General features: G+C 37.9%; 1 protein-coding gene and 1 long non-coding RNA gene across 2 annotated transcripts; both read right to left on the reverse strand.

Annotated features, from left to right (window-relative positions):
* Positions 1-10324: 10324 nt before the first annotated feature.
* Positions 10325-10885, reverse strand: LOC141630300 (uncharacterized). The gene has a single exon (XM_074443139.1). It carries the CDS (start codon positions 10883-10885, stop codon positions 10325-10327), a length of 561 nt encoding a protein of 186 aa, XP_074299240.1.
* A 10395-nt stretch (positions 10886-21280) lies between these two features.
* LOC141627107 (uncharacterized) lies at positions 21281-24792 on the reverse strand. The gene is made up of 3 exons (XR_012536669.1): positions 24515-24792; positions 21724-22167; positions 21281-21619 (listed from the first exon to the last, which is right to left on the reverse strand). It is a non-coding gene; the product is annotated as an uncharacterized LOC141627107 (long non-coding RNA).
* Between the last annotated feature and the right edge of the window lie 47297 nt (positions 24793-72089).

Genomic DNA, 72089 nt, shown 5'->3' on the forward strand with positions numbered 1-72089 from the left:
TGGGATCTCATAAGGGGTCATTTGAAACTTCGACGGGAGTTTGTTCTATGGAGCTTTTGGGTTGGACTTGGTAGTCTAACAATTTGCATCTTTGATGGAGGTGATTTGTGCTCGCATAGAATGGTATTTGTTGGGTTCCTTTGATTGATGATAACATGCCCATTTAATGTGTGTTCTCTTAGTTTACCTTTTCAGGTTTTATGATCAAATCAAGTGTGGATTAAGATGTGTTGAATTCTTGATCACCCAAAGTATAAAGTCATTTGTGTCATCTAATGTACAAATTAGGGAGTAGAGTATTTAAAAGTAATAATGACAGTCAAGACTACTGTTACCCTTACAAGTAACAATAGCTTGGACTGTCACCATGATCCGTAACACTTGAAATTCATTTTCACTTTTCAAAAATCCTTTTTGTTTTTCTAAAGTGACTTGGACTTAAAAGATAACTTTCAGATTTCTCTCTAAGGATTTGGGTTTCTAGAAAAAAGGTTTAGCTATCAATTCAAATTATTTTCTCTTTGTGCCAATTTGACTCCTTGGTATTTTGTAAAACAAGGATTGCTTTTTTGCCATTTTGGTGAAAACTTGTCACCTTGTGACTTGTTTTCCACTCTTTTTTTTTTTCTGAAAAACCAAATGCCTCTTTTGGATAATTACAAACCTTCTTTTCTTCTTTTGCCTTTTGAAAGAGTGCCTTGTTTTGTGCAAGTTTGGGGAAGAGTTGGTCTTCATCACATGTGAAGACCTTTATTTGAAGTTTAAAACCCTAAATCACCCACTTTGCTTGCCCTCTCTATAAAAGGAGTGCCTCATCTCACATTTTCCACAAGACTTTTCCTGAGAATTTAATTAAGTTTGCAAAATTGTTTTCAAAGTTTAAAACTGTGTCTTTATTTTGCAAAGCTTTCAAAAGTCTTCAAGTGTTACAATCATAAACACTGTTGCTTTAAGTACTAAACTCTCTCACTTATGAACCGTTAGATCTTGTAAAGTTGTCCATATCAATTCTTGTTAAGAATCAGTCCGTGAAAACTTGATCCATAAAACGTTCTAAGTTAGTGTGTAGAGTTTAGGACGGAGTAGTCCTTGGACTCTTTGGCAACCGGAGTAGGTTGTGAGAGCTACCTTGTTCTAGGACGAAGTAGTTCTTGAACTTGTGTCACAACCGGAGTAGGTTGTTGGTCTTTTTATTGTACGGGTTTTTTAGTAGTCGGAGTAGATCACTAAAATTAATCAATAAAAAGTAAATTGGACGTAGGCACTTGAGTTCTTGCCGAACCAATTCAAAAATCTCTTGTTTGATCTTCATTTGTTCTTTATTCCGCTGCTTTTATATTACTTAGTCTTATTATTTGCTTAACTCTTGAGTAACGTTCCACATCTTTGTCACATTCGGTCCGTAGCCTATAGTCCATACGAGATTTAATAGCAACAGTCAGAACCATTGTTATCTTCAGACTTTAGCAAACTTATCTTTTAATACTCGTTTAATCCTTCAATATTAATCGATGTATTCACTTATCTCCCATATTATCAAACAACTTACTTTAATTCAATAAAGTTTAAGTTGAAATTTTTAAATAGTACCTAATTCACCCCCTCCCCCTCTTAGGTACTTGAATCCATAAACTCTTCAGTGTTTTTGGTTTCGACTTGGGTATTTGTTGCTTTGGTGTAGGCATGTTGGTAGTATTCGCGACACTTTCTTTTGTACCAAGTGAGACATTCTGTTTTGTTCATGGCGTTTGTGTCCTTCTATAAGGCAATTTGGTACGACGGTACAATTGGCCATGAAGTTTGGAGGAGATTTTGTTCTGGAATCTAGTTGTGTGGTTTTTGGTACACCATTCCATCATTAGTGACGTTTGGTATCTCATATATTTGTGTTGGCGTTTAGTAGTTTTTGTCCTCTTCGGAGTTTGCTACGTTTGGTCTTCCTATTGGTATGAAGATATATGGTACTTGGTACGTTTGGTAGTTGCAGCTTGCTACATTTGGTACTTCGTATATTTGGTCACGTTTGTTGCACACTTGGTTCGTTTGTCCATTTATGAGTTGTGTTCAAGTCAGTGGAGATTACTGGGACAAGTAGTGACTTGAGGATCGAATCAATTGAAGCTGATTTGGGTTTTAGTTCGTTTTTGGATAATTCAAGTCAAGGTGGAGATTGTTAGGAATTTGTGCCTTGAATTTGTGTCGAAGACGGATTAAGTTAAGGTGAGACGAAGAAACGAATCAAAGAACAGTGAAAGACAGGTCCGTGTGTGGTGCGAGTCGTGGACCTGACTTCATGCACGTATGCGTGAATTGTTATGTGAACAAGTGCATTGCTATCTTGGAAGTTAGCGGCATTTGTGCCACGTTATTTCCTAATTGCTTTAGGTCATTCTTGTTAATATTCACGTAGGATAGGGGGTTGTTTGGTTGCCTTCCAAATTCATAGGAATTGGAAAATCATGTGAAGTAGCTAAATGAAGGTTTGTTTGGTTGCCCAATTCATGGGAAGTAGAACTTCCTATGGAACTCCAATTCCTACATAATGTAGTAAGTCACTTACCTAGCCCCCCTAGGTAAGTGGGAGTTCCCACATGAATTCAAGTTCCCACACCCAACCAAACAAGATTTCTACAATTCACATGATTTTCAACTTCACATGAATTTAATCTTCCCGTTAATTGTATCTTCCCATGGTGAACCAAACGACTCCTAGTTCTTTGGTGAGTTTTGGTATTTTGCTTGTGTTAGGAAATTAATTAATTAATTTCCTAATTATCTTTGTTTCCTAATTAGACTATCTTTTATTTAGGGTGGAATAAATACCCAAGTATTACTCTAGGTTAAATTAAGGAGGTAGAGATAGTATTTGTGAGCACAATCTTATGAGAGTCGATTTGTGAGGTTCCCTCCGAAAAGGAAGCTTCAGTTTGTTCCGGGCTCAAGTAGATTGGCGTTCGTCTGAATTTGGAGATCGAAGGAGTTTGTTTGGATCTTGTTGACCTCAAGATCGTTTGTCCTTCATCTCGTTTGGGGTAGTCTCTTTTGTTCCTTTTGAGATTACTATCTTGTTGGTAGAATATGGTATACTTTTGGCTCATATTGAGCGTGTGTATACCGGTCTGCTGTTGTACTATTATCTCCACAATAGTGAATTTGCTCTCTTTCAGGGTGGACGTAGCCAGCTAGTTTACTGGTGAACCACATATATCTGTGTGTCACTTTATTTGTTATTCGCTATTATTTATTCTTATCACCCTAATCAACTAGCTATCGGGTAACGGGACGCCTCCGTTACAACAATTTTATACAACAAAAAATTTAAAATAAGATTGCATCAAATGCTCCAACATGAGCAAGTCACGAAGAAAGTCAAAATGAACTTTGTTGGTCAATCACGGATAACTAATTAGGAATCGACTGGAAAACCATGCAGCTTAATCTTCTTTGCGTGCAATGGGAAGGAAACCTTGACATGTGTTAGAATATAAAACGAATCAAGGAACTTCAATCATCAGCTTAAGCTTTTGGTTGAGATGATTTCTTGACATGGTATCAGAGCCTGGTGACCAAAAGGTCACGGGTTCGAATCCCACCCCCTCTATTCTAAAGTGGATAATCGAATGCAGCCGGGAATCCACCGCACCCACACTTCAAGCCCAAAAAGAAAAAAAGGGCCTTCGTGTAAGGGGGAGTGTTAGAATATAAAACGAATCAAGGAACTTCAACCATCAGTTTAAGCTTTTGGTTGAGATGGTTTCTTAACAACATGAGGACTTGAACAAATATGACTTTATTTCATTTGCACTCGTTTTGCATTTTGCTGTTACAAATAATCAACCATAAGAGGAAATTTCAGATGAGAACCACTGAAAATACAAATTTCCTAAAAAAGAAGCTTAAAATTCATAAATGGCATATAATCAAAATCAAAATCAAAATCAAAACATAATTGACTATATCAAATATTCCATTGATAAAGAATTTTTTGGTGGATCAAGCCATATGACGATGACCATGGGTAAATCATCCAAATAAGTTTACAAAAATAACGGACAAACATGACTACCATAAATCTAGGCATTGCATTTCAACGAGTCAGGCAAAACCAAAAAAAATCTTTGCTGAGGAGCATTATTGTGTCCAATGGATCACAAATTCTCATTTGTGACGGCCGATATCCGTCACAAGCTTGTGACGGGTTAAGTAAAACTGACATAAGTAAATAAAGACAAATTATTTGTGATTTTCAGTTTAATTATTGTCTTATCTACCCTTGTTGGAGATACTTTTACCCGTCACAAGGGAGACTAATTGTGGATGGATGCACACCTTAGTTTCGTTAAATAATACTCCTTGGAAGTTACTTTCAATAACAAAAGATATGAGGAACTGAAATGAAAAGAATATGCCATGGTAGCTGACATGCTACCGTAACACTACTTAAATTTTCTTCCGTACAATTACATCGTCAATAATACTGATGACCTTGAAAACCTCAAAAAGATTTGAGCAATGCCTTCGAACAAAACATCAAATTATATAATGACTTGAATACGCCAAAAAAAAAATATGATGAAGTAATACCTTGGCGCAATTCGCACTTTCGTGAAGACATCAACTTGGATATTATACTTGTACGAATCCTCCTAATAGATGGATGCAGAAAGTATGCTGTGAAAACAGAAGTGGATTGAAAATTTTGACACAAATCCTTGTCTGTGATGGCATATATCCGTCACTCTTGAGTAACGGATACAATTTTACCTCACAAAGTACCCACTTTTTCTCTCTCTGCAACACTATTCATGTGGCCCCCTTTCTCCACTAACCCATTTTGTTACCATTTTATCTCACAAAATATCCGCCACAAATGGTAACCCATCACAAGGGAGACCAATTAAAATTTTGAATACATATAAGTTGTATAATGATGTTGAATAAAGCTGTCTAAACATTTTTATAAAAGGTAACTTTAGGATATAAACGACGGCGGTGAACGAATCTGTGCAAGTGTCATTTGTTTCTTTTTGCCACATGTAAGACTTAGGCTCTGTTCTTTTGGACTTAAAGTCACTTAATTTAAGTTAACTTCAGATCCTATAAGTTAAGTTAAGTTCAGTTCAGATTCTATAAGTTCAGTTCAGATCCTATAAGTTCAGTTCAGTTCAGTTCAAATCCTATAATTTCGATTCGATTCGAATCCTATAAGTTCGATTCGAGATCCTATAAGTTCGATTCGATTCGATTCGAGATCCTATAAGTTCGATTCGGATCCTATACGTCACTTAATTTAAGTTCGATTCGATCCTATAAGTTCGATTCGATTTAGTTCGGATCATATAAGTTCGATTCAGATCCTATAAGTTCGATTAAGTTCGATCTTATAAGTTCGATTAAGTTCGAGATCCTATAAGTTCGATTCGAGATCCTATAAGTTCGATTCGATTCGATTCGAGATCTTATAAGTTCGATTCGATTCGAATCTTATAAGTTTCAGTCCAAAAGAACAGGGCCTTACTTAGAACATTACATAAGCCAATGACTTTTTTGTAACCTCCCCAAACAGTATTAAGTTTAAGGTCCTGTTCTTTTGGACTGAAACTTATCCGATCTGAACCCGAACTAAACTTATAAGATCCGAATCAAACTCGAATCGAACTTATAGGATCTCGAATCAACTTATTGAATCTCAATCGAATCGAACTTATAGGATCTCGAATCAACTTATAGATCTGAACTTAACTTAACTTAACTTATAGGATTTGAAGTTAACTTAAATTAAGTGAGGTATAGGATCCGAATCGAACTTATAGGATCTCGAATCGAATCGAACTTATAGGATCTCGAATCGAACTTATAAGATCTCGAATCGAATTGAACTTATAGGATCTCGAACTCGAATCGAACTTATAGAATCTGAATCAACTTATAGGATCTCGAATTGAATCGAATCGAATCAACTTATAAGATCTGAAATGAACTTATATTAAGTAACTTTAAGTCCAAAAGAACAGGGCCTAAGTAGCACGCAATTTGGCGATTACAATTGAATTTTTGATGCATAAAACAACAATTCTTTTTATGTTGTACTCCAAATATTGAAACTACATAGTCCGAAAAAAACCATCACGAAAACCATCATACCGTTAATAATTCGATTTAACTAATGAATCATTAGAGCCTAATAATCTCTGTAGAATAAGGGCGATGATAATTTAAACCATTTTGAAAAGCCGAAAAAATTTATCGTCTAGCAATTCGTCAAACATTTATAATTCGAAGATGAAAATTTATTGGTCTAGCAAATCATTGGAAAATAACCCGACAATTTTTTTTTTTTTTTTTTTTTGATAAAAGGCGGGATTAACCCAGAGACCTACAGCGAGTAGAGTCCCAAAACAGAGAGCGACAAAACTAGGATTACAAAATCAAACACAAAAACAACATCCTAATCAAGTTATTCGGCTCTAAGACCTTTGTCCCTTCCACGACCTTAAAGATTTCCAATTGTTCATCCGAACTTCTAACAAGTACGACATCTTGTCTTTCCAAGCTTTACACCACATCCCCATCCTTAACACCACTTTGTCCGACATACATCTCCAGTTTGGCGCTTTGTTTTTGATAAGATTGGTAACGTAATCGTCTGCCTTTTCCATTCCAATCTCGTGAATAAATAGTACAGTAGAGTTTAGGGTTACAAACTGAGACGGGCTCATGGACTCGTAACTAATAACATAATATAACTCGTCTAGCTACTCTATTACCTCCCCCCCCGCCCCTCCCCTCAAGTTGGAGCATACGGATTGAGAATGCCCAACTTGCTAACCAAGGATACAAACTGATTAACACCAAGAGACTTGGTGAGTACATCGGCTAATTGAACTTTAGTAGACACATGAGACAGAATGATCAAACCGGACTGAATGGCATCGCGAACAAAATGACAATCCACTTCAATATGTTTAGTGCGCTCATGGAACACTGGATTCTGGGCAATATGAAGAGCAGACTGGCTATCACTGAAGAGCGAAACCGGTGCTGCATGAGACACGCCCAAATCATTTAACAACCCTTTAAGCCATTTAATTTCACAGGTAATAGCACGAAGTGCACGATACTCAGCCTCAGACGATGATAGTGACACCGTAGGCTGTTTCTTGGTTTTCCAAGAGATGGGAGAATTGCCCAAAAAAACAAACCAACCAGTTACGGAACACCGAGTCAACGGACACTTAGCATAATCGGAATCGCACCAACCTGTAAGCATGAAGTCCGAACTCGACGGCAGCAATATTCCTTGACCAGGTGTACCCTTTAAATAACGAACCGTACGTAGCGCAGCATTCCAATAATCCTGTTGTGGTGCAGTCATGAATTGAGACAACAAGTGGACCGTGTAGGACAAATCTGGCCGAGTCACAGCGAGGTAAACTAGACGGCCCACAAGACGGCGATATGACTCGGGATTTGCGAGAGGTGGACTGGCACTATTACCGAGATGGTGATGTTGCTCAAGAGGAGTAGGGGCCGGTTTACACCCAAGAAGACCGACCTCAGAGATAATGTCTAGAGCATACTTACGTTGACACAAGAAGAGACCATCCTTATTTCGAGCCACCTCAAGGCCCAAGAAATACTTCAATTCACCCAAGTCTTTCATATGAAAGCATTTATGGAGGTAGTCTTTAAATGCAACAAGAGCAGGTAAGTCATTACCGGATACAAGTAAATCGTCAACATAAACCAGAACATGAAGATGAGCTGAGCCACGCACAAGGGTGAATAATGAGTAGTCATGATAACTTTGAATGAAACCATACCTCTTAAGAGCCTCCCCAAGCTTGGCAAACCAACAACGGGGTGCTTGCTTGAGACCGTACAACGACTTTTTCAACTTACACACCTGGCCAACAGAAGATTTGAATCCCGGAGGGAAACGCATATAGACCTCCTCTTCCAAGTCACCATGGAGGAAGGCATTATGAACATCCATTTGGTGGAGATGCCAATGCTTAGCCGAAGCAATAGAGAGGAAAGTACGCACCGTCGTCATTTTAGCTACAGGGGCAAATGTTTCCTCATCATCCACGCCTTCAGTTTGATGGTTACCAAAGACAACTAAGCGCGCCTTCACACGCTCAATCGAAGAATCAGACTTATACTTAATCTTGTACAACCATTTGCTCCCAAGGGCTTTCTTGCCCGGAGGCAGACTGGTAACAGTCCATGTACCATTATCAATAAGAGCTTTCATTTCGGCCTGCATGGCTTGTCGCCACCCTTCATGTTTCACAGCCTCCTTAAAATGCCGAGGCTCCGTATGAGTTAATAAAGCTGCCAAGTATGAACGATGGGGAGACGAAAATTTCTGACAAGAAATATAATTAGCTAAAGGTTAGGGAGTACCTGAGGTAGACGATGACACATGAAGAGAGGAGGCACTAGACGGATTACTATCATCACTGTCTTCATCAGAGAAGTCAACAATGTAGTCTTGAAGAGACTTAGACGGAATCTTGACACGCTGACCACGACCCAAGACTGGCGGAGGGGAGGGACTACCCGCGGCTGTATCCGCCGTAGTGGAGGGGGTAGTGACAGTAGTGGTGGGCGTGGTGGCCGTGGGGGAACCCGGAGGAGTGGTGGGTGCCGAGGGAGTAGGTGGTTCATCCGGAGGATCGACCGATTCATCCCAACTACAAATAATATCATCAGAAACATGCGGAAGCAGATCAACTCCCGGGTTCGAAGCAGTAGCAGTAGCAATAAAAGGAAATTGATCTTCGTAAAATTTCACATCTCGGGATACAAAGAATTCTAATTTCTCAAGATCATAGAGGTACCAACCTTTTTGTCCAACCGGATATCCCATAAAAGCACACTTACGACTCCGACTAGCAAACTTATCACCTTTAGAACGTTGATTATGCGCAAAACAAAGGGACCCAAAGACCCGTAAAATATCATAGTTAGGAGGTTTGTCGAATATTTTCTCATACGGTGTCAAACCGTCCAACAATCGTGATGGGGTACGTTGATAACATATGCAGCAGCCAGGGCACATTCTCCACAAAATTTGATGGGTATCCCCCTGAAACCGTAGGGCACGAGCTATGTTTAGTATATGTTGGTGTTTTCGTTCCACTCGGCCATTCTGTTGGGGAGTACCCATACAAGAAGATTGAAACAGTATCCCTTGTTTAGCAAAGTGTGGTTTTAAAGTGTGGAATTCAGTGCCGTTATCACTCCGGATAAATTTAATATCAGCTGAAAAATAACGTTTAATCATGGCAATAAATAATAAAAATTTATCGTACACTTCGGTTTTTGTATTCAGCAAATAAAGCCACACTCCCCTAGAGAAATCATCGACTAATGTCAAAAAATAACGTGCCCCAGACATCGAAGGCACATCATACAGTCCCCATAAATCACAGTGAATTAACTCAAAAGCACGAGAACTTTTATTAAAGCTTAAATTAAAACTGCTACGAATGTGCTTAGCCCGATGACAAACCTCACACGGTTTTGACAAAGTTTGTTTGCTAGAACGAAGAAAAGGAAGTAATTTAACAACGGGCTCAGACGGATGACCCAATCTAGAATGCCATAAGTTCAAAGAGGTTGTAGCCGACACACTGCTCACGGTTTCCAAGTCATCTTTGAGATAGTAAAATCCGTCTAGTCGCTCACCCGTGTCAATCGTCTCCCTCGTATCTCGGTCCTGTATTATACATAAAGAAGCATTTTTCAGAAACACGCAGTGCAAATCATCACATAATTGCGACGCCGAAATGAGATTACACTTTAATTGAGGCACAAATAAAACCGCATCGAGAGTAATGTTGGCCGAGACATGAACACGACCAATTTGTGAGGCTAAAATACGAGAACCATTAGGCAAGCCAACCTCTCGACTTGGGATAGTTGTTACATCAAATAGGAGTCCAAAAGTACCAGTAACATGATGAGAACAGCCAATATCGATAAGCCACTTACCGGATTGAGTGTGAGAAGAAGTGTCATAGACATTTACCAGAGATGCGGAAGCGGGTTTGGCCGAGTCACCTCCCGTAGTGCTGGAGGTTACGGCATTAGAAGTAGCAGGCCGTGTCCCATCACCACGGTTGCTGGTATCATCTCGGGAACGAGACCCACCGGGCTTCCCTCCACCCCGAGGCTTCCCTGTTTTAGGATCACGAGAAGTCGGTTTTTGCAAGCCCTTCAATTCGTACCACCAATCCGGAATTTCATCCATTAAATCGAAGCACATGCTTCGATCATGACTTTTGCGATTACATTGATTGCAATGTAATTGTTGTCATTCCGTCCGAGTCATGAGGGAAGGATCTTTGGGAGGAGGCCGAGACTCATACGGACGACGGGACTGAATATTAAAGGTAGCAACTTTAGGAGCAGGTTCGGTTGCACGATCCAGACCACGGACCCTTTCCTCCTGAGACACCATGTGAAACACCCTAGCTACAGAAGGCAGGGGAGTTTGCGCTAAAATGACAGAACGGAGGGACGCATACGGACCAGGTAATAAGCCAAGAAGAAATTGGTGAAGCCGGTCAAATTCACGGCGAGCAGAGTGACGCGTGCCACTCGTGCAATTGACACAACAGTCACACGATATAATAGGTTCAAGTGTGTCAAGATCGTCCCATAATTGACACAATTTTCCGTAATAAATAGCAACAGACATACCTTCGGTCTGTCGAGATTCTTGGAGTCCGGCCTTGACCTGCTGAATTCGGGAACCATCAACAACCCCGAACCGCTCATGGACATCATCCCATAACTTCTTCGCATTCTTATATTTAGGTAATAGAGCACGGACCTCCGGAGAGATCGTGTGAGACAACCAGGCCACCAGCATCGACTGAATTGTTTCCCAGTCATCAGTCGTGCAAGGTGGCTTAGGGTCGTTGATAGTACCATTAACAAATACAAATTTCCGTCGATATTTGAGCGCAACGGTGACATCGTGAGCTCAATCGTCAAAATTGGTGAGGGAAAGGCGAGTAGGTGTGATCGAATCGCCAGGACGGTCCTGAGGACCGAGATAATATGGAGAATAAACATCAATTTTAGAGCCAGAGCCTTCGGGAGAACCGTCACCGTTGGTCATGACGGCTAGGTTAAAATGTTTTATGATTTTAATTTTGTTATTTTAGAGAACACTGATACCATGATAAGATTGGTAACGTAATCGTCTGCCTTTTCCATTCCAATCTCGTGAATAAATAGTACAGTAGAGTTTAGGGTTACAAACTGAGACGGGCTCATGAACTCGTAACTAATAACATAATATAACCCGTCTAGCTACTCTATTAGTTTTCAAAAATACTTTCATTCCTCACTTCCCAAATAAGGGTCACTATAGCAACGAACATCATCTCCCAAATCCGTTTCTCAAATCCAGAAAAAGGGGAGTCATTCCACCATAGAAAAGCCGCCTCAATATTCAGTGGGCAAGTCCACTTCATATTCCAATCATCACAGCAATCCATCCAAAGCTTCCAAGAGTATTGACAATGCAAGAATAGATGATTAGGAGTTTCCAAAACCTCTCGGCAAAAGACACAGTTCATCTCATCCCAGGAAAGCGTCTTCCACTTCAAAATCCGATCTTTTGTATTTACTCGCTTCCACAAGATAGCCCAGAGAATAATTCCATATCGCGGTGGGGCAAGGTTTTTCCAAATTTGCGTGAACCACTGTTTCCGCTCCACATCTGCATATTTTAGATTATAAAAAGCATCAACAGAAGATTTAGCTGTGTACTCGTCTACCTTGCCAAATTCCCAGTACACACGATCCACATCATTTGGAAGCAGTTTAAAGTCCTCAATTAGCAACCTCAAAAGATCCACCAGGCCCAGTTCCCATTGGAATAAACCCCTCCTCCAAGTTAGCTGCCATTGCCACACGTCAACCTGCCAACAATCCAGGTCCGCAATGTACTCGTTTTTCTGGTTGGAGACACTAAACAAACGCAGAAACCGATCCTTGAGAGATGATTCCCCGAGCCACTTATCTTCCCAGAACCGGATTTTAGACCCCGCTCCCACTCGGATTTTTGTACCTTGCGCCAGGACCTCAGCAATAATGGAGTCCCACGACCTCACAGAGCAATGAATAACCCGACAAATATATGACAGAGATCGAAAGAAACCGGGATTTGATTTAGTGAGCAATGAATGAAATAATGTCTAAAGTGGTATACAGTTGTAATAAATTGTGAAAGGATTTGAATAATATGCTATCTACTTGAATGCAGAGAACTCGACAACGGGAACTGGTATGAAGCACCACTATGGCAAGATGGCATTATGATCCTTCAAATAAATAAAAAAAATTAAATAGGGAGAAAAACTTACAGGAGATTGTTAAGAAATGTTTAACAGGGAGAGAATCTTGATAGATGAGAACATTGGCAGCGGAAAGAGGACACATTGCTAGTTTTTGGGAAGAAAATATATACTACTCATTCAATTAGGATGACGGCTGACGAAATGATGCATCTCTGTGATGCGAATATGAAGTCAACAAGTACTTCAAAATTGACTACAAAATTCATAATTAAAACAGCCTCATAAAACAACCTGAAAGAAACATGAATAACCTGAGATATTTATCTTACTAAGTTAAAGAATTTTACCACTTAATAATTGGAATAAAACATCATCAATTAATTCCAAGGGTTACATTTGGCTACGAACTTCATAATTAAAGCAGTTGTAACCAAATTGCAAGTAGTAATCGTCTCCAATGTATATATGCAATACCAAATTACTCAATTAGTTTGATTTATCAAAACATACATTAATATTATTCCAAAAATTTGAAAACAATACGGAGTAATACAAAAGCGACCAAAGAATCGATAATTAAAATAAACCATAAATTAAATTCCCTTTTGAGGGAACCAGAAACCAAAATGCATGAAGATAAATAGCAAGATAGTGATACAATCATACCTAAAAAACCTTGAAATTACCAATCGATTGAATTGCTAATTAAGAAGAATCGCTCTCGTCTTAACCAAAGGCCTAAATAAACATTCTAATACTTCCTCGAGTTGTTCAATTTCAGAGTCCAATATCACCATTTGGTTCCTGATAATGTCGATGTGAACTCTTGTTTTCTTTCAGAGTAGCGTCAACAACATCAAATCCGCTAGTTTGTGCCAGTGATTCTTCTGAATTAATTTGCTGACCATTGACCAAGTTTTCCTAGATTGCGATTTTGTACCACTTATGTAAGTCAACAAGGACGTAAAGATATCCACCGTTATTCCCTGAACATCGATCATAAAGTACTCGGACACATTTGTCTCGTTACACTTGTCAGAGTCCTTGATATTTTTCAAGCACTTCTTGACGATTTTCTTGATGGTCTTTCTTGCCTTGAGGTATTCAGTGACTTCACTAGTGATGTCTAGTTCACCACTTCACCTTCTGCGGAGCACGAATTGGATGTCTTGAACCTGGTCTTTCGATTGTACCTGTAGATCTCTTGATGTGCTGCAGATGTCAAGAAGCATAAGAGATTCATCCAACACTGCTTGGATTTATGACGATGGGGATTGTTGGCTTGAGGGAACCTGGACTTTTGAACCAAGGACCTTTAGATAAAGTCTATGTTGAGACCAATGGGGTGGTGGTACCCAAGGGTGTTCTGTTTCTGTTCTCTTTATCTTCGATATCTAAAGTGGGTATATCAGTATGAGGTTTATAAGCAGGTACCTTATCAGAAGCCGGTCCATTGACAGCAGGGTATTTGTAATTACTTGAATGCCAGAAAGGGTGCCATTTTCATCACTGATGCTTAGCCGACCACTTGAGTTGAGTGTCAGATATAGGGTTAGTACGAACGAATAAGGTCTTCAGAAGAAACTTCTTCACTTTCCAATCAAATCAAAGAGCCATACCTCAAAAATAAGGATCTCAACAAAGATGATTTAAAGCAAACAAAGCTTCAAATCGAAAACATTCAGTCAGTTTCCGAGTTGAACTTCTAATGCTTCTATCATATTCTATTTTTTCAGGTGATGTCAATGCTCCAAAATTCTAAGTTTTTGCTTATCTGCAGGACTAAGTTGCTTACTCGCTGTAGATTTGGCTGCATCTTCGTATTAATTGACACTAGAACTCTTGAGGATAACGACCTCTCTCTTGATATTCAATTATGGGTATCTAACCCTGCTGGGTATCATACTTTCTCAGTACAACTTGTGTGCTGTTGGTTCGCTGATGGGATGAAATTTAGACGGCAAACTCACAGAGCGTGCACCCAAGCTAAGCTATATAGATCAAAGCAGGAAACCTTCTTTTGATCAATTTAAATAGTCATGGAATCCTTATAACTAGATTAATATAAACATACTCAAATGCCAACTCAAGTGTCTCCATTATGTCTTGATAGAGTCAAAAGTGTCGAGTCAATAAGGCCTTATTAGGCCTAGTTTGTTCAATTTAAGGGTCTTTTTGTCGGAATAATGAGTTAGTCTTCCCGTCCCATTGATTTTCGTGATTAATGAGCTTAAATGTATGTGTGGAGCATTGTTTTGAGAGGAGAGTCCGGAATCCCGAGCAAGAGCCTCTAGCCACACTCGTAAGAGTGTAAGCAAGCAATCAAGTGAACACGACTATACACGAGCTAATATAGGAGTTAACATCCCTTGGTGAAAGGCGTGGAGGCTAAGTGATGAAGAGATCGTGAAAAGGAAGAACAATTTTGGAGCGGAGATCAGTCCAGGACGCAGCCTGCGTCGTATGACGCAGGCCTGCGGTGGATGACGCAGCCTGCGTCCTCCTCGGCCTTGAAGAATTGATCCACCGTCCTTAATCATTTTGGTTGAAGCCCAAAACCATGTTTAACCTAGATGAGGGTGCAGCCCTATATATAGTTCATGTTTTGAAGATCTAAAAAATCATCTTATTATTGAATAATCTCAAAAACTTGTATGAGAAGAGAACTTAGTATTTGGGTGAAAGTTGTAATCTTTTGTTGAATTTTGATGTCAATCTTTCCATTTACCTTGGATTCATCTTTGGTTATAGAAGGCTAGACCTTTTTCCTGGTGTAATATGGTGAGACACTACTTTCCTTAATTTTGTAAGAACCTCTTAATCTTTCCTCAATAATTCACTACGCCAAAGCTGGCAATCAATAAGGAGCGTATCACAACGATTTATTGCATTTAATAACGATACTTAGATTACCGTTTTTCAAATATTGGCGAAAACCTAGACCGCGCTAATAGGAATAACGATTTCCCTCGAAAACCGTTGTTATTATAATTTGACAACGACTGCTTAACAAACCGTTGTCAAAAACTTTTAACGGTTTCCAAAAACTCGTTATAGAATCACTATTATCAACGGTTGTTAGAAAACCATTACCAGTTTAAGATATCGACATTTCGAAAACCGTTGCTAAATTAACACCAACAATGGTTTTTGTTACCCGTTGTTATGTTATAGCTACGGATTTTTTGTAACCATTATTATTTTCTATTATGAAATAACGGTTTTTCAATTCAACCGTTGTCAGTATTTGATTAGATTTTTCAGTTTGACTACTGCATTCAAAACTTTATCAGAACTTTAATAAATATTCAATTTGACCAATAATATTCAGTTTGGCCAAAATAATTCTATAAATATGTCTTCACAATGTTTTAGGTCAAATTCTAAATTTCAAACATTTACTCTTTAATTTCTTTCTAAATTTCTCTCTAAAAAAAATATGGCTGGTGTATCGGAGCTACAATCACATTCTCGTTACGCACAGCCTTTTATTTATATTCTCCATGATCTCCCTGTTCATTATGGTGTGAATGGAAAGGGTTTAAACCCTAATTTTGGGTGGTTGACGCAAATGCTTCATGACTCCGGTTTCACCGCGGTTAAAAAAGTGTACCCTGTGTCTACAAACAAGCAAGGTTTTGTAGGCTTCGCTTTTATCGTGTTTGACGAAGCCAACTGCCATGATAGTTTTCGTCAGGCAAGAAAATTAGGGGCTAGATTTGGGGGGGAAGATGCGGGGAAAGAGGACTTCTATTCGGATGATAAGCAACAAGGCCCTTATCTATGGGTTGCGACTCATCTTGATCATCATCTGCTGAAACATTGCAGGAGGCATCACATTCTTGCCACCGTGCCTATGTCATGGGAGAGAGAGGCCATTCCACCTGCGCTTCCCGGTGATAATGAAGGGCCGATCTACCACTTGATCTATACCGAAATTCATAATGAGTATCCTAATACTTAATCAGATTCTAATAGTCAAGTCTTTAATTATTATCTAGCATTGTAAGTTGTATTTGGATTATGGTGGTGGTTTGAATTAAAGTTTAATTATTTATGTTTTTTGTTACGTTTTTTGTTACCTCATCCTATGTAATTCAGAGACAATATCACCAGAAAAATATCAAAATTTTATTATAATGACTTAGGTTTTTAGGAGTACATTAAAATATCAAGCGAAAGAAAAAAAATCGCATAAAACAAGCGTTGACAAACGTGAAAAAGCAAATGTGTAGTGTGGAGTTGAATGGAGGGAGTATGTTTTTTGTTACCCCATCCTCTGGAATTCAGAGACAATATCACCATATATGTCTCTTTCACCTTCAACCTAATCCACACAGTTGTTGTTGAAGGAAAGGTATATCTTTATACCTAACAACATACTCATATATGTATAATTTAATTTGTCATAAAATTAACTAATGATCTTATGCATGCAAACAAAAGATAAAATAGAGGAGAAATCATGTCCTTACATTGCAATATCGGTATATATGGGCACAAAAGAGTTCTCCTTCTCTTTTGTTCTTGAGCTATCCCTTAAATGGAAGAACAAAGAACCCAAGACCCAAGTATAGGATCTCTCCCAAGGCTTTATACCCAAAGCTTTCTCTTAATTAAAACCAATATTATGAAGACTAGATAATACTAATTTTGTGAGAAAATTGAACCAAAATTTTTGGTCACCATTGTGACTAATGTCACGGTTTAGTGAAGAGGATAGGAAGAGTTTTTGTATGCTAAAACTTCCTTCTTTTCAGCATGTTAATTGAATGATGATAGCATATATAAATAGGCAAAATATTGGCAAAAGAATAAGAAAAGAAACCCCTTGGAATTCCTCCTTTGAAACCGTGTAAGTGGAGAAGGTAGAGGGTTTTTTTTTTTTTTTTTATTCTCTTCTATGTTTGGTACTATTGATAATATGGATTCCATATTACATTTGTCAATTTGTCAATATGTTACATGTCATATGTCACATAAATTTGTTATGTATTTTTAACATATTAAAAATCAACGTATTAATAAAAATACGTCATATACAAAAATTGACTTAGTAATTCATAATTACTTGTACCAAAATATTTTACCAATTATAAATCACAACAACTTGTATTTATAATTATTCATTCAATTTCAATTGTTTCCTTAAACAATAATTTCATCTGAGTAAAGATACAATTCGAATACTCAGACCGTATCTTATCTATATGAGACACGTAAATTTTACTTCCAAAATCGTCCGTCAATTTTCAAGTAATTTAATTAACTCGCAACATTATACGATTAATTAAATAATCAATTAAGAGTGTTGCCCTATAGGTATGACCTAGGGGATCAACTGATCACCACCGTCGCACGACAGTAATGTCAAACTCTAGTCAGCCAATCATTACCGATATGTGTGGACCAGTTGACAGTAAAAATACTTCCCAAATGTATTCTTTAAAATGAGATTTAATAATGATATTTGAATCATATGATCGCACTATTGTTGAGGACACATTTCCCAACAATCTCCCACTTGTCCTCGACAAGTGTGCGTCACCAATTCTCTTGTCCTATTACTATCTCCCACTCAATGCAAGGTGTCTTTCAGGTCGTACTTGCAAGTGATCATATCGTGAGTGGTTTCCTCGATCTGGAGAATAACTGATTGACCGGATTTATCCACCATGGATACATTCCGAGCGTGGCCACGCATTTCCAGTTCATTACTCCTCGAGTGGCCCTGAGATATTGTTATAACCCTGACAAAGGGGTGGACAATTCCTATCGCACTCATTCCCTTCGACTAGCCACAGCCATCATAACCCAAAATATGCCCATTTGACCCCATTTACGAAGGTCGTAGTAACACAAATCAAAGTTAATCTGAAACTGTGCCATCTTAGGTGAATAGTCTTTAGTCAAAAGAATTGACTCATTTGAATACTATAGCAGCTCTCGCCACGACCAGGCTATATAAATTTGCCAGAACTCTATAAGCGGTCATTAGGCCCGACAAGGTGTTCCTAACAATCTGCCTATGTGATCGACTAGTCATCTCACATGACTGTATGGCACTTGAACTTGCCATCAATCGCATCACACTCTAGTCACTTCGAGACGTCACCTCATACAAGTGACTATGGGCAAATACTATGTTAATCCGTGTTCACTTTAACGGGGTTCAATTGTCATCACAACCCGTTTGGATGTAACAAGGTATTAATTTAAGATAAAAGACAAATGTGATTATGAACATGAACAAAAACAACACTTTTATTTCATTTCAAAATCTAACATAGACTTGGTAAACGTTTAAGTCCCATGGACGTCATATGTCCATCATGTTTAGCCTGCGATAAAGGCTTGGTGAGCGGATCGGATATATTGTCATCCGTCCCAACCTTACAAATCGCAATTTCCTTTCTTTCTATGAAATCTCTTATTACATGAAATTTTCTAAGTACGTGTCTAGATTTATTACTAGACTTTGGCTCTTTAGCTTGGAAGATCGTCCCACTATTATCACAATAGAGAGTGATCGGATCATTGGCGGTAGGTACTACTTTTAGACCTTCCGTGAATTGCTTGATCCACATAGCTTCCTTAGCAGACCTCGATGCTTTGCAATGTACTCACCTCCGTTGTAGAATCCGCGGATTCTGACTTCTTTGAAGCTTCTCCAGCTTACGGCACCACCATTGAGCATAAAAACGAAACCAGCTTGTGATTTCATGTCATCTCTATCTGTTTGAAAACTTGAGTCCGTGTATCCAGTAACACGTAACTCAGTGTTTCCTCCAAACACTAGGATAGAGTCCTTAGTTCTTCTCAAGTACTTAAGGATGTTTTTGACGGCAATCCAGTGACTCTCACCTGGATTTCCTTGATATCTACTCGTCATACTCAAAGCATATGAGACATCAGGACGTGTGCATATCATGGCATACATGATAGATCCTACGGCGGAAGCATAAGGGATCTCATTCATGCGTTCAACATCATGGGGTTTGGAGGGAGATTGAGTCTTGCTCAATAACGTCCCGGTTACCATAGGTACCAAACCTCTTTTGGAATTTTCCATGCTGAATCGTCGAAGGATCTTATCAACATAAGACTCTTGACTTAGTGCCAATATCCTCTTGGATCTATCTCTATGGATCCGGATACCTAATATGCGTTGTGCTTCTCCTAAATCCTTCATTTGGAAATGGTTACCTAACCACTTCTTAACTGAAGACAACATTGGAATATCATTTCCAATGAGTAGTATGTCATCTACATACAAGATTAGGAACACAACATTGCTCCCATTGAATTTCATGTATAAACATGGTTCCTCAACACTTCGAGTGAAACCATTCTCTTTTATCACATGATTAAATCGATGATTCCAACTTCTTGATGCTTGCTTAAGACCATAAATGGATCTTTTAAGCTTGCACACCTTGTTAGGATTTTTAGAATCGACAAAACCTTCGGGTTGTATCATGTACACCTCCTCTTCTAAATGCCCATTTAGAAAAGCGGTTTTGACATCCATTTGCCATATTTCATAATCATGAAATGCGGCAATCGCTAACAAAATCCGTATGGATCTTAGCATGGCTACGGGGGCGAAGGTCTCATCATAATGGAGACCTTGGACTTGGGTAAATCCTTTTGCCACTAGCCTAGCTTTGTAGACATCATCATGTCCTTCTATGCCATTCTTGATTTTGAATATCCATTTGCATTGAAGGGGTCTTTCCCCTTTAGGCAAATCTACCAAGTCCCAAACTTGGTTTTCTAGCATAGAATCCATTTCGGATTGCATGGCTCCTAGCCATAAGGAAGAATTAGGACTAGAGATTGCGGCCTTGTAGGTGGCGGGTTCGTCACTTTCCAAAAGCAACACATCGAGCGTTCCATCTTCTTCGATAAGTCCCACATATCGATCGGGATGGCGTATAACACGACTCGTTCTTCTTAGTGGAGGAGGTACAACCGTGTTAGACGACGAAGGAACATCTTCTTGCGTCTCTTTCTCGGTTTGTGGCTCTTGAACTTCGTCAAGTTCAAAATTTCTCCCACTCTGTCTCTTAGAAATAAATTGACTTTCTAAGAAGACAGCCTCGCAAGACACAAACACTTTGTTTTCTTGAGGTTTGTAGAAGTAGTATCCTCGAGAATCCGAGGGGTAACCTACAAAGGTGCATTTTTCCGATCTTGGGGCAAGCTTGTTGTCATTCTTAGTTTTGACGTAAGCATCACATCCCCAAATCCTCATATAGGATATATTGGGAACCTTTCCCGTCCACATCTCATATGGAGTCTTTTCGGTGGATTTAGTGGGACTATTGTTCAAAGATCTAATTGCGGTTTGAATCGCAAATCCCCAAAACGAGTTCGGTAACTCGGTTTGACTCATCATGGATCGAACCATATCAAGTAGAGTTCGATTTCTCCTTTCGGCAACACCATTGAGTTGTGGTGTTCCAGGTGGAGAAAGTTGTGATATAATACCACAACCTTTCAAGTGTGAATCGAATTCAAGGCTAAGATATTCTCCACCACGATCGGAACGCAGTGCTTTTATCTTTTTGTCTAATTGGTTCTCTACTCTGTTTTGAAATTCCTTGAATTTCTCAAACGCTTCACTCTTATGTTTCATTAAATAGACATACCCATGTCTACTCAAGTCATCGGTGAAGGTTATAAAGTAGTCATAATTACCACGAGCAGTGATACTCATTGGTCCACATACATCGGTGTGTATGAGTCCCAATAGTTCACTAGCTCGTGTCCCTTTACCACTAAAAGGATTACGAGTCATTTTGCCCAAAGAGGCAATATTCGCATGTACCATATGATTGATAATCAAATGGTGTAATCACATTACTCGAAATTAATCTTTTGATGCGATTCTCGTTTATGTGACCTAATCGACAATGCCAAATGAACGCTTCACTTGGGTCACTTGATTTGAGTTTCTTTGACTGAATGTTATAAATATCATTAGTCGGATTTGAGGTCTCTAAAATGTAAATGCCATTTATAGAGGAAGCTTGGCCTATAACCAAGTCGTTCCTCGATATAGTACAACGATTGTTCTTAATGACAAAACAAAAACCGTCCATGTCCAGCATGGCGATTGAGATAATGTTTTTAGAGAGTGTAGGCACATAATAACAATTATGCAAATACAACTCAAATCCATTAGGCAAAGCTAGAACATAAGTTCCTTTGGATTCGGCCGCTACTCGAGCTCCATTTCCAAGGCGAAGATCCACATCTCCCTTGCTAAGCCTTTCCACATCTCTTAAACCCTGTAAATGATTACAAAGGTGAGAACCACAACCGGTATCCAGTACCCATGTCGTAGTGGAAGTATAATTTATATCAATAACATAAATTTCCTTAGGAATTTTACCTTTTGGAGTGATAACTCCTTCCCTTATATTTCGCAAATATACGGGACAATTCCTAAGCCAATGTCCCATGCCATAGCAATAATGGCACTCATCATTAACTTGCCTGAAGTTTTTGATTTTCCTTCCCTTCTTTTTGAACCTTTTGCCCTTTGAAGCAAGAGCTTGATTGCTTGAGCTCCCACTAGCTTTGGCATCTTTATCTTCCTGAGATAAAGATCCTACAGATTGTGTGAGGTAGTCTTCCTGAGACGTGCTCATACGAGATCTGGTAGTAGTGGGTGGTTTAGAAGAAGTGATGAAGTTAAGGTTTCCATCCGAACCTATCCCACAATGAATTTCTCTAGTTGTGTCGAAATCATTTTTGGAGCAAACGTCGTCAAAAACATTATGGTATGACTCAATAGTTATCGGTGCGGTAGCGTCAAAGGATTCATTGTAATGCACTACAATTACGGAGGAAAAGGAAATATTAACATTTGTCTTTTTAAATCATACTTGTAAATTAATTAACAAGATATGAACATTTATATAGTGACCTCTACCCAACTATTATAAATGATTCCAAGACCCAAATTCATATTAACTTAGGCACGGTATGGCCGATGAAACCCTCATCAATATAACTCGGTAGATTAACGTTTAATCGATTCTACTTTTAGAACTCTTGGTCGATAAAATTACTCTAATAATTATCTATAGCCCAAAACACATCCGACAAGGGCACGGTATGGCCGATGAAACCCTTATCGAAAAACTTTTGTTGAGTTCAATCCAAATTTCGAATAAATGTGTCCATGATCCAAATCCACATCAACTTAGGCACGGTATGGCCGATGAAACCTTCATTGACATGAACTCGGTGGATTAACACTCATCACCCACTTCCCCTACGTAACAAGGTTTGTACCCCGGTAGGGCCGAGTGCACTCCCTCGCGAAATAGGTTTTCATGGTTTCTACTATTTGGTAAGGCTATGTCTCAATTAATTGTTTTAGCGAGAGGTCATGCCAATTTATTATCTATCACGTTTTAAGTGAACTAAAGCGGTGAACTACGATAATTGTAATTGACACGGTCGAGGGACTCGATAAGAACGACAATGCATGTTTTAGTTATGGCGATTTAGCGATGCATGCGACATATAATAAAATGCAAAACATATAAAAAAAATCCTAGTATGGCCTTCCTAGAAATAGAAAACTGTTTAACTATTACATATTCGGAAACCAACTCCATTGGTCCCTTGAACTTCGGTTGTGGCCCGCATCTCGAGGTAACACCGTCTTTATGTATCGCCATCTTTAGGAAATCCGTCTTTAGGAACTCCGGAATGAATTAAAATTACATAATGAATTACATAATTCATATTATACATTTGTAACTATAATAAAATAAATCTATTAAATTACAAGACGGTGATACGAGATCACATTAAAAATTACAACCGAATCGATATTCCCATTCATTTCGGGTAATACCAATTAAAACTAAGGCCATACTAAGCAAAATTACATAATTCAAAAATTATATAAATAAAAGACATTCAACAATTGAAATATGCAGCATTATAATATGTATGAACATGCCCAATTTTATGCTAAATCGCCTTTAAATTTGCCAATATCATATATTACTCGGTTTTTACGGATTTGCGTGATTCAACATTTTACAATCACCAAAAATACATAAATTCATATTTATGCATAAGTTAATTACCCTAACTGTTTAGGACTCAAAATTTAGTCTTCACTAATAATTTGACCATAATTAACTCATATTTGTTCATAATGGACTTTAAAATTATAAAATAAGCTATAAACTTCAAATAAATCATAAAAATTTCAAATAAATTCAAAATTTGAAATTTAAACTCATGAACATTCTGGAAAAATACCATGACACTCATAATGTTCAAAAACTTAGGTTAAAAATTTCGAAAATTATCAGGAAAAACAATGTTGCGGTTTTATCGATTTAAACAAAATAATCATAAAATCATGAGAAAAATTATTTTCATCAACTTTTCAATTTTAGATCTGAAAAAGATAATAAAGAGCAACATGTGACGTTTTTCCTTAGTCATAGAGTATGTTTTAGCAATTTTCACTAATTAAGTCACTATTTATGCTATTTTTCTTCAAAAATCCATAAATCATGCATAAAGACTTCAATATAGCCAATTATTTTACACACATCTTGTAAAATTGCATGTGACAACATACTAAATTTATATGACCAGAATCGAAATTTAACTCATATTAACCTATTTTTTCACTTAAATCCGAATTTAATAATAAAAAATTCATTTTTCGAGCATAACAACTCATAAAATTATGAAAATTTCCAGATCATCTAATAATAATATATGTGAAAACATATCCAAAAAGAACTGGAAAATTCGAAGTTTAGCTAATTTTCGTCCAAAAATGGCATTTTTATCATAAAAATCACATTTTAATGCCAATATTATATATTATGAACAGTAAAATCCGTAAATTAACCAAAAATTCTAAAAATCATTTTAGGATCAGAAACTTATCATGCATGAATTAATTTCGTGATATATCATAATAACACAAATTTACAAGTTTTATATGTTAATCGTATAACTCGGAAAAACTATAACCGATTTGCATGCAAACAACCAAGCTCTGATACCAATTGAAGGAAAGGTATATCTTTATACCTAACAACATACTCATATATGTATAATTTAATTTGTCATAAAATTAACTAATGATCTTATGCATGCAAACAAAAGATAAAATAGAGGAGAAATCATGTCCTTACATTGCAATATCGGTATATATGGGCACAAAAGAGTTCTCCTTCTCTTTTGTTCTTGAGCTATCCCTTAAATGGAAGAACAAAGAACCCAAGACCCAAGTATAGGATCTCTCCCAAGGCTTTATACCCAAAGCTTTCTCTTAATTAAAACCAATATTATGAAGACTAGATAATACTAATTTTGTGAGAAAATTGAACCAAAATTTTTGGTCACCATTGTGACTAATGTCACGGTTTAGTGAAGAGGATAGGAAGAGTTTTTGTATGCTAAAACTTCCTTCTTTTCAGCATGTTAATTGAATGATGATAGCATATATAAATAGGCAAAATATTGGCAAAAGAATAAGAAAAGAAACCCCTTGGAATTCCTCCTTTGAAACCGTGTAAGTGGAGAAGGTAGAGGGTTTTTTTTTTTTTTTTTATTCTCTTCTATGTTTGGTACTATTGATAATATGGATTCCATATTACATTTGTCAATTTGTCAATATGTTACATGTCATATGTCACATAAATTTGTTATGTATTTTTAACATATTAAAAATCAACGTATTAATAAAAATACGTCATATACAAAAATTGACTTAGTAATTCATAATTACTTGTACCAAAATATTTTACCAATTATAAATCACAACAACTTGTATTTATAATTATTCATTCAATTTCAATTGTTTCCTTAAACAATAATTTCATCTGAGTAAAGATACAATTCGAATACTCAGACCGTATCTTATCTATATGAGACACGTAAATTTTACTTCCAAAATCGTCCGTCAATTTTCAAGTAATTTAATTAACTCGCAACATTATACGATTAATTAAATAATCAATTAAGAGTGTTGCCCTATAGGTATGACCTAGGGGATCAACTGATCACCACCGTCGCACGACAGTAATGTCAAACTCTAGTCAGCCAATCATTACCGATATGTGTGGACCAGTTGACAGTAAAAATACTTCCCAAATGTATTCTTTAAAATGAGATTTAATAATGATATTTGAATCATATGATCGCACTATTGTTGAGGACACATTTCCCAACAGTTGTCCCATTCCAACAACACTGTCCCTTGCTCGGCAATGCGACCTTGGCGGTGCAGAATCGGAAGTAGTAGGAGACGGTCAGATTCATTCGCAACCCATAAATATGTGCCTACCCGCTGATCATCGTGATCAAACCAGAGTATCAAAGAGTCATTGTTATAGAATGCCCGCTCAAGTTTGCGAGCCTGACGAAAGCATTCCCGCTCCTCACCCCCGCCAAACTCGATGAGGGCGCACCGCCCGAAGCCATCATGTGAATCATTGTCCGGGTAGATAGTTTGAACCAATTCAATCCGGTTAACCGAATCAAACCTATTAGCCAGTCAAGGCTATACAAGAGTATAGCCTTTCCATGCCCATCCTCTGTATACGGGAGATTGTGAATGATGCACGTAAAGGGTTTAGCGTACATAAATCTACTTGCGGGTCCTGCAGGAGGTTCATATGTGTTGGAGCTTGTGTCCTCCAGTTAGTGCGGATAACGTCATTGCACATACACTTGTACGGACAAGTGGGAGCTTGTTGGGGTTGGTGTCCTTAACAGTTAGTGCAAGGACTTATAAACCTCTAAAAGGATCAAAGGGCATACTTTGGTATTATTATCAGTTGATCCACGTTTATCAATAACGGTTGGCTTGCTAGATAAGTTTGACGTTATTGTCATACAGATGGCGGTGATCAACTGGTCCCTAAAAGTCACACCTATAGGATACGTTCGAGAGATGTGACGGTATGAAAATACTTGTCATGTAGATGCCAATATTGACTAACCAAGGATTAGTCCGAGTTATTTGACTAGTAATTAGTCAAATATGTGATGTTGAGATATTATATTTAATACGGATTAAATATCATGGGCTAAGGCGAATTAACCAGTTAATTCGTAAAATTAAATATAAGCGTTTTATATTTAATTAAATGTATATTGAATATAATTATACAATACTGTTTTGTCGGACACGTATTAATAATTCAGCTAACCCGTATTATTAGCTGATGCCTTAATTTCCGATAACCGATAACAGTTTATAATCAGACCGCGTCATATACATTTTAGCGATTTTGCGAACTGACCATGAGCCAAGACTAAAAGGAAGTGGAAGCCCACTTCCCTAGGTAGCCCATGGCCGGCCGAGTGAGAGGGAACAAAAGGGAGGGTTTCTCCTCCCTTCCGACCTAATCAAAACATTTGTAAAAATTTTAGGGTTTTGGAGACAGTTTCTCTCAAACCTAGATCTCACATCTCGAAAACCTCACATCGGTTCTCCCAATATTGCAAGGCAATCGGAGAACACCATCTAGCCAAGGGCATATCTCGGACAAGTCTTGGGTGCAACAATTAGGAGGGAATCTCGTTTGATTTCTCTCTTTACGCCGTGCATCATAAGGACCCGAGGTTATTTCTTGTTCCTTATCGTTTCTATTGTATTTATGTTTTATGACTATAATCACATGTTTAAATTTACGTTATAGTCCTAAATTTAAAGGGTAGTATACGGATATTAACCCACAAGTGGTATCAGAGCGAGGCCACGTGAATTTTTCATGTGTTTTTCATAAAACGCGTTTTGAAACGATGATTTTACTCGCTTTGAAAACCGTGCCTAGTATACACGGCGTTTTTTTAAAACCGTGTCATGTATTACACGGTAATTTCATGTTCTTTTTCGATTTGGTTTTTGCATATTGTTGTTTTATACAGAGATTATAACAATATGTCATGTTTTGTCAATTGTCAAATTTGTTTTAATGCTTTTTTGATCGAATTTGCAATTGATTTTGTCTTGAAATATGTTTTCACGAGGGTTTTGAATTTTCCAGAGACTTTTGCACTCGATCGACCAAGTTTTCAATCGATCGAGTGGCTTTTCTGTATATTTTTTTGCTCGATCGAGTCCCTGCTGTACTCGATCGACCCTGTTCCAAAACCTTTTGCTCGATCGAGTCCTTGCCGTACTCGATCGACCTGCTTTCAAAACCCCTCTGCTCGATCGAGTTGTCCTCGTACTCGATCGAAAGCAGATTTGTTGATATAGGTACTCGATCGACCTACAAAGTTAGTCGATCGAGTACTCCTGATGCATACCCCTCGATCGACTTGCGATTCGATCGATCGAGCCCTTTGTTCCTCGATCGAGCACTTGTGTCCCTGGATCGAGGATTTCATCTTTAACAGCTTTGAAAATTTGTTTCTTTTGATTTAAATTTTCTTTTGGCTTAGATATGTACTTTATACGGATATAGTACACTCGCTTAATAGTGAATTGATTCACTCACGTACCATATAGTTGTTTTAAAGCGTCTTTAAAATGACGGATTATAATGGATTAAAATTAAATGATAGAAGCGGTTTTATCACATGAATTTTAATCATTAAAAGGTGGTTTGGATAAATTTAACATAATTACGGAATTATGTCACGAATGAATTTGTTTTTAGTTGATGCATTTTTATTTATCGTTAATTTATGAATGCCGTGAATGCCTTTTAATTACGTATTTAATTTTTACAAACGGTTGTAACTTAGTGTGGCCTTAGTAGAACGTGTTACCGTAATGATGGAACACGGTCTTGGTTGTATTTTGAGATCTTGTATCTCCGTTTTGGATTTTTCACTTGTAATTACAGTTTTAATTAGATTGTAAATAGGTTTATATTTTGTAATTTTTGAGAAGACCAAAGATGGAGACCAGATGCTCACTCCCGCTACTTGGATCAAGATGGAACATCAAGACAAGCTTTTCGGGTCCAACGGTGGATTCCAAAGTTGTATTATGTTCTTTTACTAGGATAGGCCACACTAGGAAATTTTTATTTACGTTTTGCATTACTTTATTTATTCATTGTTACGATAATTTGCATCATTTTCCGCCTAAAAACCAAACCACCTAATTATTGCATGAAAACTGACACATATAGAGGTCACGAGTTAGTTTTCATTGACATTCTCATGTCACACGTTTTAAGCCATCATCCAAATAAATTCATTCACGACAGACGCTAGTTATTCGTTCACTTAAAATGAATTATAATTTAGTTGATGGGATCTTCCTCGTATAAACTAAAATTGAGAACGGTCTTTATAGGTCAAACTCCAATGAGTCCCTTCTTCGTCGGTAGGCATACTATGACCCCTTCTACGTCGGGTAAGTTGGAACCAATTGACCTATTTTATCTCAACACTATGGTCACTCGTACGATCCTGTGATCATGGTGGACTATAGATAGGATTTACGAAATCTATCGACCAAGAGTTCTTCCGGAAGAATTAGCTAAACAGTTGGCTTATCAATTTACTGAAATTGAGTCTTGGGATCACTTGTATCATTCTTGAGGGAGATCAATTATGCAAGTGCAAGAGTCTACATGTTTAAAATGAATTTTAAAATAGACTTAAATCACCTCGATGAGTTGCTTATTTCGTTTTGTTTTTCTTCTTTTTCAGTGTAGATCACGTATTAAACTGCTAAACAACAAATGGCTGGTTCAAGTGATAACCCAATGCCAAGTGCCACATTGGACCGTGAGTCCTGGCTTAGGATCTTCATGAGTCGGATGAATCGGTCTACTCGATCAAGAATGACGGATCCAACTTCGCGGACCGGGGAGGCGGCATTACGGAATGCTGCCGCTGGACGGAAAGCTCGATATCTGCTGAGCCCATGCCGTTAAAACCAGGCCCCACGGCTGGAATAAACGAGATCGACAAGTATAACGATTTCGCTTTAGAAGCGGGTGCGGTAAAGAACGTACTTATTTTTGCAATGGAACCCAATTTGCCGAAACGCTTCATAGCCCATGGTGCAAACAAGATTTTCACCACGCTCACTAAGGAATTCTCGAAAGCACCGAGAATCGTGACCTATGAGCATACCACTCGCTTCTTTGATGCGAGACTCCAGAAGGGCCAACCGGTTAGCCCACACATTCTCGGCATGATTGAGAATGTCGAGAAACCGAGACCTTTAATCAACATCAGCGAGAATATTGTTATCGACCGTATTCTTCACTCACTCCACGATGGTTATTCGCAATTGAGAGCGAATTACTATATGAATGATTTGAAGAAAACTCCCCATGAATTGCACTCCCTCCTCGTACGGGCCGAGAAGGACATGAAGTTCATGGGAGTTCGAAACAGATATTCTCGTTGTGTCAAACAAAGGGAAAGGTAAGGGCAAAGCTCCGGCAAACCTAACAATGGTAAGGCGAAGTTCAAGAAGTCGGGTTCGGGGAAGAGTGGTCCTGGTGAGGCGAGCAACTCATCGGGCATGACAAAGAGCAAGAGTGAAAACATGGAATGCCATCATTGCCACAAGACTGGGCATTGGAGACGCACATGTCCTGTTTATCATGAGGACTTAAAGGCAGGTCGTGTTAAACTTGTTGGTATGTCTTCTCTCTCTTCTACTTTTATTCATATGATTGAGATTAACCACGCAAGTTACGGAACTTGGGTACTTGATACTGGTTGTGGTTCTCATCTGTGTAATCATGTGCAGGGGCTCCGAAACATCGAACCCCTCGTAAAGGGTGAGGTGGACCTGCGTGTTGGGAATGGAGCAAGAGTAGCTGCCATCTCCAAGGGGACATATGTGATCCAGCTTCCAAGCGGATTTGAGTTGTCATTATATGATTGCTATTATGTACCTAGTCTTTCCAAAAACATTATTTCAGGTTTAAACGCTTGATAAACTTGGTTTTTCATTTGTAATAGAAAACAATGCTTGCATTTTCTCATTACACGATATGATTCTGACAAAGGCGCTTTCCATGAACGGAATTTATGTTTTAGATCAGACCTCGGAAATATTACACGTAATGAATAAAAAGTTAAAGGTTGGTGACAAAGATCAAACGTATCTATGGCACTGCCGTATGGGACACATTAATGAGAAACGCGTAAAACAGCTCATCAAACATGGAGCTATCTCGGCCTTTGATTTTCAATCATTTGGCACGTGTGAATCATGTCTCATCGGCAAGATGACTCGTATTTCCTTCAAAGGTGTTGGAATGCGCGCTGCCGACCTATTAGGACTCATACACACGGATGTATGTGGTCCTATGTCAATCACCGCACGAGAAGGCTATAGGTATTTCATCACTTTCACGGACGATTTAAGTAGATATGGCTATGTCTACTTAATGAAGCACAAAAGTGAATCCTTTGAGAAATTCAAGGAATACCAAAATAGGGTACAGAACCTATTAGGTAGAAAGATTAAAACACTACGTTCGGATCGTGGTGGCGAGTATCTTTCTCACGAGTTTGATCAACACCTTAAAGATCGTGGGATTGCCTTACGCTTAACTCCACCGGAACACCTCAATGAATGGTGTGTCCGAACGGAGAAATCGAACACTACTTGATATGGTTCGATCCATGATGAGTCACACGGTTTTACCTGATTCATTATGGGGTTATGCTCTTTTGTCAGCCGCTCTAATACTTAACCGAAGTCCGTCTAAAGCTGTTGACAAGACTCCATATGAACTATGGAAGGGAACGGTCCCTAACTTGTCCTTTATACGGGTTTGGGGCTGCGAGGCTTATGTCAAGTGGAGACACGAGGATAAGCTCGGCCCGCGATCGGTCAAGACACACTTTATAGGTTATCCTAAAGGAACACGTGGTCATTACTTCTATTCGCCAACCGAACAACGTGTTTTTGTTGCGGCTAGTGCGACATTCTTAGAGAAGGAATTTCTCGAGAATGCAAAGAGTGATAGAACCTTCGACCTGTCGGAGATTCCAAAACCAAACACCGAGCAACCATTGGAGGAACCTGTTCCTTCAATCCCGGCTGCGGTGAATATTCCTGAGGAACCTAGGAGGTCGGGAAGAGTCTCTATTCCTCCGGACAGATACATTGGTATGGTCGAGGAACATGATATAGATGACGTTCTACTCTTAACGAGTAGTGAACCCGCAACCTATAAAGGTGCCATGACAAGTTCGACTCAAAGCTATGGCTTGAGGCCATGCAATCCGAGATGGACTCCATGTATGAGAACAACGTGTGGGATCTTGTTGACTTACCTGCTAAGGTTCGTCCCCTTCAATGCAAATGGCTTTACAAGATAAAGCATTCTGTGGAAGGTCAGCAAGATATCTACAAAGCACGACTAGTTGCAAAAGGTTTCACCCAAGTGCCAGGTTTGCACTACGATGAGATTTTTGCACCCGTAGTTATCTTTGCGTTCCATTCGGATTATCTTAGCGATCGCTGCTTTTCATGACTATGAAATTTGGCAAATGGATGTGAAAACCGCCTTCTTAAACGGCTTTTTGGAGGAAGAGTTGTACATGGTACAACCCGAAGGTTTCATCGATCCTGAACATCCTAAGAAAGTATGCAAGCTTAAGCGTTCCATTTATGGACTTAAGCAAGCATCAAGGAGTTGGAATCATCGCTTCGACCAAGTGATAAAAGAGAATGGATTTACTCGATCGTCGAGGAACCATGTCTATATATCAAGTCGAGTGGGAGCAAGATTGTCTTCCTAATATTGTATGTTGACGACATACTCCTGATTGGGAATGACATACCTCTCTTAACTTCGGTGAAAGTATGGTTGAAAAACCATTTCCAGATGAAAGATCTGGGAGAGGCACAAAGAATTCTAGGCATCCGCATCTATCGAGATAGATCACGACGGATGTTATCTCTCATCGGGGAGAGTCTTACATAGACAAAGTCCTAGAGAGATTCAACATGACTAACTCCAAGAAGGGGTTCCTTCCCATGGCTCCAGGGGTGCATTTGAGCAAGTCTCGGCACCGAGACACCGGAAGAGAAAGAGCGCATGACACGGATTCCTTATGCTTCGGCTATAGGATCAATCATGTATGCCATGATATGCACACGTCCGGACGTGGCATATGCATTGAGTATGACAAGTCGATTCCAACAAAGATCCGGTGAATCACATTGGATGGCTGTCAAGAACAATCTTAAGTACCTACGGAGGACTAAAGATTGGGCATTGACTTATGGATCGAGATGACTCGAAATCTCGATCGGATTCGTTTTTACTCTTAATGGCGCTACGATCACCGGAAGAGTTCCAAGCAAAGTGTTACAAAGAGATTCTACGACGAGTCCGAGTACTATGTTGCGTCTAGACATGTACAACGGAAAGCTCATCTAATCCGGGATTACGTGGAGCAAAAGGAAGTAGTGATAGAAAAGATTGCTATAGATGATAACATAGCAGATCCTCTCACTAAAGCATTACGACAAGATAAGCATGAAGGGCACGTTAATTCCATGGGAATTAAACGTGTTCCTAAGTTGTAGTACTCTTTTATGGATCAGATTCATTCTCTCTTGTACTCTATACGACATCATCGTTTTGATATTTTATATATATATATTTTGTTTTTCATGTGGAATTGTACGACAATTTTGAACACCACAAAGTGAACCGAACAAACATCATATCTTTTTAGTCCTTAATTGCCCACATGAGCTGATAACTCTGGCAATTATTTTGTGACGTTGGTTGATGGTGGGTTCAACGCGCCATAAGTCAACCGGTTGACTGACCAATCACAGAGGCGAGTTATACGGATATCTCGTAGGACACCATTGTGACATCGACGTGGAGTCCTAAATGTTTTATAACATTCGTTGCCCGGTCGTGGATAGGACTTCCATATAATATTTAATTTTACGAATTAACTGGTTAATTCGCCTTAGCCCATGATATTTAATCCGTATTAAATATAATATCTCAACATCACATATTTGACTAATTACTAGTCAAATAACTCGGACTAACCGGTTAGTCAATATTGCATCTACATGACAGTATTTTCATACCGTCACATCTCTCGAACGTATCCTATAGGTGTGACTTTTAGGGACCAGTTGATCACCGCCATCTGTATGACAATAACGTCAAACTTATCTAGCAAGCCAACCGTTATTGATAAACGTGGATCAACTGATAATAATACCAAAGTATGCCCTTTGATCCTTTTAGAGGTTTATAAGTCCTTGCACTAACTGTTAAGGACACCAACCCCAACAATATGATGTTTCATCATCATCATCATCATCATCATCATCATCATCATCATCATCATCATCATCATCATCATCAGCGGATGAATAATATGAACCACTATAAGTTGATGAACTTGACGACATAATCGATGTGGAAAATTAATGGAGGACTTAACAAGTTAAGAATTGGAAAGTGCAAACGGTACAAGTTAAGATTGTGAAAATTATAATTGTACTTATAATGAGTTTGGGTTATATTGGAAACGGTATAATAAGATAGTAATAATTGGAACCGACATAATAATAAGATAAGAATTGGAAACTTAACAAATTAAGAATTGAAAAGTGGAAACGGTACAAGTTAAATAAGAATCGGTCAACTCTACCGTGTTAAACATATTAGCTTACAACGGTTATCAAAAAACCATTGTCCAATTAGTAAATGCACAATGGTAATAAAAAAACTGTTGTCCAATTAGTAACAACAAAATAGTTATCAAAAAACCGTTGTCCAATGACTAAAAGCACAACGTTATTGATTTGACTAATGCATGCCTTGTAATTTTTACTTTTTCTGATTCAAAGTTGCAATATTGCGTGTTTGACCATATGTATAACATAAAATGATAACGGTTCTTTATCAAGCCGTTATCATATTACATATATGAACAACGGTTGGACAGAATCCGTTTTAAAAAAAAATGTTTAATTATATGTGATTTTCTAGTGTTTGTGATTTGACTAATGCATGCCCTGTAATTTTTACTTTTTCTGATTCAAAGTTGCAGTATTGATTGTTTAACCGTATGTATAACACAAAATGATAACGGTTCTTTGTTAAGCAGTTATCATATTTCATATATTAACAACGGTTATTTTAAATCCGTTGCCATATTACACCAATAAACAACGGTTTTTCTTATAACCGTTGTAAATACAGATCCACTGTGAAAACTTAAAAGTTTGTGGTTTTACCAATGCATGCCCTATTATTATTGAATGTTTGACCATTATTCACCTCATGCATGAATGCACAATTAATACAACTTTGAATGTAACGTATGGATGAAATTAATCTAATTAATTATAGCTTTATTATACTATAAATAACATCACATTTGCAGTAACAATAAGAATCACTTTATTATTACTAACCTTTCTACTTCACTTTTTAAATAATCTACATATACATACATATCATATTTAAAAGAATGTCGCCGTCTTCATCATCCGCAGTCGTACCTTCTCAGCAATCGGTAACCCGTTATATCAACCCGATTACGTGCATAATTCACAATCTCCCAGTCATACGCGATGCTGCTGGGAATCCAGCTTCTAAGTCTCTTAACCCATTTAGAGACATCTTCATTGAGAATGGGTTTTCAAATGTTAGGGCAATCCACCCGGCTTGGAATTCTGGTCGTGGATTTCTTGGATATGCTCTAATCGTGTTTCGAGGGGATGGTCTTGACGATTTTCACCAAGCAAAACAACTCGCTGCAAGGTATGCATCACGTGACCATCAAAGGGGCAAAAGTGACTTTTATGGCGACGACCCTAAGGATCGTTATGTACACGCTGGGCCTTACTTATGGGTTGCCACCGCTGAGGACGCTCCTCTGATGAGGAGGTTCATTCCGTAGAGTTTTATTAATGTACCGAAATCATGAGAAGACGAAGAAGTGCCTCATTTTGATCACCGCCTTGATACCGATGTAGTACGCTTGATTTATAATCAAGTTTATTCTCAGTACCCACCTTCTAGTCAAACTCATGTTAGGGTGTTTGATTAATGTACTAATTAGTTAACTGTTTGTTTTTGTTGTTTTTTTATTTTTTATTGTGTTTCCTTTTTTTTCCTTGTTGTACTTTTTTTTTTTGCGCCATTGTATAATATGCTCGTTTTAAAATATAGTTCTACTCTTTATTACATGCAAATACTTATTAACATAGATTTTAAATAACTTGCAAACAGACAAATGAATGAAACAATAACATATAATATAATGACAACGGTAGTGCATAAGAACCGTGTTAGAATATAAACACCTCTAAAAATAAATAGAAATTGGAAGATATTAATAAGATAATTACAACGGTTCTTATAAGAACCGTGTTAAATTATGCAATTGCTGAATAACATTATTTTAAATAACCTTCTTTCTTTCTTTATTTCTTTATTTCTTTCTCTCTCTCTCTCTCTCTCTCACTCTTATTACTTAAATTATGTCAAGTGGTAGCTCTTCTTCCTCCTCTATTTCACCAGGGACATGTAATTGCTCAGTTCCGGCAGCATTGCGGACTTCTTGGACTTTGCAAAATCCGGGAAGAAAGTTTCTTACTTGCAAATTCTATATAATCCCGAGACTAAAATGGGTGGATGCAATTACTTCAAGTGGGTTGATGAACCAATGACTGAATGGCAGAGGAAGGTTATAAACATGTTAGTGAATGAGAAAAAGAGCATGGATATCGAGATTACTCAAGTGAGAAGTATACTATATCAACTTGAACAATCGAAGCGGGGAAATGACAGTGAAATATTGAAGGCAAAAGAAGAATGCAAGAAGTTAACCATGGATATCGTAGAACTCAAAAATAATGAGGCATGGCTTAAGTTAATTGTCAAATTTCTTCTTCTAATTGTTATTTACCTAGTTTATTATGTATGGTGGTAGTTTGTACTCTTTATGTGTAAACTTATAATCCTTTAAATTAATGGAAATAAACAAGATTTTATAAGAAACATATTGTAATTAGCTGGCATATACAAAATGATGTTTTATTTCTTGGCGGTAAAATCAAACATAATGAAATATAAAATAAAACGGTTATACCCAAACCGTTGTTCAGACGTATCTGATTATAACGCAGTTCGGCGGTTGTTATGTATATAAAAATGATGCTTTATTTCTTGGCGAGACAATCAAACAACATGAAAATATTACAGACAACGGTTAGTTCAAACCCGTTGTAGATAGTACTAATCAATTACGGTTTCACACAAAACCGTTGTCTGTTTGGGAACAAAATACAACGGTTTTTCTTATACCGTGTTTATTATTTTCCAATAAACAAGGTCTTGCAAGTGTTGTATTATTCACACATATATACTCTGAGCTTCCCCTCCCCCACATAATATCCTCAAACAATGAGCTTCCCCTTAACCACCAGCCTACCCCATCGCCGTCGCAGTCATCGTTATCATCGCCATTGCCGCCGCCAGATCAATCCGGATTCTCCTCTTTAAAGAAGTAATAAACTCTCCTCTCTAGAGATTTGTTTGTTATTATAAGTATGCATTGTTATTATTTGTTTATTAATTTCTTCTTTAGTTATGGTTCAAAAGCGGAAAAGAAACGATGGAAATGCGTCAGACGACGACTCAGGTGATGAGAATAATTTGCAACACACTGCGGGTCGAATGCGCCACAGGTTTTCCCTAGAAGCAATAAATTAAAAGATACATAATCCTTTACAGTGGGATAAAGATACGGGGCTGCCATATAGTGAGTATGCCGGGTATTTTGCGAGTTGGATTGGTTGTTTTGTAAAATAGTATGTGCCTCTCGGTAGGCCGCGTATAAGGGAACTGAGTAAAATACGGAACACCATGCTAATAAACAGAATAAAGGTATGTATACACAATAATAAATGTTTTAGCTGAAATTAAGTTACTACTTGATATGTGTTTTAGCCAAAACACTTGTGCCAACTATGCTCATCATATATGCAGTTAGCTTACGTTGTCCTCAAAATGTATGATAAGTACCTAAAGAAAAAAACAGGGGAAGCCCTCAGTTCTTGGAAGTTAAAGATTGCTGAGAAGCACTTGTTCAACAAGGAAACTGGGGAGATGAACAAGAACCCACCAACAAAGAAGTATCTGTATATCAGTTAAGACCATTAGAATAGCTATATCGCTTATAGGCAGTCTGACAAATTTAAGGTAACTTAATAATAATAAGAAGTATACTTAGTTTAGTGTTTGGTCATGCTTACGTTTCTTGATACAATTTATTTGATGAAGGCTATGAGTGAGAGGAACAAGGCGAACATTTCAAAGAAAAAGACCGTCTTTTACGGCTCCCGAGGTGGTTATAGATTGATTAAGAAGAAACTTGCAAGTACATAATTCTTATAGTATTAGACTATTAGGTGATAAATGTTATATATGCTCATAGTAATCATACATATTTTGAGAGGATATCAATGTGATGAATGAATTGTAGGTAAAACTTGGAAAATTCAGTCGTCACGACGCTTGGGTGGAAGGTCACACTCTTAAGAATGGAAAGAAGGAAACTGAATATGATAAGGACATCAAAGAGAAAATTGTAAATTTGAATAAATATGTCACCCCTACCGCTGGTGGTCGGAGTTATATAATTGTGGGTTGCTTAATGGTTTTATGTGTATGTAGAGGATCTGTGAGAAGGAGGTACAGGAAGGAAAATGGAAACCTGATGGACGTGATGACATTCTTTCTAGGGCAATCGGCAAAGCAGAGCATCCAGGCCGTGTGAGAGGGGTTTCAACGCATGTTGGTATCACTAAGTATTTTGGGAAAACTACTCTAAGTGGTGATGATTCCAAGAAGGTAATCTATAAATACTGTATTTGAACCAACGTAATTTATAACTATATATGCTGACATTGATTTCTACTACACAACTACATAAAATAGCCAGGTTGATGGTTAAAATGTTGGAAACTGGGGAAAAGCCATCGGAAAAAGAGTTGGATATGGTTCAAGAAGTCATAAAGGAAGCAGAGGAGGAGGAGGAGGAGAAGGAGGAGGAGGAGGAGGAGGAAAAAAAGGTAATAATATTTATGTCTTATATATATACAATGTGTTATATGATTTGGAAAATCAGTACATGTTATATGGACAAGTGTTAATGTACAGAAGGAAGCCGAGGAGGACATGGCAAGGGAGAAGGAAATGGCAAAGGAGACTCAGGTGGGAGCCGAGGATCGATATCAGGCAGTTGAAGAGGAAGAGGAAGCCAGGAAGGTCGTGACATAGGATGATATTGAGGTAGTTAATGATTAGACGTTCTTCTCTATACCGAAAAAGGTAATAGCTGCTAGTTTATAATTATTAATCTCAGTACACGTTTTTTACTTATGAAATTTATTAAAGGTAGTGAATGTATCTGTACTAATTGATTAAAGTTTCGTGAAGGGCGATTGCAAGTTGGCTTGTCGTCTGTTCTATTTACAGGGGAAACAGAAAGTTGCTGTTGCCAGGGGATACGTGTTCGCTTACGACCGGCTTCAACAAGTTAAGGTTCATGGTATACCCCTTCATCACAATTGCAGGAAAGTGGAAGTGTCTCAATTATATAAAGACGAGTATGGGGAATTAAAAGTAAAATTTCCTAATGAGTATATCACTTATTTGAAAGAAGCCCTGAGCTCTTATGTGGAATGGCCTAATAACCTCATCAATGTTGTCATCCCCAAGGTACCTATACGCAGACGTTAATTATTACTTGTTCTTTAAATATATTAGGGTACGAATATTAACACATCGTAAGTACTTTAATCTTTACATTTGCGAAGTTAAAGCAAAGCCATGGCGGCAGCTAAAGCAATTACTACTACGTCAATAAAGTTGTTGCATCAAGCACCTTATGATTCTTATTATGAATCGTGTGAATATAAGAAAAAATGAAAATCGCCACTGATGGCTTTGCACAACATGGCTGTAAAGAAGTCACCTAGAGGGGATGTAGTCATGGTTAACATTGAAGAGGAAATTATGGGCGCAGCTGATATAGCCGTACTGGACTCGAAGCAACTGATGGAATTTGTCGACCTTGACAATTTAGATGTTGTTCACATTTTGATTTGGGTAAAGTAAGTTTTATTAATAAAACTATTTAGTCATTTCCATTTACGAATAATGATGTTTGTTTAAATTATCAATTACAATAAGATTTTTCGTTCATGTGGCGTAATAGGTACCTGAATAATCAGATTGCTGAGGGGAAGGTCCCAATTCACGCCTACAGATTCTTGAGTCCTAAGGCGTTCTCTGTGCACATAATTTCATACGAACAACAAATCAATAGTATCGCTCGTCGGTTGATGTCGTCCAAAAAACTATGGCTTGCCGCCTTGCCCCTTACAATGAGAATATGTATGTATAGTACGTGATTATTGTAATGAATCACAGTTCTATAAATTTATTATTAACATGCTTAAATGTGTGCAAATGAACTAACAGTTCAATGTCCCAAATTGAATAGGAAGCATTGAGTGCTACTGGCTGTTATACTCCGTATTTATAAGTCTTTGGGTACTCTATCGAGTAGGCCTTACTCTGTCGAGTAAGGGTAAGTTGCGAAGTAAAATAGTTTCTGACCTGTTGGGTACTCGATCGAGTAGCTGGGGTACTCGATCGAGTAAGGGGGTACTCGATCGAGTGCCTTGGGTACTCGATCGAGTGTCCGGTTTTACGGGGGAGTTTTCTCGGGTTTTGTTAATTACGCGATTAAGGTATTTAAACATATTCGTCATTGTTTTAAATCACTTTTTACAAAACCTAAAACCTGTTTAAGAGAGAAAGCAACTAGTTCTTCTTCCTAATCGCGTTCTTGACAATTCCCGGAGTTCAGACGGTCAGTTCGTAGCGTAGTTCGTGTCGTTGGATTCCTTGCGTCGAGGGTAAGCTTTTACTATAATTTCTATAATGTTTTGTTAAGATTGGTGAAACCCTAATTTAGGAATTGGGGGTTTTGGTGTGTAGTTTGTGATGTGTAGTCTTTATGTGCAGTATGATAGGAGGAGAATTCGTAGAGGAGCCGTTTTGATACAGCTGTAGATACCGTCTGCGTGTTGTGTTGCTTTCCAGGTAGGATTTCCTACTCGCATTAGTCCCATAATGGGATATTGGTGATGTCTTTGTAGTTAGTTGTTTGATATGATGATTGTGATTGTGATTGTGATTGTGGTTGTGTTTGTTGATGGTTCTCGAGATGCGTTCTCGGTGAGGGGGTCACTTGCGGGAGTGATCTCACGCCCTAGTTTCGCCCTTCGTGGAACCCGCCACGGAAGGGGATGTGCACATTAATGGACAGGGTTATCGCTCGGTATGATGAGCGGGGCTTAGGTGGGAACGGCTGCGGTCCCCCACTGGCGGGTGGTCCAAAGGGACGGTCGGTATTGAGATGATGAGAATTGGTTGGTGGTGTGTGTGTGTGTGTGACAAATTCATCCGTCTGCTTATCTTATTGTTGATGTATATTGAGTTGTGTGATTAGTACGACCCGTTTAAATGTTTTAAAAACTCGTGGTGATCCATTCGGGGTGGTGAGCGATTGCTTTGGTGTATATCTTGGATACGCGTGGGATCTAGTCTGGGATGGAGTCATCACATATCGTAGTCTTTAGTCTTCCGCTTTGTGTTTGTTAGGACAGTTCCTTTCATTGGTTTATAGTTTGAGAACAGATTGTATTTTGCTTGATTGGTTTGTAATGTAATCACTTAAACTTATTTAATTAAGTATGTTTCTTCATTGTCTTATGGTTATCATGCCTCGGGTAACCGAGATGGTGGCATCCTTATACCTGAGTGGTCCCGGTAAGGCACTTGGAGTATGGGGGTGTTACAAATGGTATCGAGCGACGATCCCGAAACCCGTAACCAATGAACCTAATGAACATAGGGAGTCAATTAAAATGAACCCGGGGGTAAAGGTTGTAGGAGCTAATGCAAAGACTTGGGAGACGTCCTAAAGTCGCGAACTCGCCCTACAATTTTGAACCGGTCACCATGGGATAAGTGTCGGGATCGTTATGTGCATATTGTGTCTTTGTGTGTATCTATGTAGTAGTATGTTGCATGAATTGATGATGATGACGTGAATTATATGTTGGTGGATTGTAAAGCATGAAAGTATAATGATTGATACATGTAATTTGACATGTTATAATTATGTAAGGAAAAGTGTTTTGTCTATATATATATATAAAGCGATGTGTAAGTATACATGTTGTTGTTGTCGTGTTGAGTAAAAGTACGAAGGTTGGGAGTGTGAATTAAACATGTCTTTGGGTGAATATGTTGAACGAATATGGTGGATAAATATGTGGTATGATGGATGAATTAGTGGAAAAAGATGAATCATCGTGGTATGGTAACATGGTTCCGATTAAGCATGTTATATAATGAAAGTTATTTTATAATGTTGTTATGCTAGTAACATGTGAATAGGGGACTTGATGTCATGTATTTGTGATTTTGTTTACGGAAAAGAGATAGAATAAAAACATGTGGGTAAGTCATAATTGGTAAGTTAGATAAATTATGTGCATGATGAATGTTGTTGCTTGGCTTTTGAAAATAATAACATATGATTATGAATACTGGTTTTATGAGTTTTGGACTGGTTTTGTTTGCTTGGTTGTTGTTTAAACTATTTGGAAGTAAAAATCAAATAGTTATGTCGTCTGATTACAGCAAAGTTGTTTTTAAACTGTTATAACTTGAGATTCATAAATGATTTTGATGTGATTCCAATTGGAGGTGATAGCTTGTCCTTTTACGATTCTAACGATAGGTCACACGCCCAAAACGACCAAGAAATGAGTGAGTTATGACTGTTTTACTGGCGGGACAAAGATCTTGAGAATTGGGGTACTCGATCGAGTATCCTCGGTACTCGATCGAGTAAGGGGCCACTCGATCGAGTACGTTAGTTACTTGATCGAGTAGCTCTGGTGATTTGTTTTACGTGCTTCTGATCTTGACCTACTCGATCGAGTAAGTCCCTTACTCGATCGAGTGGCCTGTACTCGATCTAGTGACCCTTGTTTTGGGTCATATGCTTATCTTTTGACTTCGTTGCATATTATGTTTAATTCAAAGTTATTATTTTGCTTCTTTATGCATTGTTTTACGTATGTGTTGGTCCTGAAGCGTAAGTTACCCAATCTTATGATGTAAAGAGTGGCACTTATGATGAATATGAGTTCGGTGGGGAGGACATGAGTTATATGTGATTATGATAGATGGTGGAAAAAGAAAAGGAAGATTGGTATAGTTTATTGAGGCATAGAGCACATTTTGCGAGACGGGATGAGTGATATGATTGTGTGTTGAGTAATGTAAAAGTAAGAGAATATGGGCAAGGGATGATGTGAGTATAATGAACGTGAGAATAAAAAGATTGAAAAGTAAGGATGCGGATAGTGGCAAACTTGAGATGTGTAAAGAATTATGGAGGGAGATGGTTAGAAATAGAGTTGAGTAAGGATATATGTAGTGAAAGTGCGTTTTAAAGGAGTTGAGAAGAGTAGTATATAGTGAACTTTGTGGAGACATGTCGCGAGGTGGATTTGGGAGATTTGGTTTATTAAGAGATGAAACTACTGTGTGATTTCCTTGGGCAATTAATGGTACAAAAGGAATTCTGATTTCTAGAGAGGTACAAAGGAGATGAAATTGTTAGAACAGTGAACGTTGATTTTATGGATAAACTAGAGGCAAGGGTGATTAATGGCATAATAAGAGAACATATTTATGGTAAGAAAGAGTGAGATGATATCGATATGAAATAATGGGATTTGAGTTTTGGAGCAATGAAAAGATAATCAGAGCACTAAAGAGTTAGATAGAAGTAATAAGGAGCTGAGCTATTAATGGTATTTTTGAGTATAACGAGAAAAGAAGGATAAAAGTAAGTTGAGAAAAGTTCACCGGAGTTATGTGACATAAAGTAAGGAATCGTCGAGATGTATGATACTATCAAGGGTAAGTAAGTTAATAGTTATACGAAGTTTCGGACAACATGATTAATCATGAGTTTCGAGGAATTAAGGGAGTATGAAGTTGGTGGAGTATTTGCACGATACGAGATTTTTGGTGGAGAGTTAGATGATGATACAATTAAGGATAGTATTGGGAAGAATGTTGAGGTAATTTTGTTAATGGATTGGATGTTCGTTATTTGGGATGTCAACCAAAGATAGGAAACAAATCGTGATGTTTAGAGATGAGTGTAAGAGGTTTGATGCCCGGACAGCGGTAGTGTTATGGTTTGTGACTAGTGGTTAAGGGTAATGGTATATTAGAAAGGTAACAATTCTAAAGAGGTTGATTTTGCGAGACCAGATCGATAAGTACGATTATGAAGGAGTATAAGATGTGGTTATATGAGGCGGTTGTTAGTAGTTGAGTATTAATGGTGTGGCTACATTTGGCAGAGGGTGATGGATATGCGAAAGGGAGAATATGTTATGAGGGGCATATGAGTTAAACTCGGCGTGACAGTAACCTTTATCGAGTGGTAACTTACGTGGTCGGGATTGACTAGTTGGTTGTGATTACGGGTCTATGATATGTGTAAATGTTTGTGTGAGGTTCTGACCTCACAAGAAGTGGTATGGTGTGATAATTATAAAGTTGTTTTATGAATGTTCCGTAATATATATGTTGGACACGGTAATTTAATTGAATGATATCCAAAAGGGTAATAATTTGATTAATTGACATGGCTAGTTATAATTTTATGTGTATTAATAACACATGTGTATTCCATGAAATGGTAGAGATGATGTTCATGAGATGCTTATCTGTGTATCCATATAATATGTTGCGTGGTGACTTAATAAAGTGGATTTGAGTAAGTTTTCTTGTCCGAGAAGTTATCTTTGAGTCGGTGTTTATGGGAATGGTATGCGATTGTGATGTCTATCGGTGTGGTTGTGGTGCTTCGGGTGGTGATCCGGGCACGGTACATAGTGTTGTGATACGGGTATTTTCGCACTACGGTGTGGCTGTTGGTGGCGGTGTTGTGATGCCGTCACGGTTGTGGTGGAGTAGGCGGGATGATTATGATTCGAGTTTCAAAATACATACCATCATACATAGATTGTTGTTTTATTTGTCGTTGTTTCTGTGAGTTTCGTTTAGACAAATAGACTATTGTTTTGTTTGCTAATGTTTCTTACAAGTTTCAGTTTGAGAAGGAGGGTAGAGTTTAATATAAAGAGAGTTGTATATGTTTTCGTTGTTGTCATGGTATAGTGACATTCTGTTAATGGGACACGGTTGTGAGAGGTTGTTACAATAATTATGATCTTGTTCTAGTTAAGGTTTCATTAGACATGGTAATGGCAAGTGAGTCGTAGGACATGTGTGGTAATGACCCGAAAGATGCGGGTGGTTCATAATCTTTTGTTGGGACAAAGGAGTGTAGGGTATTGGGGGAATTAGTGTCATATTAGGTTATGTATGAGTTTTGCGGTAATGAAGGAAAGAACTTAAGGATCTGGAATGAGTGCACGTAACAAGTGTGGATCGCGAGTTATGCTTTTGATGATGGGAGTTTCATATAGTTTATATAGAGAGGTATGTCATGTTGCGGTAATGTGGAAAGTTGAAGTTTTGGGTTAAGATAAAGATTTTGAGGTATAGGTTAGGTGGTGTGACGAGTGAATTGAAGTGTGAGAATTGTTTAAGTAAGAGAGCCTTGGATACATGCATGGCGAGTGTTTAGAGTATAGGTGGTTATCTATGACATGTGATGATGATGAGAATAACGAGAAGATATAACTAAGGATATAGTATTAGTAGGTTACGAGGACGTAACATTTATCTTAAGAGGAGTAGGATGCGATAAAAGAGAGTTTCATGGTGGTGCATGTTGTAATATAATTGGAAGTAGAGTGTTAGCGTAGCGTAAAGGAGGGATTTGTTTTGTGGACGATACTTATAAAAGGCCATGGCCGTGCTTGTAGTAGGGTGATGCTTCGGAGTATGAGAATATTTTATATAGTGTTGACGATTGGAGGATGATGTTATGAGTGCGAGTAAACTTCGAGGACGAAGTTCCTTTTAAGGGTGGTAGAATGTAACATTCCGTTTGATGTCTATGAGTGTCTTAGTATTGGGTTTGATAGTTGATGATATTATGGAGCTAGCAGCATTAGAGGATGGTAGTTGATTATGTATGGAGTTGGTGTCGTGAGAGATATATATGTGGTAGATACGATATAGTGAGTCATGTTGTGGAAGTAAACATAGTTGGTAGAATGGGGTTAAGAGTTCATGTTCTATGTTCGGTCGAGTTCTTGAGTCCTTAGCTAAGTTGTTGTGTCTTGGTCGAGTCGGTATGGTTGTTTTTATGTATGGGTTGAACTTCGGGGACGAAGTTCTTTTAAGGAGGAAGACTGTAATACTCCGTATTTATAAGTCTTTGGGTACTCTATCGAGTAGGCCTTACTCTGTCGAGTAAGGGTAAGTTGCGAAGTAAAATAGTTTCGACTGTTGGGTACTCGATCGAGTAGTTGGGGTACTCGATCGAGTAGCTGGGGTACTCGATCGAGTGCCTTGGGTACTCGATCGAGTGTCCGGTTTTACGGGGAGTTTTCTCGGGTTTTGTTAATTACGCGATTAAGGTATTTAAACATATTCGTCATTGTTTTAAATCACTTTTTACAAAACCTAAAACCTGTTTAAGAGAGAAAGCAACTAGTTCTTCTTCCTAATCGCGTTCTTGACAATTCCGAGTTCGGACGGTCGGTTCGTAGCGTAGTTCGTGTCGTTGGATTCCTTGCGTCGAGGGTAAGCTTTTAATATAATTTCTATAATGTTTTGTTAAGATTGGTGAAACCCTAATTTAGGAATTGGGGGTTTTGGTGTGTAGTTTGTGATGTGTAGTCTTTATGTCTTTGTATGATAGGAGGAGAATTCGTAGAGGAGCCGTTTGATACAAACCAGTAGATACCGTCTGCGTGTTGTGTTGCTTTCCGGGTAGGATTTCTACTCGCATTAGTCCCATAATGGGATATTGGTGATGTGTTGTAGTTAGTTGTTTGATATGATGATTGTGATTGTGATTGTGATTGTGGTTGTGTTTGTTGATGGTTCTCGAGATGCGTTCTCGGTTGAGTGGGGTCACTTGCGGGAGTGATCTCACGCCCTAGTTTCGCCCTTCGTGGAACCCGCCACGGAAGGGGATGTGCACATTAATGGACGGGGTTATCGCTCGGTATGATGAGCGGGGCTTAGGTGGGAACGGCAGCTGCGTCCCCACCGCGGTAGTCCAAAGTGGACGATCGATATTGAGATGATGGGAATTGGTTGGTGGTGTGTGTGTGTGTGTGACAGTTCAATTTTGTCTGTTTATCTTATTGTTGATGTATATTGAGTTGTGTGATTAGTATCTTGGACCGTTTAAATGTTTTAAAAAGCGTGGTGATCCATTCGGGGTGGTGAGCGATTTAAGCGGTATATCTTGATACGCGTGGGATCTAGTCGGGGATGGAGTCATCACATATCGTAGTCTTTAGTCTTCCGCCGTGTTTGTTAGGACATTCCTTTCAGGTTGGTTTATAGTTTGAGAACAATTGTATTTTGCTTGATTGGTTTGTAATGTAATCACTTAAACTTATTTAATTAAGTATGTTTCTTCATTGTCTTATGGTTATCATGCCTCGGGTAACCGAGATGGTGGCATCCTTATACCTGAGTGGTCCTGGTAAGGCACTTGGAGTATGGGGGTGTTACACTGGCAATCCAACTGGAAACAAAAACAGTGTACTGGATTGACTCTCGCGAAGGCAAACCCTCTGACAGTTGTGTAATGATGTTAACTGAGTAAGTTTACAACCTTCAATAATGTCATTTGTTATTGTATGACTTGTGACATATATATGCAAATAATAATGGCATGTGTGTATATTTATGAATTAGTATTTTTGATACCAAAAAAAAAAAAGATTATGTCCACTTGGAAAATATGAAAGCAACGCTGTTCCCAATTTTATCACGCCGTTAGTAAGTGTATTCTTAATAATTACTCGTATCATTTAATTAATGTTTCTGCGAGAGGTTGATTATCTAATTCAGCTGATTTGTGTGTGATTTATAAAATAGTCTCCTAAAGCACCAGACGACAAACAATGCGCCTTTTACGTTTGTCACTCCATGTGGGAGGTTATAAACAGAAAACTATCTACCATTCCGATACGGGTTAGTGTGACTTAAAAACTATTTCAGACGTAAATTGAGTTCAATTCTATATACTTCCATGTATTATATCTATTTTGATTATGTATATTTTGAATTGTAGTTTCCACTAATACTCAACAAAGCCCCAGAATATTCGGCAGAGGACATCAACCAGATGAGAAATATGTGGGTTAGTTATGTTGTTTCATTAGCGGAGTCTCAATACTTTTCTCATGCTTTATGTACGAGTGTGTATATATAGAGCCATTGTGTATTGGCTTCTTTTGTTTTTCTGAGGAAATTGTGTTTTGGCTGTTGATCATCCTGTTTGTACTGTTTTTAAACTGAGCTTAATTGATCGCGGGGTGTAATATTTTGATACATGATTGAATTTTTGCACTGCACAGCTGTTGGAATGCTATTTTTCAGCAGCAGCTGAAAAAGTAGCATTTCAGCAGCTGCTACAAACGCTGCTGAAAAAATAGCATTTCAGCAGCTGCTATTACAAGCTAAAATCATTTTTTTAAAAAAAAATTAAAAACGATAACGATTAAAACAACCCGTTGCAAACAATTATTTGACAACGGTTTTATTTAGATAAATAATTGTTGACATATTTTCCCTCCCATTCAAACCGCCAAAAATATAAGATAACGAACGATAACCGTTGTCGAGTTCAAAACTTTTACAACGGTTTATTTAAGCAGAACCGTTGTCGAAAATTTCATCAATAAAAATAGATAAAGGTTACATACCGTTGTAACAGATGAATATAACAACGGTTTTGCACGCAATAAAGCCGTTGTTAAATTTTGACATTTAATTAAATAAGATAACGAAATGAACCGTTATCATATATAATATTTAACAACGGTTTTGGAAAGTAAGACGTTGTCAATAGTAAACTACGACAACGGATTTGAAACCGTTCTTAAGATTTAATAACGGTGTCTTAGAAGATTTTATAACGGTTCTTGATGTTATATAACGGTAGTGTGTTATTTTTACAACCGTGGTATATATTTAACAACCTTCGTTGCAATAACGGTCCCGTGTTTCTATTTAACAACGGTAATTGCATTATTTGACCGTTATTGAAGGTCTTATTTGGCGTAGTGATTATTGCATTTTCTTTGGTTTATTGTTTATGTTGAATGTTATTGTGTTAGGAATGATCAACCTTACATGTTAATCATCTTACTATTGCAATCCTTGTAGAAAGCTTACATCTTTATGAATTTGGATTAAAGTTTGTATCTTTGTGAGTGGAACTTGTATGTTAATCTTTGGGATAGTTGGATTAAACCTCCTAAAAGATTAATCTTGACTTCTTTTGTTTGGCTTTGTTCTTAATGCTCTTATGTACAAGCCTTGTTGTGGTTTTCAATTAGAGGACCATATAAGTAGGATCAACTACTCTAACTTAAGAGTAAGTAGACACCATCTTGCAAAAGTAGTTGAGTAATTGTTGAGGGAAGAAAAGAGAGGATCTTTGTGCTTAGGAAGTAGTTGTTGAGCCTTGTTACACCAAGTTTTCTCCTTTATATTGAATCTTGCATACAAGTTGTTTGTTGAATTGTCTCAATAAGAAATCTCTATTTTTTACTCAATTTCCATGTTTGTCTCCAAACCCATGCTTTTTCCATCTATGTTTCTGTTTTGGCAGGGATTTTACTAAACATAAACGTCCTGCTAGGGGAATTAAGAAGGGGTGATCTAACTCAAGTAGTTTGCCTGACTAATATTGCTAAGTAAATAAATAAGTAAAAAGTAAAGACACAAAGATTTTATACGTGGAAAAACCCTGGGAATAAGGGAAAACCACGGGCACCAAGCCAGGAGAGATTATTACTATGATTTTGAGTAGCCTGACAGAGTATTTGTATATCAGGCGTGACAGGCTAATGATATTGCTAAATTATGTTTTGAATACAAGAATGAGAGTGATAGTACGAGTATGCTACTGTGTCCCTCTTGTTTTTGTCTTCTCTTGTATTTATAATAGCCTTAGGAGCGGTTTTTCCAACCTTGTTTAGGGTTACCTGGTAAATAGGACTCGTGTCCTATTTAACCGGAAGTAGTTGATTAACCTCTTCAGCATTTCAGCCGTTTCTCTTGACCTTTTCTTCCATTATCTCCTTTTGAATAAGTCTTCTTTATTTATAAGGGCTTTACTTATATGGCCTGATCGTGCCTTCCCTGTCACCTGTCCAGCTTTTATGGTGTTATCCTTATGCCTGACATGGTTTTATTTAAGGCCAGGCCTGGTAGTTGCCTGTCCTGTGCTTCTCTCCTGCTTGGTGCCTGTCTATATACTCTCAGTGCCTGACTTGAAGTACTTCCTGCTTAAGTCTTAGCTTTAAACGTTGCCTGGTCTTTGTCAGGTCAGGCAGGATAATTCTGTGCCCAACAATTGCCCCTTATCTACTTATTCCTTTATTGGGTCTGGCCAGGAATGAGGAGATAAAAACTTGGGCCAGGCAGAAATTGTGTAGGAATCTTTAACGGATTAAGAGTTGTGTTTGGTTCAGCTTCTGTAACGGCTATATTGCCATAAATAGGGTAGATTCACAAAACCCTAAGAGAGTGGTTGCTCCCTCAGAAATTTTATCCATGTCATATAAAGGGGTTGAATATACTCCTGTTAAGGCTTTGGCTGCTTCTTTCCACGAAGCTAATCAGTTAAAACCAACCTTTGAGCATTATCTGAAAGGCAGGGGTCTCATTCCTGCTGAAGCTGAGGTTTGGATCCCTGTGAGTGGTCCAGTCAGGGCTAATTGGGGTAGTCCAGGCTGGTTCTGTATTTTTGAATGGGCATTTAAGGGTGGATGTCAGCTTCCCCTTTCTCCTTTTATGGCTGAAGTGATCAGGGCTATTAGGGTCCCTCCATTCCAACTCATGCCAATGGTTTGGAAAATTGTTCATTCAGTTGAGCAGTTATGTTCCAAACATAAGCTGGTTATCACCATGGAAGATTTTAAGAATGTCTACTACTTGAAGAGTCATTCCACTGGCCGATTCAACCTTCAAGTCATATCAAAGATGGTTCACCTGATTATTAACTTTGATTCAAGGGATGATAAGGGATGGACTCAGACTAATATGTTCATCAGGGCTGATTCTATTGCCCCTGACCTGGATTACCTTAATTATCCCGCTGTTGAAGGAGGTAATTTCTTTTTTACATTGTATTTTGATTGAAGATGCTATATTTTGGGAAGTGTACTTACTTGCTTTTGTCTTTGTATTAAATGACTGGTTGAATAATCCTGATGCTGAGGGGTCGGCTGATCGGATTGCAGCTTTTATGGCGTTTCCTGAGGAGGAGAGGACATTGCCTGTCTGTCTGAGGCAAGCACCTATACCCGTTTCAAGAAGGTTAAATTAAGTACTTATAAACCGGTGAAGAGTGCTAAAGCTCCAGGGGCTTCCTCGTCAGGGAGTAAGTTTTGTTTATTTTTATTTTGAAGATTTTTGTTTTGGACATGTGTTTATATTGCTGATGTAGAGTCTCGTCGTGCAGCCACCAGGGCTTCTGCCAGGATAGCTAGTTTTGGCCCAGCCCTGGTGAAGGCAGGTATTTCCCAAATCACAGGGGAGAAGTCTAAGAGTAGTGAGGCCACAAAGAGTGACAGTGCTGTAGAAATTCAGGAGCCTGTGCAGGAAGTACAGTTGGCATCCTCTGAGAAAGTTGTGGATGAGGTTGGTCGTCTTGAAAAGAGAAAAAGGGTAGATGAATAATCATGAGGGGTTTATGAGGTTAGGGGGGTTAGGGCTCGGTTGGATGAGGTTCAGTTTGCTAAGGAACAGATCGAGGCTCAAGCTTTTATGGTTGATAACCCTTATTACTAGTATCAGGCAGAGGATTCTTCTGCCCATGCCTTGGCTACCATGTATCGTACCAGGGATTATGCTGCCAACCTGATCACCATGCTTCAAGAGGTATTTTCTTTTTGTCTAATTTTGTGTGGGTATTTAAGTGTGTTTGTTTTTTGTGGCTTAAACGGGTATGTTTTCTTTTTCATAATGTCAATGATATGCTGAGGGGTGCCTGCCAACTAGATTCTGCCCATAGCCTTAAAGATACCTTAGATTGGAAGGTGCAGATTCTGAAGAAGGATGCTGCAAAGTTTAAGGCTGAATTGGAAGCGTCAAAGGCTGAGAATCACTCTTTAAAGGAGGATAATGAGGCAGGAAAAGCTCGGTTGGTGGTGGAGTCTTCTAAGCTGAAATCTGCTCAGGATGCCCTGAAAGCTCTTCAAGCTAAATTTGATACTGTTCAGGAAGAGTTGAAGGCTGAGAAGTAGGCTATGCAGGAGCAACTGAAAGTAAATGAGGATCTGGCTGTTGAAAGGGATTTGGTGCAAGGCAGGTATAAGGATGGTGCTACTTATTTCTTTGGCAGAGGTCGTGTGGATGCTATGAAGGAGCCTGTCGAGGTTAGGCTTTTTTGGAATCCTGACCAGGAGTTGGCCAATCTCAACACTACTTACCCTGAGCTTTGTAAACTGCACGCTGATGAGGAAGTGGACTCTCCACCATCCAAGGAGAAAAGTGGCGATGCTTTGGAAGGGGGAGATGATGAAGGAGAAGAGGAAGAAGAAGAGGAGCCTGTTGATGAGGGGATCAGTTCTGCTACAGCTTCCAAGACAGGCTGATTTATTTTTTGTTTTGTCATGTTTTGGTTTGTTTGGTTTGGCCCATCCAGGGGGGATGTTCCCTAGATAAACAATTTTTTTTTGTTTTTGGTTTTTTGAAGCTTGTTTTGTCTTACCCTAGGAGGGATGTTTTCCTGGGCAATTTCATCATTTTGGAATAAATATATCATCTTCTTTTCCCTTGACTTCTTTGAATGGCTTGACTTGTACCTGTAAATAATACATTTGACGTTTTTTGTTAGAATAATGCCTGTCAGGAGGGCTTATGGCCCTCATTCCGTTTTTAGGAAATGATGGCTCTGTTGCCTGTCAGGAGGGCTTTTCTGAGAGGGGGTGGTTGCCAGTCAGGAGAGCTTATGGCCCTCAGCCTGTCAGGAGGGCTTATTTGGACAAGTAGTCTGGTCTATTTCACCATTGTACTTGTTTTTTATGTACTGAGCTCAGTTTAGTTTTTAGGTCGGGCAGGCATGTGCCAAATTTATTGTAGAGCATTTCAGGAATGCTTTTCAGGTTGGGTGGAGTGGCCCTCAATCCTAAATATTTGTTTAAGCCTAAGTGCAGTATGTAACTAATGAAAAGAAGGCGTAAAACAAGTTTTCAGGATTCAATATAATAGGATTTAAATAAGCAGACTAGGCAGAGCTAAAAATAACAGGCATATTTTCAGGAAAATTGGCAGATAGCAGGAAGACATATTTTGAAGGGGATTTCCTATAACATTCTAGTTAAACATATAAGGAGTTGATAGTTTTACCCGTTTTTGGTTTAGACGTGAAATAACTTTAAGTGGGAAATGTTCCAGGATCTGGGGATCATTTCTCCGTCCAGAGTTTGCAGCCTGTAACCTCCTTGTCCTACTATTGAATCAATTAGGTATGGTCCTTCCCATGTGGGAGCTAGCTTGCCTGCATTTTTCTCTGATGTTAGGGAAGACTTTTCTTAGGATTAGGTCTCCTTCCTTGAATACCCTGATGTTGACATTCTTGTTGTAACTTCTGGCTACTGTTTGTTGGTAGGAGGCTATCCTGACCTTGGCTGCATCCCTTAGTTCTTCAGTTAGGATAAGGCTATTTTGTAATAGTGGTCTGTTTTCCTCTATGGTATTCAAGCTGCTTCTGGTGGTTGGTACATGAATTTCTGCTGGGATTACTGCTTCACAGCCATAGACCAAGGAATAGGGGGTCTAGCCTGTGGCTGTTTAAGGTGTAGTTCTGTCAGCCCATAGGACTAAGGGGAGTTCTTCAGCCTATCTTCCTTTTCTCCTCTTTAACTTTTTCTTCAGGCAGCTAATTACTACTTTGTTACTGGATTCTGCCTGACCGTTGGCTTTTGGGTAGCCTAGTGTGGATGTGACCAGGTTAATATTCTATTGTGCACAGAAATTTGCTGTCCTCTTTCCCACAAATTGTGTACCATTGTCGCAGACTATTTCTGAAGGTATTCCATATCTACATATGATATTTCGTTTGATGAATGATATGACATCCTTCTCTTTGACTTGCCTATATGAATCTGCCTCTATCCATTTGGAAAAGTAATCAGTCATTGCCAGCATGAAAACTTTCTGTCCAGGTGCTTGCGAGATTATTACTATGATTTTGAGTAGCTTGACAAAGTATTTGTATATCAGGCGTGACAGGCTAAGGATATTGCTAAATTATGTTTTGAATACAAGAATGAGAGTGATAGTACGAGTATGCCAGTGTGTCCCTCTTGTTTTTGTCTTCTCTTGTATTTATAATAGCCTTAGGAGCGGTTTTTCCAAGCTTGTTTAGGGTTTCCTTGTAAATAGGACTCGTGCCCTATTTAACCGGAAGTAGTTGATTGACCTCTTCAGCATTTCAGCCGTTGCTCTTAACCTTTTCTTTCATTCTCTCCTTTTGAATAAGTCTTCTTTATTTATAAGGGCTTTACTTATATGGCCTGATCGTGCCTTCCCTGTCAGCTGTCTAGCTTTGATGGTGTTATCCTTATACCTGACATGGTTTTCTTTCAGGCCAGGCCTGGTAGTTGCATGTCCTGTGCTTCTCTCCTGCTTGGTGCCTGTCTGTATACTCTCAGTGCCTGACTTGAAGTACTTCATGCTCAAGTCTTGGCTTTAAACGTTGCCTGGTATTTGTCAGGTAAGGCAGGAAAATTCTGGGCCCAACAGTTTCCTACTAGTTGAACATTGTTAATACTATTGTTTCTGATTAGTTCCTTTTGTTAAATTTAAATTGTCATTAGGGTCTTAATTAGTAATATAGTCTCACTTCGTGTCTTAAGTAGTTTACCATTCAAGTTTTAGTTGTTAGACCTTCTCTTGGGTTCGACTCTTACTTATGCTATACTACTATTCTTAATTGCATAATGTAGAGTTGAGTTTGGCTTATAAATTGTTAATTTGGTAGTTAATTCTCGATATTACGGTAACCTAGTTTTTACATATCATGTTTTCATCTAACCAACGCCCCGGCTAAGTAGCTAATTAAACAATTTCCGAAGCAGTCGTGCCTGTTCCACAACATTCCCCGTCATGATCGTAAATATATGGTGTACCCTTATGGCAATGAAATATTGTCCCCAACTCATTATGATAATGAGAATATTCAATTTTGATATACGGGGGACAAGATCTCACTACAACCACACATCGGTAACTCCGCCTTTTCTAGATCAAAACAATCACACGCTTATTCCGCTCATCAAAGAAAAATTTCTGAAATGTTGTATCCGGCAAACATGTTAGGATGAGGCCATATTTTTAGACTTTAGGCGCTGTTTGGTAAATGGCATATTAGTCAATTGTTAGCATATTTAAGGGTTTTAGCATGTTTGACCAATCAATATGATAATTTTAGTATTTGGTAAACAACATATTGTAATAATATATTTGGAGTCAATATACTATTTTACAATATGCCGCTTACCCCAACATATTGGTTAGCATATTGTAAAATAGGAAATTTTTCTCCATTTTACAAAGAAAACTAACAATCTACTAATCGTAATCCGCGAATTACCAAACACTCAAATTAATTCTGCTAATTATAATATGCTAGTCAAACCTTCTGATAAAATCTGTCATTTATAATCTGCTTTTGCAATCTGCTTATGTTGAAATTAATCCGTTGCTTACCAAACAGAGCCATATGACTAGTTTAGACCCGTGTAATAAATGTACGGTACATACAGTTTTTTTTTTAAATTTTGAATAAATTAGTTATATAATAAGAGTTTTTCTAACGTGTGCCCTCAGGGCACACATTAAGAGGCTAAATATAGAAAGAATCAAAGGAATATATCATGAGAAATGTAAGAATCAACTCATTCATTTGATGGGAGTCTGTTAGACATATTTGCACAAATGTTGAGTTGTTTAATGGATGAGACTAATTTGACTTTTGCATAATTAAAACAAAAACTGGTTTTAAACCCGTGAAATTCACGGGTCTGTTTTTACATTTGTAAATCAATATAGCTAATAATAATTAAGATATAATAATTTTTTATTTAGTTTTAATTATAACTATAATCTTGGCTATAGCTAGAATGATCCAAAATTCCAGACTTAATTAATGAAATATTATTTCACAGGGTGAAAATATTCAACTTCATATTAAGAGTTTATTAAGAGTATAGTTTTACTTCTATCTGGTTAATGCCAAAGTGTAACTCTTATACTTCCATATACTAAAAGTTTAATCTAAACACTTGACTTTGACGTGAATCTCGTATAGAAAAAGTTGCAATAACTCTCGCTAAATTAGTGAGAAACCACTCTTTCATATCATTTTACGCGTTTTTGTAGTCCTTTTGAGAATATTTTGATTGTCATCAAACTGACACGTTAATTTAATTACTATTTCATAATAAGTGTCACCCGTTTTTTCATTCATAATTTGTGTACATATTTAATTATCCATAGCAGTATTGTTTAAAATATGTAAAATGGTTTTACGGTGTGTTGAAAGACTTACTCAATTAAAAGTCCAAAAGTTAGGTTAAAAACTTAAATTTATTTTAATGTACTAAAAGATGGAGATACATATAAACATATAAGGAAATACTCTGTACATAATATATATGAGGTAGTAATAACTAATATTGCTATTCCAATAAGTAAAAAAAAAAAGACAAAATAATTAATCTAAGAAAAAGAAGCCCGGACTTGAAAATAATTCACAAATTCTTGTTATCTGTCTTAAGGCAAAACAAAATGCATACAAAAAAAACAACCACAAGTTGGGTTTAAAACTTAAATTTATTTTAATTTACTAAAAGATGGAGATACATATAAACATATAAGCAAATACTCTGTACATAATATATATACGAGGTAGTAATAAATAATATTGCTATTCCAATAAGTAAAAAAACAAAGACAAAATAATTAATCTAAGAAAAAGAAGGCCAGACTTGAAAATAAATCGCAAATTCTTGTTATCTGTCTTTAAGGTAAAACAAAATGCATAGAAAAAAAATAACCAAAAGATGAACTTGATTGGAGCTGCAAGTGACATAGGAAATATATAGTGTTTTTTTTGACAATTTATTGAGAACTAATTGAGCGGTATTTTAGGGCGCAAAAATCGCTTATTATTTTAGGGTAAATTATTATACTACAGATATGAAAATGGAAAAGATAATTTCGTTGCCATATTCATAATTAGTAATTTACTAATTTATAATATGAAAATGAAAATCTCGCTTTTTCCATGATTCCATCATTTGTAAAAAAAAAAACATTTTCCTAGAAAAAAGTACTCAGAAATCCAGGATTAGTTTTGTATTTTGGAAAGAATCTCCGTAATTTCAACATTAGAGAATAATATGAGAAATGGAAATGAAATATTGTATATATTCATGTGGCATATTCTATTGTTTTTTTCCTTTCCATTGAAACAAAATTAAAAGATTATTTTGTAGCTACTCTAATAAGCTGACACGTTAGACTGAGCTTAAAATGTGAGATGTCATGTCAGCAAGATTGACAATTATATTAAAGAAATATATGATGATACCATTTGATAAGAACTTACTCGACTCGACCCCTAAATATTAACTTGATTATAACAAATTTATATTGCATAATTTCTTATTTCTCTATTTTCTTTCCTTTTTTAGGTTGCAGACACAATTTATATTTCATGCAATTCACAAAAGGAAAGAATCTTTATAGAGTGATGTTTAGCCTAAATTAAATATTGGCTATAAAGTTTTACCAATGATTTGTAATTAGTTATGTAGAAGGAATCTTTTGTGCATATGTTTTGCCTAATTTATGTTTTTTTTTGAAGTCTAATTCTCTACCATATTGACATGTCATCTCTACTTGTATATTATACTGCCATGTAATCAGTAACTTAGAGGATTAATATATAGATTGATTGATTGATTGATAACACAGAATGTAAGAGAGAATAGTAGGTTGTATTCATATGTTTGGTAGATTCACAGATTTGAAGTTATATGTACAATTTTATAATTATGATCTAGTTGCTAAGAATGTTGAGTAGAGTTGATCTAGTCTTAACCAAATGCCTGAATAAACATTCTAATACTTCCTCAATTTGTTCAATTTCGGACTCCAAGTTCACCATTTGGTTCCTGATATCGTCTATGTTAACTCTGTTTTTTTTTTCTGGCAAACGATAGATTCTAAAGTCGCGTCAACGACATCAAACTCGCTGGTTTGTGAAGCTGATTCTTCTTTCTCGGAACTTTTGTTAATCAATTTGGTGTAAAGACCAACTTTTCTTAGACTGAGACTTTGTACCACTAATGTAAGATAACAAGGACCTAAAGATGTCCACTGTCATCTCCTCGACATCGTTAATGAAACAATCAGAAGCATTGATGTCGTCACTTTTGATATTTTTCAAGCACTTTTTGATGACTTTCTTGATGGTTTTTCTTGCCTTTAGGTATTCAGCGACTTCACAAGTAATGTTTAGTTCACCACCGCACCTTTTGCGGAAAACTGATTGGATGTCTTGAAGCCGTTCTATGGACTTGTTGAGTTTATGGATTCAAGTACCTAAGAGGGGGAGGGGGTGAATTAGGTACTATTTTAAAAAATTAACTTCAACTTTATTGATTTAAAGTGAGTTATAAGAACAAAAGAGATGAGAGAATACTTCGAATAATATTGCAAGATTAAACGAGTATTAAAATGAATGTTTGCAGAAGTATGAAAGTAACAACTATTCTGACTGTAGCTATTTGTCTCAATTTATGGAATACGGACTGCAGACCAAATGTGACAGTATGATGAACTGTTACTTCGAAAGTTAAGCAAAGCAAGACAAACAAAATAAATAACAGCGGAATAAAATAAGAAGGATAAACACGAGATTTTTGAATTGGTTCGGCAAGAAACTCAAGTGCCTACGTCCAATCTACTTTTTATTGATTTCTTTTAGTGATCTACTCCGACTACTAAAAGACCCGCACAATAAAAACACCAACCAACTCCGTTTGTGATACAAGTCCAAGAACTACTCCGTTCTTATGACAAGCCAACTCGCAACCTACTCCGGTTGCCTAAGAGTTGAAGACTACTCCGTCCTAAACTCTACACACACACACTAAGAATGTTTTAAGGATCAAGCTTCCACAATCTTATTCTTAACAAAGAATTGAGGTGGACAACTTTTACAAGATGAACAATTCATAAGTGAGAGAGTTTTAGTATATTAAAGTAACAGTAGCCAAGATTGTAACAACTTGAAGACTCTTAAAAGATTTGCAAAGTAAACACGGTTTTTAAGCTTTGAAAAACGATTTCCAAACTTGAAATAAATTTCAGAAAAAGTCTTGGGATTTTTAGAGAAAATGGCACGCCTTTTATAGAGGGAAAGAGTAAGGGAGTTGCTAGGGTTTTGAAGGGTCAAAGACCATCACATGTGATGAGTCTCAAAAACCTCCCAAACTTGCACCAAAGAAGGTTCTTAATCAAAAGGCAAAAGGTAGAAAGAGTCTTTGAAATTATCCCAAAAGTGACCACAAGTTTTCAGAAAACAAAGGATGTGAAACAAGTCACATGATGACAAACTTGCACAAAAATGGCAAAAGCCAAACCTTTCTTTAAGAAAGACCAAAGGGTCAAAATAGCACAAAGAGGAAACATTTTGAAAAAGATAATTACTCCAACTACCATTTCTTGAAGGCCAAATCCCTTTTTAAAAAATCTGAAAGTTATTTTACCAAGTACAAGACACGTGAATGACATTTTGAAAGATAAGAAAGAGTTCAAGTTGTTACGAATTGAGGCAACAGTCCAGGCAGCTGTTACTTGTGAAAGTAACAGTCGTCTTGACAGTTTCTATTACTTTAAAATACTTAACTTTCTAACTTGTACATTAGATGACACTTAAGACTCAATACAAAGGGATGATCAACAACTCAACACTTCTTAATCCATGCTTGGTTTGATCATAAATCCTGAAAAGGTAAACTAAGATAGCACACATCAAATGGGCATGTTATTATCAATCAAAGGAACCCAACAAATTCCCCCTTTGATGATGACAAGCCCCAAACGAATGTATAAGCAATGTAAACACCTTAATTTAAGATTTTAATCAAGCAAGATCATATGAGAGAAGGGACTATATTACCTTATGGAGCAAGAACTTAGATCATACTTACCATGACAATTTTACATTGCCCCAAAACAAGAGTAAAAGCTAAGAAGGTTAGGCCTAGACATTAGTTAATCAATATGCAAAGAGATTAAGAGCATGAGTTTACCTTTTTCCCCTCTTGACATCATCAAAAAGGATAGGGATGTCAAAGGCATTCAAGAGAAAACAACCATAAGAAAACACAAAAAGACACATGTAACCGTGACAAGATAACAAAGTCAACACAAACATATGGATTAAACATAGTCTAACCATAGTTCACTACGGCTAAATAGAGTTTAATACACACCACCAAGCATAAAAAGACGAGTGAAAGAAAAATAGTCTTAGAAAGGCACAACAAGGTGGGACAAAATAAAGAGTCAAGGATAAAGGCACGAGGTTGAGATAGATAGGATAGGCTAAGGAGAGGAGGCTTGGTCACCATCTGAGTCACTACCCAAGGGATCTTCATCCAATTAATTAACATGAGCATCATCACCATGTTCCTTTGTTGAGACGAGAGTGGAGATGATGTCCACTTCACCACGAATCAGGTCCACGGTGGAGGCAAGAGCCGAGATGGCCATGTCCTTTTGACTAGCATCGTGCTTAATCCAAGCACTCAAGTCAGCCACAGCTTGAAGAACTTCCCTCAAATTACCCGTACCAGCTTGACTAGACGACCCACCCTCTGGATCCATCTTAATTTTCACAGAAATCAGTTCATCATTATCCACTTTGATAAGCATTTTCCCCATTTGACCATCACTCATGATGTCACACATGTCTAATGAACCCAAACTAGAACTCACTTACACCCCGTGTGCCTTGAGCACAATTGACAACCACATTCCATAGGGTAAGTGAAGTGCACTAGAAGAGGGTTTACGGAGTTTGGTCGAAATGAGATGAAATCGCTTAAATATTAACCCAATCAAATTAACCTTTTTATGAGTTGCAATGTGATAAATTAGGTATTGTTGGGCTATGGATAGCTTACCCCGATCACCCAAAGGGTAGATGGAGCGACAAAGCATGTTAAAAATAATTTTGAGAGGTGGGGGTATGGAGGTGTTGCTAACAGGACCACAAGTGACGGTTTTAGGACACACAACTTGAGTGACACCTAGGGGTGAGGCGTAAGGTAAGGCAACCCAAGTTTCAGAGGGGAGATTATCATAACCTCCGGTTGGGATATTAAGAGCGGTAGCAAAATCAGATTGAGATAATTTGAGGGGCTTACCATTAACCTTAGCCGTGAGGAAATCACCCGATTTATCCACTCAGACCGATGCAAATAATTGAACCACTTCACTAACAAACACGGGTTCACGAAGTTCCAACAACTTTTCCCATCCTTGAGCCAAAATCATATCCCGGACACTGTGAAAGGCGGGAGACTCGAACCAGGACTATTTGTATACCCGAGGAGAATGGATGGCTTTGGGGTTCATCAACCGCTCACAATTTTTGTAGATGGAGGTGGGAAGATCCAAACTTTCTAGTTGTTCCCAAACATGAGCCACAGTCCATTTAGAGATTAGGGATACCGAATCAGAAGGTGAAAGGTACACTAATTTTTTCTTTGATGGTTTCGATTTTTTCGAGGGAGGTTCACTGGGTGTTTCAACAGGGGGATTGATTGTGGGGGTTTCAATGTCACTTTACTCGACACTTTCAGAGATAGAGGGTAATTGGGATGAAGAGGCTTTATCCTTTCTTTTGTTACCTTTCTTTGCCGGAATCGGATCTGACTCAGTAGACTTAGTCGGTTCCTTATTCAAATCAATTGGAGTTTCTTCAATTTCATCGATGTTTACAATCACGGTCTCGGTGGAGGAGCTTGAGACAGTAGTAACCTTTTTCCGACCTCCTCGAGTACGATGCCCGACCATGGTGGAGATGGGGATGTCGTCAGATGGGACAGAGGTTGGTGGGATGGTGGAGAGAGGTGTTGGATGAGGGTTTGGTGGTTCTTGGTTAGGTGATGGTGAAGGAGTTGTGGCTGTGTTTTGTTGAGGAAAGGCATGGGAGATTTTTTGAGAGGGCATGGTTTGAGATGTCGTTGGTGGGTCAGATGTGACAGGTGGGGTGGTCATTTTCACGGGTTTGATGAGTATGGTAGTATTGAAGGATGTTTTGACCATGGTGGGTAATTGTTGAGTTTAATGGGTAGGTGAGATGGAGGGAGTTGAAGGTGAAAGGTTTGTGGGTTGAGGGAGTTTGGACGGTGGGTTATGGATAGAAAGTGGCCCAAGTATTAAATGAGGTAAGTGAGGTAGTTGGCCCAACCAATTAATTTTGATCACTCGAAATAAATCGCAAGGTAACATATTATAAACGTAAATTTAGATATGAGGTTGAGTGATTACCGACTCACTTATACGGTGTCAATTTTTGGTCTAAAAATGATATGAATGCACTTAAAACACTTAATAACATATGTCCATTTTAGTTTAATCAATTAAGGAAATTTTCAAAACTCACACTAAAAATCACAAGCAATTAATTAACCCAATTTCTAGTCTAAATTTCTCAAAATGTTCTCTTGCAAGTGGCTTAGTGAAAATATCGGCAATTTGATTTTCGGTTTTGCAAAAGATAAGTTTAACATGTCCTTTTTCCACATGATCACGAATAAAATGATGACGAATATCAATATGTTTGGTTTTAGAGTGTTGAATAGGATTTTTGGAAATATTTATTGCACTCGTATTATCACACATTATGGGAACGGAGTCAAAAATAATACCAAAATCTAAGAGTTGTTGTCTTACCCAAAGTAATTGAGAACAACAATGTGCGGCACTAACGTACTCACTTTCGGCCGTTGAAAGAGCTACCGTATTTTGTTTCTTTGAGTCCTAAGAGATTAAACAAGGACCTAAGAATGTTGCAATTCCGGAGGTGTTCTTTCTATCAACCGTGCATCCCGCATAGTCCGCATCCGAAAAGCTTATGAGATCAAAAGGACAATGTAAGGGATACCATAAGTATAGATTTTGTGTTCCAATCAAATACCGAAGAATTCGTTTAACGGCTTTAAAATGTGATTCTTTCGGATTTACTTGGAACCTAGCACATAAACAAACACTAAAGAGAATGTCGGGACGACTTGCGGTCAAGTAGAGAAGTGAGCCTATCATACCTCTATACACCTTATCACTAACATTCTTACCGAGTTCATCTTTGTCCAATTTGGACCCGGCGACCATGGGTGTATCGTGTGACTTACCATTTGTCATCCCAAATTTCTTAAGCATTTCCTTAATGTACTTTTGTTGATGGATCATGATTCCTTCCTTTGATTGTTTAATTTGGATCCCAAGGAAGAATCCTAGCTCACCCATCATGCTCATTTCAAACTCCGATTTCATTAGTTCCGAAAAATATAAGTAAAGGAGTTCATTTGTTGCACCAAATATAATGTCATCAACATATACTTGTACAACCAACAGTTCGTCTGACTGTGACTTTAAGAACAATGTTTTGTCAACGGAGCCTCTTTTAAAACCATTTTCAATAAGAAACTTAGACAATCTATCATACTAACACCTAGGTGCTTGTTTTAAACCATAAAGAGCTTTGTCTAATTTGAAAACATGGTTAGGCAAGTCATTGTTCTCAAAACCCGGTGGTTGCTCTACAAAGACATCTTCTTCCAAATATCCATTTAAGAAAGCAGTTTTGACATCCATTTGGAAGAGTTTAATGCCTTTGTGAGCCGCAAAAGCTATAAGCAATCGTATGGCCTCAAGTCTAGCTACCGGTGCATAGGTTTCATCGTAATCAATACCCTCTTGTTGGTTATTACCTTGCACCACTAGCCTAGCCTTGTTCCTTACAATTTCTCCCGAGTCATCAAGCTTGTTGTGAAAGACCCACCTAGTACAATTGACGGTACGATTAGGCGGTCTAGGGACTAAGTGCCATACCTCATTTCTTTTGAATTGATTGAGTTCTTCTTGCATAGCAAGCAACCAATCTGCATCAGTCAAGGCGACTGTTACATTTGAAGGTTCAATTTGAGAAAGGAAGGCATTGTGGGCACAATATTCTTTGAGATGAGCGAGATTGTTGATGGATGATCTTGTTCGAATTCCAGAGTTGAGATCGCTTGTGATATTAGAGAGTGGTTGAGAACTTTGGTGTTTCCACTTCTTTGGAACAACGGTTTCTTGTGCCCCCTCAGCAGCATCAGTCACAGTGACTGTTTCTTTTGGCCTGGAGTGATCTTCATCACCACTGTTTTGGGTAGATTCAGTTCTGGAGGTGGGGGCAACAGTTGTTGGGTCTGTTGCTTCCATAGAGGAAACATCAGCAGGTGTGCTACGTGTTCCCCCTGAGCTGCTGATCTCCTTTGAAGGTGACAGTCCCTGTGTCTGTTGCAAGTCAGCGTTGGGAGCTTCTTCATTCTCGAACACGAAGTCTTTTCGAACAAGACCAATCTCAAACTCATCGTCATCATCATCATCATCATCATCCATGTTTTGTACCTGTCCAAGCACACTAGATTCATAAAAAATGACATGGATGCTTTCTTCAAATAACAAAGTTCGTTTAATGTAAACTTTATAGGCCTTGCTATGATCGGAGTACCCAATAAATACTCCTTCATCACTACGTGGATCGAACTTACCCAAGTTGTTTTTACCATTGTTATGAACAAAACATTTGCTTCCAAAACGTCTAAAATATGAAATATTGGGTTTTTTTCCGCGTAGTAATTCATAGGGAGTTTTATTCAATATACTCCTTATCATGACACGATTATGAATGTAGCAAACGGTATTTACCGCTTCGGCCCAAAAGTTCTTAGGCAACTTACTACATAATAACATTGTTCTAGCCATTCCTTCAAGGGTTCTATTCATCCTTTCAACCACACCATTTTGTTGTGGGGTTCTAGGAGCCGAGAAGTTATGGTCTACACCATTGTCATCACAATAAGCACCAAATGATGAGTTTCCGAATTTGGTTCCGTGATCGGTTCTCATTGAAACAAGTTTTAAATCAAGTTTATTTTGAATCTTTCTTAACCAAATTAGAAACTCATCAAATGTCTCATCCTTAGAGCTTAAGAAGAGTGCCCAAACAAACCTAGAGTAATCATCAACAATGACACACACATAACGACTACCACCTCTACTTCTAGTTCTCATTGGTCCACACAAGTCGATATGTAAAAGTTGCAAAGGTTGAGATGTACTCACAATTCTTTTGGATTGAAAAGAACTTCTAACATGTTTGCCTCTAGCACATTCATCACATACTTTATCAAAATCAAACTTCATATTAGGAATGCCTTCAACTAAGTCGAGTCTTTTAAGAGTATTAAGAGTTTTAGTACTAACATGACCAAACCTTTTATGCCATAACCAAGGATCATTGTTCATTACACTCATGCAAGACATGGTGTGACCGGATAGAGTGTTCAAATTAGTTAAGTATACGTCTTTGACACGTCTTCCTTCGAGTATTAGTTCATTAGTAGTGGCATCAATTATTCGACACATATTAGCACTAAATTCTACAATGTTACCCTTATCACAAAGTTGAGAGATACTAAGGAGATAATGCTTCAAACCTTTGACAAGCCGCACGTTGTCGACACAAAGTAATGGTGACTTACCAACCTTTCCAATGCCAATTACTCCACCTTTCTTGTTGTCACCAAACCTTACCGTGCCACCATTGTATGCTTTAAGTGAGAGGAATTGGCTTCTATCACCCGTCATGTGACGAGAGCATCCACTATCCAAGTACCAATTGCGGCCGCCTCTCACCAAGCCCTACACAAGATTAGATTTTGAGTTTAGGAACCCAAACAAACTTGGGTCCCCTTTTGTGATCAACATATCTTACGGTGTATTTCCTAATCCATATTTGCTTAATTATTTTGATGTTCTTGTTAATGTCATGAAATCTTTTTCTACAAGTGTTGAGAACATGACCATTCTTACCACAATAATTGCAAATAATGTATTCGGGAAGACCAACGTACTTTCTCCTTCTAAAATCGGTTTTAGGCTTCTGGATGCAACAGTCTGTCTGACTGTTCCATTTGAACCCCAAACCGGCAGTTTTGTTACATCTATCGGTTTGATTCGTGAGGAAGTTTAACACGGTTTGACTTCCTTCCCATTTTTCAGTGATGTTTTTAGCACTCACAAGTTCATTGGTCAAGTCGTTGACTCGTGAGAGGAGATGCAAATTCTTTTCTTTTTCCCTCTTGAGTTCATCATTGTTAACACTTTCTAAAGACAACCTTTTCTCAACTATGAAGTCATGGGTGTGGTTGTTGAGTTTAGACACGAGATACATGATTAGTTCTTTGGACTCTTCATATTTAGACGTCATCTCATCAAGACGTTTGTTTAGATCAACGAATTCATCGGATCTATGATGAGAAGTAGATCTAGAAGTGCTACATTCGGGCATACCCTTTTGAAGAAAGGTAAGCCTTTCATGAAGAACTTCTATTTCTTTCTTTAGACAAGCTATCTCACCTTTTAGACACTTGTTTTCATTGACCAAGCATTCGACCTTTTCTTTGGACTTGTCTAAGTGTTTGTCGGGAAGCAACGAGTCTCGAGACTGTTTCTCTTAGGTCGACAATCTCAATCACAAGGTCATAGACTTCATTTTCGAGAGCATCTTTGTCCTTCAAAAGATCATCACGTTCCTTGGTTAGTGAGGAAACTTGCATCACCAAGGTAGTGTTGATGTTTTCAAGGCCAGAGACGTCCGTGGGGGTTATCTTAAGACGCTTTAGTTCTTTAGTCAAATGTTTGTTTAACTTGTTGACTCTTTTAACTTCATCATAAGCTTTAGAGGTGACAGTGACGCTGTTTGTTGCTTTTAGTTCATTTTTAAGGTTGAAGTTCTCTTGAGCAATTTCCTCAATCTCATTTTGCATTACCTCAAGCTTATCATTTTGAAACCGACACTTATCAAAAAGTTGGTCAAGAAGCTTACATACTTTTTCTTTGGAGTAAGTTCTAGCCTTGGCCTTTAGATGGTTTACCTCGTTGTCGGAATCGGAGTCGGAATCGTCGGGATTAGCCATGAGGCATCTTAAGTGTTCAAATTTTAAGGTTTTTGAGACTTTTTCTTTAGAATGATTTGTAAGACACATTTTAGCCTCTAGTTCCTCCTCGATGAGTTCCTCATCTTCCTCGGAGTCGGACATTCCCCAAATAGCACTTATGACTCTATGTTTGTAGTCCTTTTTAACCTTTTCTCTTCTTTCCTTTGATTTGATATCATCCCACTTGGGACATTCTTTAATTTGGTGAATTTTATCACCACATTTAAAGCATCCCACGGTGGAGTTAGGTCGTCTCTTAGGAAAGCATTTTTTCGAGTAATTATTAGTGAACCTTTTGTTTCCTTGACCATTGAATAACCCGGCTAGGTTTCTTGAGAACATAGCAAACTCGTCTTCCTCCTCATCTTCTCCATCACTTGGAGAGGATGTGAGGGCGAGACTCTTTCCCTTTGAGGACTCACTAGAATGCTTATCGAGATTAAACTCGTGAGCCATTAGTGATCCCATTAGTTTATGAAGAGATAGGGTTGACAAGTCTTTAGCTTCCTCTATGGCGGTGACCTTGGGTTGCCACTTAGAGGTTAGACTACGAAGGATTTTTTGAATGATGTCCTCGGACTCGAAGTTCCTTCCTAGACTCTTAAGCTCATTAATAATACAAGAAAAACGTGAAGAGAAACTATTTATGGACTCGTCCTTTGACATTTTAAACATCTCATATTGTTGCATGAGAAGGTCAACACGGTGTTTTCTTAGTTGGGACGTCCCTTCATAGGCAAGTACAAGGGAATCCCAAATAGATTTTGCCGTAGGACATCCGGAGATTCGACTAACTTCCCCCTCACCAACACAACGTTGAAGAATCGACATTGCTTTGAAATTCTTTTCGGCAAGTTTAAAGTCGTTTTCATTGTAATTTCTTTCCTCTTTTGTCTTGGTGAAACCGTTTAAGATATGGGTTTTCTCAATGGCAAGAGGTCCATTTTGGATGATGTTCCAACATTGATAATCGATACTTTTGATGTAATGTTCCATTTTGAGTTTTCACCATCCAAAATTCAAACCGGTAAAGATCGGGATCTTTGAGTGTTTCTCGGAATCCATTACCCACGAATCAAACTCTAAGGCGATTAGCCTCGATCAAGAGCACGAGGCTCTGATACCAATTGTTGAGTTTATGGATTCAAGTACCTAAGAGAGGGAGGGGGTGAATTAGGTACTATTTAAAAATTTTAACTTCAACTTTATTGATTTAAAGTGAGTTATAAGAACAAAAGAGATGAGATAATACTTCGAATAATATTGCAAGATTAAACGAGTACTAAAATGAATGTTTGCTGAAGTATGAAAGTAAAAACTGTTCTGACTGTAGCTATTTGTCTCAATTTATGGAATACGGACTGCAGACCAAATGTGACAGTATGATGAACTGTTACTTCTAAAGTTAAGCAAAGCAAGACAAACAAAATAAATAACAGCGGAATAAAATAAGAAGGTTAAACACGAGATTTTTGAATTGGTTCGGCAAGAAACTCAAGTGCCTACGTCCAATCTACTTTTTATTGATTTCTTTTAGTGATCTACTCCGACTACTAAAAGACCCGTACAATAAAAACACCAACCTACTCCGGTTGTGATACAAGTCCAAGAACTACTCCGTTCTTATGACAAGCCAACTCGCAACCTACTCCGGTTGCCTAAGAGTTGAAGACTACTCCGTCCTAAACTCTACACACACACTAAGAATGTTTTAATGATCAAGCTTCCACAATCTTATTCTTAACAAAGAATTGAGGTGGACAACTTTTACAAGATCAACAATTCATAAGTGAGAGAGTTTTAGTATATTAAAGTAACAGTAGCCAAGATTGTAACAACTTGAAGACTCTTAAAAGTTTTGCAATGTAAACACGGTTTTTAAGCTTTGAAAAACGATTTGCAAACTTGAAATAAATTTTAGAAAAAGTCTTGGGATTTTTAGAGGAAATGACACGCCTTTTATAGAGGGAAAGAGTAAGGGAGTTGCTAGGGTTTTAAAGGGTCAAAGACCATCACATGTGATCAGTCTCAACAACCTCCCAAACTTGCACCAAAGAAGGTTCTTAATCAAAAGGTAAAAGGTAGAAAGAGTGTTTGAAATTATCCCAAAAGTGACCACAAGTTTTCAGAAAACAAAGGATGTGAAACTAGTCACATGATGACAAACTTGCACAAAAATGGCAAAAGCCAAACCTTTCTTTAAGAAAGACCAAAGGGTCAAAATAGCACAAAGAGGAAACATTTTGAAAAAGATAATTACTTCAACTACCATTTCTTGAAGGCCAAATCCCTTTTTAAAAAATCTGAAAGTTATTTTACCAAGTACAAGACACGTGAATGACATTTTGAAAGATAAGAAAGAGTTCAAGTTGTTACGAATTGAAGCAACAGTCCAGGCAGCTGTTACTTGTGAAAGTAACACTCGTCTTGACTGTTTCCATTACTCTAAAATACTTAACTTTCTAACTTGTACATTAGATGACACTTAAGACTCAATACAAAGGGATGATCAACAACTCAACACTTTTTAATCCATGCTTGATTTGATCATAAATCCTGAAAAAGTAAACTAAGATAGCACAAATCAAATGGGCATGTTATCATCAATCAAAGGAACCCAACAGGACTGTTGAAAGACATCCCTTGATGTACTACAACTATCTATAAGACTTAGGCCCTGTTCTTTTGGACTTAAAGTCACTTAATTTAAGTTCACTTTAGATCTTATAAGTTTAGTTCAGTTCAGTTCAGATCCTATAAGTTCATTCGATTCGTATCTTATAAGTTCGATTCGAGATCTTATAAATTGATTCGATTGATTCGAGATCCTATAAGTTCAGTTCAGATCCTATACCTCACTTAATTTAAGTTCACTTCAGATCCTATAAGTTCAGTTCAGATCATATAAGTTTAGTTCAGATCCTATAAGTTCAGTTCAGTTCAGATTCTATAAGTTCAATTCAGTTCAGATCCTATAAGTTCAGTTCAGTTCAGTTCAGATCCTATAAGTTCAGTTCAATTCAGATCAGATTAGTTTCAGTCCAAAAAAACAGGGCTTTAGAGATCCATCCAATACTGCTTGGATTTGTGATAGGGATTGTTGGTTAGAGGGCAGTTGAAGCATCTCGTCAACAAACAAATATAATTCCGAAAGGCTTGTAAGTCTGTGGGTTAGGGACAAAGATGAAGAAGTGGAGGCAGCTTGAGAAGACCTCAATCTGGTCAACTGTTCATTGAATTGAGCTGTGATTGGGTGAGATGTGGATGGTAAACTGATAGAACGGGTGTGGTAAGAAGCTTTGTTCATTTGAGATGAAGCCATTTTAATTTATTATTTAATCTTGTTTTTAAGCTGAATACAAGAAAGTTTTGAGTTTGATGATGACTTCCTTCCTCGGCTCAACCTATATATACGAAAACAAGAGAAGACAAAAAGAATCTGATAAGAAGTCTAAGAACATGGTTTCCTGTTTAAATACTTGTTTCTGTAACTACTCCATTGAACTACCATTCATATATCTCTCTTACTGACAAGTTTGCTAGCCTGTATATCTCGTCTGATACATGGCGTTTATTATTCATCCAGCACGATCCAAATCAAATGCGGTAAGCGTATATCTGACATCTTGTCCACCGTATATGATAATGACCGGGGGACATTGTGTCATTGCCATTAGTATACACCATATATTTTGGATCGTGTTGGGAAATGCGGTTCAGCAAGCACGATCGATTGGATGTGATTAGATTAACCACTTATGAGGATGAAACTGACTCTAAATCTGAGCTGGGATGATAGACAGAATAAGACATGTTGGAGACATAGCAGTTGGAAGTTGTTTAATGTAGCAGTAGTGTATGTTATTTTATTACTAATTTTAAAGATTCCTTTTAATTACATCCATCAATATAAACTGATGGAGGGAACTACAATGGTTGTTTGGCCAGGCTTCCTTCCCTATATATTTCTGATTTTCATGAATGGTATTCTCCTTGAAGAGATAAGCTATTTAGCTGAAGTCGATGTCTAGGAATGTGGATAGTTAAGAGATTAATGAGCCGATTATTGAAGAAGAAGGTAGAGAGGATGAGAAATGGTAGCAATCAGTGCATCCATATATGCCACAGCACATTATTATTGTTATCATTATTGCATCAGGTTTTCGTTGTCATCGGGATGTCTTCACCAATTCCAACCTTGATGAGATTATAACAGGTGGTTTGGGAGATGGTTTTTTTTTAAGCGGGTGAAGCTTCATCAGATCCTAACCTGACCAACCCGTCATCATCTATCCATCCTTAGAGAGAAGACACGGTCAGTGCGTTTACATAATTATGCACGCATTCTCGATTTTTATCAGCAATCTTTCAACCATGATCAGATTATTGCTGTCTCCCCCAATGTTCATATGCAGTTTCCGTCTAACAATTTGAAACTTCAGCCATTTCAAGAATTAGGAGGATCATGCTTCATGAATCTGTATTCCCCAAGTATACATAGAATCTATCTAGGAATGTCCGATTTTGATCTATTGTACTCCGTAGGATATTCTTATGCTTCACGTATTGAGTCAGTTCATCCCGGCCCTCTCCGTCGTTCCAACAGGTGTTGTCTTGAATGGGTAATAAAGGTCCTCAAGGGAGCTCATTACTCGACTTATGATAGTAAATTGATACTCAAGAAATCATACCAACAAATTAAAGGATGTTACCTCAGATTTATATTATACCTCATGTAACAGTGGAGTGAATTAATATGAAGCCAAGCAGCTCCTCTTTGAGGTCCTCGAATGACGGCTTTCCGAAGACAAAAACAGTCATGGAAACATGGTGTTGAATTTGTACTGTTTGTAGAAGGTCAAGGACTTTGACTCTGGAGTTGAGCTTGTTAACAGGGTAAGTAATGTAGGTAAAGCGCTGAGCTTTCACCTGTTTTGTATTATTCTGGTAGATCAGTGAACCCAGAGTAGGATCAACAATACCTACCTCACCTGTGAATGTTATGTGTGTAAACCATTAATCCCTTCTTGAGCTCATCATCTTCAATCAATGTTCATTGATTTTCACAAATTCTTGTTTAAGACGAGGATAAGATAAAGCAAAACATTTGTTCTACATATACAAGTACAAGTGGATTAGTATTTCACCTGTTTTAATGTTATTTTTACTAAATTATTTACTTTACTCCATTCCAA

Source organism: Silene latifolia, chromosome Y, assembly GCF_048544455.1.
Source record: "Silene latifolia isolate original U9 population chromosome Y, ASM4854445v1, whole genome shotgun sequence".
Classification (NCBI taxonomy): Eukaryota; Viridiplantae; Streptophyta; class Magnoliopsida; order Caryophyllales; family Caryophyllaceae; genus Silene; species Silene latifolia.

Coding starts and splice junctions, on each gene's coding strand:
- LOC141630300 (XM_074443139.1), bottom strand. CDS start 10,885: ATGCTGGTGGCCTGGTTGTCTCACACGATCTCTCCGGAGGTCCGTGCT.